This window comes from Molossus molossus, unplaced genomic scaffold, assembly GCF_014108415.1.
Source record: "Molossus molossus isolate mMolMol1 unplaced genomic scaffold, mMolMol1.p scaffold_m16_p_15, whole genome shotgun sequence".
In the NCBI taxonomy this organism is placed as follows: domain Eukaryota; kingdom Metazoa; phylum Chordata; class Mammalia; order Chiroptera; family Molossidae; genus Molossus; species Molossus molossus.
Window position 1 is genome coordinate 12,534,057 of NW_023425350.1, and position 72,089 is coordinate 12,606,145.

The window sequence follows — 72,089 nt, forward strand, 5'->3', positions numbered from 1 at the left end:
TACACATGTGTGCATCACGTGTTTCTTCTTAACCCCTGTTTTCTTTTCTTTTTTAAATTGAATTTATTAGGAATGCATTCATTCTCAAAACTATACAGGTTTCAACAAAACGTCACCTTGCAGCCCAAAACACCTCAGAAAAATGTAAAAGGAGTTTGCAGGCTTTGTTTTGCAATAAGTAGGGGACCTGGAAATGATCCTGTTTGTTCTTCTTTTTGAGAGGCAGAGAGCAGAAGGCAGCCGCCAAGTGTTGGAGTTCTTGGGGGCTGAGAGCAAGCAAGGAGAGGGGCTGAGCCACTGTCCACGCTTGTTCTGAAGAGCTCATTCCCTCAACAGCACCCAGCTGCCCCCCAGAACCGCTCCTGGCGACTCCTGGGAGACGCTCCTCAAACGTGGTAAACCCTGCTTTGGAGTTGACTGCGTACTTTCTATAGGTCAGTATTTCCGTGTTGTGTTGTTTTTTAATTTATTCCTAAGTATTTTATTGTTAAAAAATATTTTTTCTACTACAGTTTTAACCAAGATAGAGAAGAGAATCTATTTCTGAGTACAGAGTGTAGACAGACGGAGACTGTGTTGACTGTGTCAAGATTCCCTGTACGGACCCGTGAGTTCCTGTTTAGTAATTAAGACTGTGGTTTTCTGCTGATTTGCCACGTTGTACAGCAAGTGGATGTGAATCATCTGCCTCTGACGTTAACAAACATGGACAGGTGCTGGTGTTATAAGTCAAAAGTTAGATGTCGGGATTTTGCCCTCCTTTTTCTCCTTACTCTATGGCATGGATTCGGAAGGCAAAGGGGACCAGATTTAAACATTTCTTTGGTCTGGATATTCACCTGTTAGCACAGACCTCATTTAAAAAAAAAAGTATTTACACAGATTCTTTCTATTCTCCCTGTGCCTATTTTTTATGTAAATGACTTGGTAAAACTGAGCATCATTAACTCCAAAATATGCGATCCTCATCTTTTATTTTCTCTTTTTTCAATCTTCAAAAAAGTGTTTCCTACATTATGAAAAATGGTTTCGAGTAAGACTGAAGTCACAGCACACAGATAGTTTGGGGCACAGGCATACACATTCTATGGTTTCGTGAGCTGACAGTAAACATAAGGCAAATGTTATTGCACATTTCTGTATATATGAAGGAGGCATTTTTCTAGCCCAATGTTTACTATAATTATATCATTCAGGTATTACTTTCCCTTCCTTTTAAAGTTTTTCTAACTCTGCTTTTCTTAGACCACCTTATGAAACTTACAGGAGCATTTTTTTTTTTAATGATAGTCTCAGGTGGCATTATTTTTCTGTAGCATCGGGGGAAGATTATGCCAATGTAAGACTTCGGTTGGGGTGGTAGAAATGCAGAAAAATTGGGGGAGGCAGTAATTAAAGAATCTGGAAGATGCTAAGACAGCTCCAGTGTCCAAATCGGTCAACCCTTGGTCTTCTCTAATTTAGTCCCCATCCGCCCTGCCCTTACAACCTGATCCAGAAAACTTCCAAAAGTCCACCTCTGATGATGTAGCACTTTCTCTGAATCTTTAGGGACCAGCACTGGCTCCCTATTGTCTGCTCGTCGAGCCTGGATTCTTTGGGCTAATGTTCAATGCCCTTTATGACTCCCCCTCTTCTAACCTACATTATTGCCAATTACTCTTCATTATAAACCCTAACCAGTAGCTAACTGGATTTTGCACTGATTTTGACTGAGAGACAGTGCCCTACTTCAGGGTGCAGAAAGTCATGCACAGAGGACCAGCTCAGTAGGGGAGAAAGATGCCCAGGCACAGGTACTGAATGCATGGTGTGCACCTATGTATGTTTCCATGAGTTTCCCACCTTCTGCTGTCAATTGCTGAATGATTAATACAATTTACTGAGCACCTACAGTGTCTCAGACTCTCGGGTAAGGATTTGCTTATGCATTTGATACTCATAGTGAGTCAGTGAGACAAGGCAATAATTACTCTTATTTTACAGATGAGTACCAATGAGAATAAGTAGTTTCTTTAGGAAAAACAGCCAGTAAGACTTCACAGTGAGTGAACCAGGATTCAAACTTTGATTTGTTTGACTTTTTTGTCAAGGTAGGCTCCCTGGAGGAGGCAGTTTGAACTTCATTACATTTGATTATTAATAAATCAATCCATTTTTTTTAAAGAAATAAATAAAAATAAATGAAGATCAATCACTCAGACTTTTGAACAGTTGTTTTATTTGCTACTATGTCACCCTTGATGCTGACAGATTGCATGAAACTCAGTTAATTTTGATACGCCAGCAAAAATCCACCCCCCATTTCTCTTTCTTGTTAGGAGCACTGGTAAACTTTGTAAGGCAGACTATGCTGCTAATCACTTTTTCTCCAATGTCTAGCTTGGTACTTGACACATGGATGGTGATCAATCTCTCTTAAATGAGTAAATGAAAAGCAAGTCCTAGACTCAGGTTTGTACCAATGCTTATGAGGATTCAGGAGAACCGAACAAGCCAGCGTATCCAAGGACACCAAGCAAGTGATGACTCAAGCAAGATTTTGTGGATACTTATGTACGCGAACTAGACCCTGAGTGCTAAGTCTGTATTATGATAAATCTGGAGGAGTGGACGTTAGGTTTCTGTCTTCAGAAGCTCAAAATCTAATCTGGTTTCATCTCCCAATGCATTTCTTATGGGTTATACCAAGACACCAATGATGTAAATAAAACATTCAGATTTCTTGCAGAAATGTTACTCCACTATCCTTCATGCAGTAATGCAGCACTTTGTAACAAGCTTTATAATGAGGCTATGAATTAAAGTGATGCATGGCTTTTCTGAGATACAATATGCATCACAACAGCCTGTATTAACAATTTAAAACCATATAATGTGCTTTATAAGCTAATAAAGTAGCTGCCTCTAAATGATTTATCAAATATGAATAATGCATCCAGAAATAACTTACAGGAACAGGGCCAGCCTCCTGCTCTCCTTTGCTAGCTTTTCTCCACAGATGATGCCGAGGACACATGGGGGCTGAGTTACTGCATTTTAGCCATCAGTCTCCAGCTCTGCCAGGAAGCCTGCCCACGTTTTCCCCGGAGCCTCCTGGTCTACTGCAATTCCCAATGTTCCAGCCACCTGTCTGCCTCTTCCCACCTGTGCGTCTTTCTCTACACCTTTACCTGCCCCTCTAGGATTCTCTGATCTCGGGGTCCCCCTCATTCCCTCATCCTTCCTGCTTCATTCAAGAGAGGTGCTGGCTATCCTAGAAAGTGTTCTTATAGGAGCAATTATATATAGTAGATTAAGCAGTCAGTAGATTAAGGAGTCAGAAGGGAGAACTTCAAGGGCTCATAGCCCAGAAAGAAAATAGTTACACATGATTTCTAAGCTTCTAAGATATATTTGCATATGAGTTTTAACTGCCCCAACCCTTAAATTCTAACTCTATGTCATGCTCAGAACTTTGTGTTCTGAACACTACATTTGTGAACGTGAACAGTGATTATTGGAAGACTCAACGCATGGTGGGTCTCTTCCGGGCTTCTTTGGGGAAACTTGGCTTTGGGGAAATAAATATTCATGTGTACAAAACCAAAAGCACAGAGGAGACATGTTCAAGGGAACACTGTTTCTACCTAACGACGATAATGAGCCAGCTCGTAAGAAACCCCCAGACATCCAAAACAAACTCAATTTCACATAGTCGTGAGCACTTGCTAGAAGAAACAAGCTCATGACTGCAACACTCCTCAGCAGAGACCCACGAAGAGAAGACCAGGCCAGGTTATTTAAGACAAAGTCAACTTGCTACAAAGGTATGATGTGCATGTGGATCATGACTGGCTGGCAACATGGATTAAGATTCTGAAGAGCCCCAGCCCCAGCCGGAGCCTGCACCCACACAGAGCCCACTCCCGTACCCCATGGGCAACGTGCTGAGGCTGCATGCAGGACAGAACATCTCTGAGGGATTCCTTCCCACAGGGGCCCTGCAGCTGTCTTCTGAAAGCTGTAACATGGCAGTAAAAAGAAGAGAGATCTCTGGACGCGCAGAAAGGAGGGGCAGACGGAATAAGATAACAAAGAGAATTCCTCCATATGCCTGAAGCATGGAGCTAGTCCATAACGTAGAGAGAGGTCCCTCAGCATTCAGAGAGAGGGACGCTTGTCTATAAAGCGTAAAGGCAACTTTGGAATATCTCTGGTATTTCTATCCCAAGATTTTCTGAAGGAAACATCATGATACATCCCTCAAACATTTGAAATTAGTGGTTAACTAATCCAACCTACAGTGATGTCCAGATGCAGGTGATCAAAAAATTAAGCTCACTCAGACCTTCTTCCCCAATATGGCCTTAAGGGAAGAAGTGGTATGCTCTTTTTTGGAATTGACATCACTTATCTTATTTTCTATTCTTCTTTTACACCAAATGGCTGGCATTCAATGAAAAATGACAAGGCACATGATAGTGCAAGACAATGAACCTCACGTTAAGAGAGAAAACACTCAGGAGCTGGCCCCCACGGCATTGACGGGAACTTGTGTGCAACTGTGCAGGAGTGTGGACTTCTGGCCATGGGAGAGTGACTCGTCCGGCTACAGCTGCTGCCACATCCACTGTGAAACTGGATGACGCCAGGAGCTCGCTGGTCCTCCGGCACCAGAAGACAAATGGAACAGGAGTTTCAACACAAGAGAAGGGGACACTCGAGACTTGAGCTCTTCAATCACCTTCCTGGGAAAAAAGAAATGTCTTTATTTTAGCAAAAGTTGATGCCATCCTAGTAGATCCTTTTAAAAGTAAGGGTTGTCCGTTTGAAATTAAGAAGAACTAGAAATCTGAAGCTGCTGACTTGGGCTGAATGTGAGGAACGGAACACGAGGAGGAAGGGCCCGGGACCCACTATGCGGACGCCCTACGAGTCTGTGGTTGAGTCCGGCTGCGTGTCCAGGAAGACACCAACGAGACTTACTGGAGAACAGCTGCTTTGGGGCCGGGAGGAGAACAGCCACTGGAGGTTGGGTACGACTGCTGCAAGAGCAATGCTGAGGAATGAGGGAATAATCTCTGCGCCAGACCAGTGACGCCTCGTTCATCATTTTCTACCAGCCCTAGCAGCCAGGCAAAATCACAGAGTAAGAAGATACATCTCAGACTTAGGCCTACCCTCTTCCCACCTTAAAGAAGATATCAACCGCACCTTAATAAGACCCTCAGGGGAAGCAGCATTTGAAGGATGTGTCTTAGCAGGTAAGAGGTCGTGGGAGGAGCGGTGAGCACCTCACAGATCTGCAGCAACGCATCAGAAACAAGCCGGACATCTAAGGCCATCAGCGTTCCATGGCGTTGCCTGCTGACACGAGAACACACACTCCCAAGTCATGTTTCTATCCCCCAACGTGAAAGAATCCAAAGAGGGAATTAAGAATTAAATTCCATTTACAATAGCATCCAAAAGGGTAGTATTCATAGTAACAAATATAATCAAAGGTGGTCAAAGACTGGCATGCTGAGCATGATAAAACATTTCAGAAATTAACGATGACCAAAAAACAAAACAAAACAAAACAAAAACACTGAAAAACATCCCTTGTTCATGAACTAGAAGACTTGATATTATTAAGATTTCAACACTATACAAGATGATGAATGGATTCAACGCAAATAATAATGGCCTGAAATATCACATTAGAACTGATTGACTTAGTAGACTTTTATAGAACTTTTCATCCAAACACTGGAAGAAACATATATTTTTTCAACTGCACATGGAACATTCTCCAGGCTAGATCACATGCTGGGCCACTAAACAAGCCTCAGTAAATTTAAGAAGACTGAAATCATATCAAGCGTTTTTTTCTGACCACAATGACACACAACTAGAAATTAACTACAGGAGGAAGACTGGAAGAGAAAGTATGCGGAGACTCAGCCACATGCTACTGAACAACCAATGGATCAAAGAGGAGGGAGCGAAACTCCTTAATGGGTTAGATATTTACTTTGGGGTGATGGAAATGTCAGGGAGCTAGATAAAAGCCGAGATTGAACAACATCTTGAATTACTAAATGCCTCTGAATAATTTTGATACTTTACATGAAATTAATAAATTTCTGCAAAACCAAGTGATACAAGTAGAGATCAAAAACCTGAAAGACCTTAGAGTTACCAAAGTAATTAAATCATACTGAGAGGAATTCTGATACAGAAATCTCCAGGCCTGGATGGCTTCACCCTGGATTTTATTAAATATTCTAGGAAGAATAACCCCGTTCCAAATGATTACCTGGGGTCATACAGTAGTAGCGGTACGTGGATCGAACATTCACCAAGGCCTCCTGCACTGCCCTCAGAAGACACGTAGAAGCTCAAACACTGGCCTCACGTCCTGCACCTTACAAACAGAGAATCCGAGAACTGACCTCCGTCTGAACCCAGAGTTTCTGTCTTTGACCATTGCTCTGGTCTGCCTCTGCTACATGTCGTTCCTAACACTGGAAGCATAGGTTTGAAATACAAACAAACAAACAAAGAAACAAAATGGACAAAAACGAATCACTAAGCTAAAATACCGGAAATTCCTCTGAAGAATCATTCCAACTAATCAAAATGAGAGAAATGCAAATTCATCAGCAAGAGATACCAGGCACTTTCCTAAGATCAGCAGCCATTGGAAAGTTGTATAATGCCAGGCATGAGTGACGAGGTGGCCAGACCAGGACTACGGCGCGCTGATCATGTCAGTGTCTTTAGTCACGTTGGAAATGCTCGGAAGGACCTTCGTGTCATTAAGTAAGCATTATGGTTAATCACGTCCATTCCTGAGCACACATCTCAGAGAAGTCTTATATGGGGATCTGTACAAAGCAACTGAGTGCAGTTGGAGTGTGTGTGTGTGTACATATGTGACTGTAAGCAAACATATGAGAAATACACAGGAGAATGGATAAGTAACGTATTATGGGAGTAATGCACTAGATGTAATAGGCTGCACTAGAAATAGATTAAAATTATACTTCAAAAAGTAAAGTAAGAAATAAAATGAGAGTAAAATACAATGACACATATGCAATTTAAAGCTATACATGCCAAACAACACTGTCCAGTATGTGTATTTACGGACATACACACTTCAGAGTGAAGCTCTGTGCATCGTAGGAGGAATACAAACAGAGATCGGGACCAGAAAGAAATTTAAAAAAAATAACAGGTAGGGCCTCTCTTTAATCAGTAGCAATACTGCTAGGTAACGAAGCCCCGATGAACTGAATTTCAGCTCCTGAGATTCCAAAATAAAATCGCTTTGAGGTTTAAGAGAAATAATTGATCTCACTCCAGCAAGCAATTTTTGGATTCCATTCTGTATCAATACATGCAGCACTGCTCTAGGTAATAAAACACATACCTCAAAACAGTGAGTTTCAAAGTGTGTGCGCGTGTGTGTGCTACAGTTCCGCATTTCCATTTCCAGAAGCTATCCTAGGAGGCAAAGTGCAGGGGGATCTGGGAAGCTCTGCTGCCTCACTGGAACTGCAGTCCCACCCACTCCCTGTGGCCCAGATCATCAAGGTGCCCAGATCTCTGCAGAGACCAACACTGGTTTAGATGGCACTTGGCTGAGTACATCCAAGGCTGTTCTACACGAACACCTACATGCAGAAGACGTGATATGTGGGTCATACTCTCTTCCTTACTTAAAATGTATAGGCACGAAGCTCAGTCTCTATAAGAGACCCTACTGTCACTGGCCTGGGACAGACAATGCTAGAAGAAGAAGCTATTTCTGCCCTCTGACCCTTTTCCCTGGGTGGCTCCCCAGGTGGATGGATTACTTGCAAACAGCATTGCCTCAGCTTTCTCCAACAAAATAAGCAAAATCATCCTATGCTTGGGACCAGCACGCCCTCATTCAGTTTAGACACTGAACTTCTGCCTGAGCATTGATTGGCCTCCAGGTTGGTTTTATTTCAGATTTTTATTGTGATTTGTACCTTCTCATGGATGGCAGTCTCGTGTAAGAGACTATTATCGATTTAAGGACAAATGATAGTCTATGAAATGAATGAATGAATGAACAAATGAACGAACACAATATTTTATACCCAATTTGATGATGCACATGACACATGGAGGTCCTTTCTACTTACAGGGCACTCCCAACACAGTAGAAACCAGGAAGCAAAGAAAAAAAGCAGCATCAGCAGGGGTGAGCTGTCTAGAAAGCTGGGTGGATGAGAACACAGTCCCTCAGTTAAATTTTGAAAGAGGGAAGTGCTAAGCCACTGCCAAAAACTCCAACTGGAGCGATGCTAGGTTCTCATCAAGGGGAGCGTTAACTGCTTTGAAGTGGCATTAGAGAGATTGTCTCTCATATGTTATTACTGTAGTTCATATTGATTCATTCTCTGTAGCTGAATTATCTTTAAAAAATTTATGGTGCATTTTTATGGCAACAGCCAATCATGCATATCATTAGTGTGCATCGCAAGGAGTTGAAGACAAGAGGAGACGGATGGCTTTTCAATTATTGATGTAAATGAATTGCCAAGTGTAGCTAGCTTAAGAAATGCAATAAAGAGCAAAAGTCCAATTTCTGGCTCTGTGCGCGCACACACACACACACACACACAACCTCACTAAACAAATTCATATTTCATCTCAGCAGTAAGTGAAGAAGGCAATTAAGTGACTTAAAACTTCAGACACTGCTGGAATTTTACATCATGAAATAAAATTTAAAAAAAAATTTCCCCATTGGTGTGTCAAAGAAGAATAGTCAGAACTTCAGATTTAGCAGGTGCTTCATAAGTTGCCACCTGCAGCCCTGCCCTGGGCAAGAATCCCTGCCACACCTCTAGGTGGGTGTCTCGGGTCCCCGATCAGATATCAGCTGTCACTGGAGATTGGTGGCCAGTGCTGTTGAAAGAGTCGAAGTCACTTTATGAGAAAAGCAAGCTGACCAAATTCATAAATGGACTATCTGTCCACATATAATGTGGTTTCACCATGGACTTTGAGGTTTCTCTGAGCAAATTACTTATTCTCTCTAAAGAGTTATTTTTTTTTTTTAATCTCTACAGTGGAAATCACCGTAGTATTACTCTATGAAGTGATTTAGGGATTAAATGATAGCACACACTTCAAAGTTATCGGCAAACGGTTTGGGTTCATGTTCTAATTATGCTTGGAACTGGTAATGCGCATCCGTCTTTAGGGCCATGGCCGCAAAGGGGGGCACATCGCTGTCGCCCAAAGCACCACAACAAATGGCTACTCTGCATACTCGTGACAGCCCTCTGCACCACTTAGCAATTATTTCACTGCCTTGACCAACTCCATTTTCTTTGACTTCAATATTATTTCAAAATGTAACACTGTCCTGAAGATGCCATCCGGTCTCATTCTTTCGCATCTAGTAGATACTGTTCATTCCCGTATCATGAAGAGTCTTGCATCAGACACGACCTATGCCAACTGCTCATGTGCCCACTAATGACAAATATGTTTCATCCTTGCCCTTTTCCTTTCATTCCCAGAGGAGAGCTATTCAGGTTCAACCAATGGTCTTACATAGGTTCTTTTTTAAACATTTAAAAAAAAATTATAGCTTACCTTCAACATTACTTTGTATTGGTTTCAGGTGTACAGCCTAGTCGTTAGACAGTCATAGTCTTTACAAAGTGTTCCCGCCGATATGTGCTTGATACCTTCCCCACATCCAAAACCACATCTTGACTCTGTATATTCGTTCTGAGCCCTCAACCCAAATGGCTAACTACTATTGGGAAAATCTATCTGGATGTTGCATACGAAACCCATGTCAAGCATATTTCAAATGGAGCCCTAAATTCCATTTGCAACCCAGACTTCTATGTTCATATAGTGAATCTCTCTAGCTACTCAAGACACGTGCCTTTTGTCATCCTTGACGTAGTTTTCATATGCCTGCTACCCAGCTGCAAAGGTGTGTCCGTTTTCCCTTTGAGACTATTTCCTGCGTCCATTTACTTATCTCCAAACGAACAAATAACTATTCTAATTCAATCTAACCCTGTCACGAGAACTACTGCAATAATGTATGGCTGGTCTTCTTGACTCCTGGCTTGCTACTTTAAAATCTAATCTCCACGTCACACTGAGTTATATTTCTAAAGCACGTACCCAACAGCATTCCAGGGGGAAGCCTTGGCTGGCCTGGCCCCGCCGCCCTCATGGCCCCGCCGCCCTCATGGCCCCGCTCTGCTGCCCCCTCACGCCTGGTGCTTCGGCCAGACTAAGCGGTCGGCAGTTCCACTCGGTCACCTCCAGCGATTTTTCACCCTTTGTCTTCCCATCTCTTTGGCCAGTTCCTATTACTCATCGTCAGTATATCAGCTTTCTGGAACCTTCCTGACACTCTAGACTGCCTTGTTTGCCCTTGTTCTGTGCTTTTATATTACTCTGAAATGTAGTCTTTCTTTCTCTTTCCCAACGAGGTGTGTGCTTTCTCAGTGTTGGAGTATCCAATAGGTAATTGGCGATGAAGCCACGGAGTTGTTATTACAAAGGGTAGACCTGACCATCTCAGTTATAAATACAGGTGTACTCGTGTGCTGGACCATGGGTCGGGATACGATCACCCAGTGCAGCACAGAATGGAAAGAGGGCTCTGGACAGGGCCCTGGGGATCACCACCAAGATCCTTCTGGACGTAATCAAGGCCATGGACAAACGGGAAGAATCATTTGCAGGGGTATGTGAGATGTCAGGGAAAAAAAGGGGGCCACAGAGGGAAAAGGAGAGGGGGTGCAAAGCCACGAGACCTTAATGCATTGACGTGAGGTCACATTTGTAGAATGACAGCTAGTCCACACAAGAATGATCTGCTGCATGAAAGATGACACAGTAAAGGAGCAGAATCAACGATGCTGCAGTTTAGTGTGGCATTTAGACTAGACAAATACTGACGCATCTTAGGATGACTTTATCTGGGGAGGAAGTCAATGTAAGAAACAAAACAAAACAAAATTGCCTATCAAGACATAGGAAGTAATGTATAATTAATGAGTTTCCAAAAACACACAAAGGATGAATATGGATGGCCCTTTTACAAATCCTTTACATCAGATAAAACGGGGCTAAAAAAAACACAGTGTATAAAGCCTGCTGGCTGAAGGACTTTGTGTTCCGAGCTCCACCTCACACCAGAGCCTTGAGATCCCATGAATCATTAGTGCCACTGGGTTTATTTTTATACAGGTTAAATCACCTGTTGTGAGAATGTGATTCTGGGTCATTACACAGTGAATTTTAATAAATTAAACCTGCTGTCCTTTTCAAAAACAACACGGGTCAACGACTGTGATTAAGTTGTCTATATTAATAAGTGGTTATCTCTAGGATAATTATCATTTCCTCTAAGTGATTTGTATAAATGGAAAATGTCTTTAAATAGTTCTAAGCTATTTATATACTCACCTTTGATATGTCCTGTGTGATTAAATATCTATGTATGGATACCCAGGGTTCTAACTTCAATATTTAGCTCAATACCCCGAGTCACTTCTTTCCAATAAGGAAACAGTGTTGCCTGGTGGTTACAGACACAGCCAGTGGTGCAAACTGCCTGGGCTGGGTCCTCAGCTCTAACTAGACCCTTGATCTTGGGTATGTTGTTCATCTATCTGTGACTCAGTCATTTATTTGTAACCTGGAGATAATAGTACTTGACCACTAGAGTCATTCTAAATATTAAGGTAATGCAGTCATAATGTGTTATACAAGTAAATGTTGGTAAAGTTCTTAGACTAGAGTCTGGTACAAGACAGGCACTTAATGAGCAAACCGTTGTGATTTCCATCATTCTGGTTTTCTCTTTCACGCGGAGCAGCGCCTCTTGCTTGTTTTGTCATTGCTATTTTTGCAACAATAAAAAGGTAATCAGCAGTGAAGCGGAAGTTAAAACAGAAAATTCCAAAATAAAAGGAAAGAACAGAAACTGTAACATAATATATAATGTAATTTATATAATGCATCATAACATTATGGCACTGGTATTTTGTGTCATTTTCTTCAACCTCAGGTGAAACATAGCCTTGGAATGTAGATCTTTTCTATTTCAAATTCTGAATTTCTGTCGCTGACAAAGACAAATTATCCTTTCCAGAGGATGGCTTGGCAGGCATGGCAACATTTTTTGAGAAAAAAAAAAAAAAAATGGGAAAAGCCAATTTCCCAAGCTCTGAGGACAAGTGTCCAGTTGCAGTGTCATGGGGAGAGTTTACTGCCGCTGAGTCATCTCCCTTGGGCCTTTGTGAAATAGCATGTTTCTAAGAGTGTGTCCCTCTAGAAGCTACTAATAAGGCTGGCTGTGACATACCGTCTCCTCGGTGGTGTCCCTCCTGTGCTGCGTGTCTGCTTGTTTTCAGATGTACCGGAGTGCCTGGAAGTGACCAGGAAGCGGCTGAATTCTGGGAACACGAAGATGAACAACATGTAGGTGTGTTTGGCCACAGCTGTTTTTCTAGTTACTAGGTGACGGATCACCAGAGCCAGTAGAAAAGCTGGGATGCGTGAGTGTTTAATTCTAAACGCAGTCCCCGGGAAAGGATTGGTAGGCGGGAAAAGTTCTGTACAGAAGATTTTAAAGCCCATGAAGTAGATGATGAAATTCACGCAGAGGGTCGACAGCGTGGGCAGAAGAATGGATTAGTACGTGACTTCACCAGTTGGGTGTTTTAAATTGGTCTTTGAAATGAGAACAGGTTTTCCACACTGAGGAAAGAATATTCTAAAATGCATCGCTGAGCAGTATCAGAAACCAGAGGCCACATGAGGGGCATTCGGACAGTGGGGTCCGGAGGTCAGTGGAGACCTGGCTCAATCAGGTAGCTAGGGGCTGCTTAGGGCCTGTTGGGGCCCACGGGACTGAGTTCTGCTTTGTTCTATAATCACCGAGGACACAAATGCTATCAAGAATCAAAGTCCCATGACACATTTTCATTTTAGAAAAATGACAAAAGATGAAGCAAAGAGATCAAGCGGGACACGCTAGGAGAGATCGTAAACCCAAGAGGTGTCCGTGACGACGGCCAGAAGGGAAATTGACTGGAGACATCTGTCGGTGTTCACAACCAGGAGGACTCGGGGGCCAATCAGATGGAAACGTCATGAAAGGAGGTGGGGAGACCATGATTTCTGGTGGGATGACTGGGTTATGTCTTTAGAGATAAAAGCAGCAGGGCTTCGAGGAAGGTGGGGATTTGGTTTTGACGCAGCGCGTGGGAAAGGTCTGTGCAGCATCCGACAGCAGACGCGTATGGGTTCTGAAAACAAGATTCTGGGACACGGAGAATTCTGGGCTCAAGGCAGAGATTTAGAAAATAGGACTACAAGTGTTATAAAACAGATTACAAGAGAAAAATCAGGAGAGAGAAGGAAGGGCTATTAAACGTAAAATATAAGGTCTACATAGAGGATCAGAAGATTAAAACCGAGTGGCCTGAGAGAGGAGACTGGTACCCAGAGCGAAGAGAAGTATTTTAAGAGGGAGAGCACCTCATCCGGGTATCATAAGCTCTGGAGAGGCCAAAGAAGAAAGCTGGAAAAGAAGCCAATAGACATAGCATTTAAGGCACCAGTTTCACTGGATGAATGGGTGGTGGAGTTGAGGTACAAACTGGAGGTTGTGAAGGGTTTAAATTCAAGGTTTGGATAATGCAAGGACAAAAGATGAATGTTTTGCTTAGAATAAAGACAACAGCATATAGATGAAGGTACACAGTAAACTATAAGCACACTGCATACCTAGAATGGACATTGACACTAAACACAGAATTCAGGTGACCTTACTTCACCCCAGTCACCCTCTGCTGACAGTAACTGGCAGAAGACGCCACAAATACATCTTCTACTTCATTCCTGTCTTTTAGGGCATGAAACAGGTGTCGCAAAATGAAGGGTTCCTAACTTTCCAGATGTACCTGCGTTCCTCACAGCTGGATAGTGCCAGACCACGTAGGTCTGTGGTCAGTAACCCGGCCTTAGCCCACTGGTTAAACAACCTACGGGAGTGTCCCGCTTCCTTTGCTTCCCACACTGGTAGTCAATGAGGACTCTGTTTCTCGTTTCAGTTCTGAAGTTTAATCTCATTGAAACAAAGGGAACAGGAACAAGCAAAACTAAGTGCTGGCAGGTCCCCAAAGGCAGGGAGGTCGCTCGTTTTTTAAAAGCTCTCAGGAACCTTGGTGGAATTGCCAGGGTTTGCTCCAGAGACAAATACAAAACACAGTCCGTAGTGACAAGTCCATTCACCTTTAAAGGAAAAAAGTCGAGAAAACAAGACTCACTTAAAAGTCTAAATGTTTGGTTTCAGGTTATGTTTTGCTTTTCATTCCCCTCCCATCAATCTTGAAAACCTATTTTATCTTTTAAAACAGGAGTATAAGACACGAAAGGATGAAACCCTCGCTGAAACAAGAGTGGAACCGTTGAAAGCAGGCCGTCGGATGATGGAATTGGCTGTGATTTATACTAAGGAAAAATCAGTCCCGTTGAAACTATTTGTTTATATTTTTGTCTAACCAGGTTTGGATCCCGTACAAACTGATTCTTTATAAAATGACCTCCTTTTCATATTAATAAGAAATGGGAACTGATTTCAGCCATTTTAAATATTTTTCTTTTCTTTATTGATTATAGAGAGAGAGGAAGGGAGAGGTAGAGAGAGACATAGAAACATGGATGAGAGAGAACATCAATTGGCCGCCTCCTGCATGCCCCCCACTGGGGATCGGGCCCACAACCTGGGCATGTGCCCTGACTGGGAATCGAACTGGTGACCTCTTGGTGCATGGGTTGACGCTAACTACTGAGCCACACTGGCCAGGCCTTTTTTTTTTTTTTTTAATACTTTTTTTCTTTTAATACTTTTTTTTCTTTATTGATTTTAGAGAGAGAGGAAGGGAGAGGGAGAGAGAGATTGAGAAAGAACATCAGTTGGGATTTTAGCAGTTTTATACAAATTCCTAACTGAAGCTTATGTTGACATCCTGTCTCCAAGGGGAACAGTGCACCACCGATGCTTCCTGAGGCTCCCGGAGATATTTCCACCCCTCACCCCCGTCCTCTCAGACACCAAGCACAGGTGTCGGGGAGAAAGGCGGACGCTGTCCTCAGCATTCAGTACGTGGCTTCAGAATGTTGTTAACATCTCGTTACCCTGTTCCTTCCACTCGACTCTCTTTAGTCCGTGCGACTGACACACCGAAAACGTGTGTAAATCATCCCAGGGTGAGCCAGACTCCCTGCAGAGGAATGCTTATTCTCCAGAAGAACTTCAGAATTCAACATTCAAGCAATCACAACAACAAAACCAGGAAAAAAAAAAAAAAAGCCATGTGTACAATGTTAATAATTCTTGTTCAAAAATTAGGAGCTACTGATCTATTTGTTCACCACACCCTTTTCTGTTTTGTCACAGTGATTCCGTTGTAATGCGCGAGTGATTAATGACAGGGGAGGAACAAAGGGGAGGCCAGACATTATGGGCATGATCCCTGCAAACTCTTTGGGGAAGGGGACTAGAAAAAGGGAAGATAGACACATGCCCAGTAACGTTGGGTGACAGGGGAGGTGTTGCCTGCCAGTCACACCTGGGAACAGAGGTCATTGGCTCAAATGGGCAGGGTCACAGCAAGCACCTGGAAATGTGGGGATATAAAGTCCCCCAGACAAAGGAGCTCAAGCTCTTGGTGCCTCTTGGCGCACTGCCGGACTCCTGACTCCAGGGCTCTTCCGCTCTGCTTCCTTGCAGTAGCACACATGGCCCATGGCCACGCGGACCCAGCACAGTGGGCTAACGGATGACAGCTAGCCGGCAGCGGTCCTGGACCTGTCCCCAACACGGAAGGGAGACTCTGGACACGGCTTTGCTGCTAGCTTTCCTGAAACCCCAGCTGTACTTCTCCTGTGACTGGACTGAGGGAAGGGGACTTAGGAATCCCAGGTTGTAATTCCACAGAAATAAGCTTTCTACCATATCACATCTTCCCGTACAAGTCTCAGAAAATCCCTTCTCTTGGGGTATCGCAAGGGCTCCCCTGCCAGCAACAACCAGGAAAGACAAGGCACGGCTTTCTCTGATAACAAGGGTTTTCTTCACGTGGGACCCACTTTTTCAAGGTATTTTTTATTCAAATTGTTGTATCGTTTTGTCCAAGCTTGAGAAATGACATTTCATCTTCTAACTGACTAGTGGAGTTACACAGAAAGCTGATGTTCTTGTTTGTTGGTTGACTGGTCGGTTTGTTTGTTTCTGATGTTTTAGAGAGAAAGGAAGGGAGAGGGAGAGATATATATCGATGTGAGAGAGAAACATGGATCGTCTCTCTCCTGCATTACAATACTCGGTACGCTCATCTTGAGCTATTTTGAATAATATGTGATATCTCGTTAGATGATAGATGAAGCCTGAGATAATAACTGCTTAATAACTTTGTAACTTTATTTTCTGAGAAGTTCTATGTCCATGTTCAGTGAGTAGAACGATAGAGTCAGTGCTAAATTGTCCAGACCAGTGGTATATAGACACAAGTCATCAATATTTTGGATCAGAGCATTTAAGTTTGGTATAAGGTTTGGCGGAAATAGAATAGAACATGATAAATTCTTGCAGCATAACTTTCCAGGCAAAATGTCAACTTTTTTCCAAGTGAAAATAAGTAAATATTGAGTATGCTTATTAATGGAGATCTTAAAATGCTAAGGATAAATCTATTACAGTAAAGAATATGGCTACAAATGTATCTAACATGTTATGTTTAGGCTAGTCATTATAAGGAAGCAAGGTAGAATTACTTAATTGTTCTGCTTACATATGACAAAACTATATCCTCAAACATTACGTTATTTTTTTTATTAGGTTAGCGTATTACAAGGACTAATAACAAAAGGTACATAAATATTTTTTCTAGTACTTATCTCCATTTTTCTCTGGTTTATATTGGTTGAAGACTTTCCTTGGCTTTGGATTTTAAGAAGATATTTGGAAAGTTTAGCTAACAATTTATAACTATTAAATTGGCTGCTATGGGCACTGGTCCAATTATTCTGCATAAGTGTTGAAATTTTTTGCTTATAGGGATTCTGAGACCATTGCTAATTCTTTGGTTATTTCTTGAATTATACATAGTGTAAGTCTACTGACTTCCAGATCAGATATAGTTTGATTGCATGCTGTAGAATTTTCTGGGACTTCTAAAAATAGTTCTGCAGTACATTTTATCTGGCAGTTCCATTTGCAAATAGTTCTCTACCTATTAAATTTGCAGGGTTATTTTATTTTTTATTTTTTTGAATCAAAAAGAAGAACCGTTCCCTTATAATTATTCTAAAGTAAGAGTTTCAGGTTGAGACTTGGAAAAGTGCTTAGGATAGTTAAAATTCTCCCTATTTGAGTGGATTTAGTAATCAAAGGGAAAAAATGTTCTATGTTCGTGGGATTAATGGTAGATGCAGTGACATTCATGTGAAATAAGAAACCTACATGTATATAGCTGGAACCTCGTCCTAGCCATGCATCTATATGTTATTTTGGAGCATTTTCTTATAATGTTGCAAAGATCCAAGAAGGAAAGACATTCAGGAACAAAACAAGTTACATAAAGGAAGTCGAATACACATATTAACCCTCGTGATGCACCTGTAAGTCCATGAGTCTAATTGCACTCCCTGAAGAACTATGTGCAGATAGGTCTTGGAATAGTTTTAAAAATTCATAAAATAAAATAATTATATAGTAATCTTTGTTTAAATTGTAATACGTTTGTTGTTCTAGAAAACTGACAGTTTCACGTGTTTCAAAATAAGTTATATACTAGCTACAAAAGATCTGGAAATGAAACTAAGAACAAAATTCTGTTAACAATGTCATAAAAATAAAATATTTAGGAGTAAATTTCTTAAACGATGTATGAGATTTTTATACTTACATTTATACAACCTTGCTGAGAGAAACAATCACAGATCAAAATAAATGCAAAGACTTCCCACAGTCATAAATTGTAGGACTTAGTATCGTTAAAATAGCAATTCTTTTCAAATTGATGAATAGATTTTATGAAATCCCTATATAAATCTTAGCAGGATTTTGTGCAGCAATTGACAGACTGATTTGAAACTTGATATAGAAAGGCAAAGGATCAAGAGTAGCCAAAAAAATCTTGAAAGAGAAGAAAAACATGGAAGCTTTAGCTGCCCGATGACAAAGTGTGCTGCAAAGCCACAGTAATTTAGACAGTGTGGTATTGGGACAAGAATGGGCACATCAATGAGTGCAGCTGAATCGATAGTCTACAGATATTCTCTTAAATTTAGGGCTAATCAATTTCTAACAATTGATTAGACAATAAATTAACAATTCCAAGACAATAAATTAGGAAAGAATACTATGTTCAACAAATAGTGCTGGAACAATTAGAGACATATATGTAAAAGCAGACATACAAACATACACACACAAACCCTTAAGCCTCTTCCCTCACACCCTACCACCATACACAAATACTAACATCATCTATATGTAAGAATTAATCTATAACATTTTAACAAAAATATAGAGGAAAATCTTCTTGACCTTGAATTAAGCAAAGAGTTTTCATATACAACACAAAAATCATAAGCCATACAATACAATGATAAATCAGACTTCATTAAAATATAAATCAAATTGTGCTTAATATTTTGGCATTTAAAAACTAACATAAAAAAATTAAATTAAAATAAAAATTTAGCCCGACTGGTGTGGCTCAGTGGTTGGGCATCATCCCATGCACCAAGGGGTCCCCAGTTTGATTCCCAGTCAGGGCACATGCCCAGGTTGTGGGCAAAATCCCCAGTGTGGGGCATGCAGGAGGTGGTGAGTCGATGTTCTCTCCCATCGATGTTTCCATCTCTTTCTCCCTCTCCCTTCCTCTCTCTCTCAAATCGATAAAGAAAAAAAAATTTAAATTTAATTGGCTGGAAGAAAATATTTACAAGTCATATGTCTGATAAAATACTGGTATCCAGAATGCATAAAGGATCATCACAACTCCATAATAAAAAAACAAATTACTCAATTAAAATTTGAATAGATATTTCACAAAATAAGACATATAAATGGAAAATAAACACTTGAAAATGTATTTACAATCATCAGTCATTTGAGACACGTAATTTTAAACTACAATGAGATACACCTACTGGCTATAATAAAAAGATATATAATATCAAGAGTTTGTAAGGGTGTGAATAAATTACAAGTATCGTGATTTTGAACAGTTGTTCAGTTTCTTACAAAGTTACATGTAAGTACTCATAAAAACCAGCACTAGCACTTCCAACAATTTAAAAAGAGAAGTGTTACCTCAAAACATTAAAAATTGAACTTCCATTTGACCCAGTGATCCTACTTCTAAGAATACATACCAAGAAGCCTGAAACACCAATCAGAAAGAATATATGTACCCCCATGTTCATAGCAGCACTATTTACAATAGCTAAAATCTGCCCTGGCCAGTTTGGCTCAGTGGTTAGAGAGTCGACCTGTGGTTCAGGGAGACCCGAGTTCGGTTCACGCTAAGGGCATGTACCTAGGTTGCAGTTTGTCCCCAGTCTTGGTTGGTCGTGCGGGTGGCAGCCACTCGATGTGTTCCTTTCACGTCGATGTTTCTCTCTCTCTCTCTCTGTTCCTTTCTCTCCCTCCCACTCTACCTGAACAAAAAATGGAAAAATGTCCTCGGGTAAGGATAAAAAAAAAAGCTAAGATCTGGAAATAGCCCAAGTGTCCATCAGTAGACGAATGAATAAAAAAGCTGTGGTACATATACACTATGGAGTGCTACGCAGCTGTAAGAAAGAAAGATCTCTTATCCTTTGAGACGACATGAAGGGACCTGGAAAGTGTCATCCTAAGCAAAACAAGCAAAACAGAGAAAGACAAGTATCATATAATCTCACTTATTTGTGGAATATAATGAACATAACAGTCTGAGGAATGGGGTAGTCCCAGAGACGTGGAAGTGCAGTACAGACTGACAATCCCCAGAAGGGGGGGTGGTGGGGGAGAGATAAACCACAGAACTTATATGCATGTATGCATGAACAATGGACATGGACAACAAAGCTGGGGACGGGGCGAGGAGTGGGGAGGGGGGATCAGTGGCGGAAAAAGGAGAAACATCTGTAACAAAAATAAATTAATTAAATAAGAAAGAAAGAAAGAAAGAAAGAAAGAAAGAAAGAAAGAAAGAAAGAAAGAAAGAAAGAAAGAAGAAAGAAAGAAAGAAAAAGAAAATATATATCCACACAAAGATTGAAAATAAACCAAATATCCATCAGTCTATCAACCAGTGCTTGGAAAGGAAAATGCGGCACATGCACAATGTGGAATAGTATTCATCAATAAAAAGGAATGAACTACTGATACAAGCTACAGTATGGACAAACCTCAGAAACATTATGCTAAATAATATAGATTTCTTCTCTTCTCTCTCTCTCTCTCTCACTCTCTCTCACACACACACACACACACACACACTACATAATGGATAATACAATTTCTATGAAATATCCAGGAAAAGCAAATTTACACATGTAGAGAGAAGATTGAGGGTAGGAGAGTATATTTTGAATAAAAATGACTCATAGATTTTGAAGAGTGATGAAAATGTTTTAAAACTGCATTGTGTTGATGTGTCAAAAGTATAAAGTTACTAAAAATAATTGAAAAATAATTGAATTACATTCTTAAAGTGGGTGGCTTAATTTTATGTTATATAAGTTATGCTTTGCTATAGCTTTCAAAGAACATTATGGATATATACTCTCTTTTTAATAGACATTATTTGTTGATAACTTACTTTTATGATCCCTAAGAAAGAGAATTTTATCATCTCTTCTATATTCTAGATCAATCTTGACAGAAATTCACTGTTTTATCAGTATTTTCAAATAATGAATTTGGTTTTCTATAACTCTATTGTGTTTGCTTGTATTTTTATTAACTTACAAATACCTTTACTAAGATATTCATGTACAAATCAACCATTTGTAGTTTACAATTCAATGGTTTTCAGTATAAATGATGTTGCAACCAACACCATTATCTAAATTTAGAAATTTCAACATCCCCCTCAAACCATACCCATTATTAGTCATTGCCCATCCTTTTCCTGTTCCTCCCAGGCCTAAACAACCACTGATCTACTTTAGGTCTTTGTAGATTTGCCTGTTTTTGACCTTCATATAAACAGAATCATATAATTTAAGGTCTTTTGTGACTGGCTTCTTTCATTTCGCATGTTTTCAAAGTTCATTCCAGCTGGGGCGCGTATCAGCGCTTCTTCCTTTTGGGGGATGGTAATGCTCCATTGTATGATATACCACATATTTTCTATCACCCACGGATACACAGTTGGGTTGTTTCCACTCTTTGGCTATTATGAATAATGCTGGTATGGACATTTATGTATACGTTGTTGTGTAAACTTACGTTTTCAGTTCTCTAGGTTATATATCTAACAGTGAAATTGCTGGGTCGTGTGGCAATTCTATGGTTAGCGTTTTAAGAAACTGGTTCCCAACATGAATGTACCATTTTACATTCCCATTAGCAATGTCTGAGGATTTTAATTTTTCAGAATATTGGTCAACACTTGTTATTGGTCTGTCTCTGATTTTAGTCGTCCTTGTTAATGTGAGATGTTATCTTATCGTGGTTTTGATTGCATTTTTCTATTGCCTAAAGGTGTTGTCTTTTCATGTGTTTATCAACCATTTGTATATATTCTTTGGATAAATTTCTGTTCAAAACCTTTGTCTACTTTTTTAATTGAGTCATTTTTAAATTAAATTTTAACAATTTTTTGCATACTCTAGATACAAGCCTCTTAACAGATACATGGCTTAAAAATAATTTTCACTTTCTTGACTGCATCTATGGAAGCACCAACTTTTCTCATTTTGATGAAATTTGATTTATCTATTTTTTATTAAAATACTGCTTGTAGTACCATATCTAAAAATAACTTTGTCTAATCCAAGGTCATTAAGACTACACTAGTTTCCTTCTATGTGTTTTATTGTTTCACATATACATTTAGGTCCTTTATGATTTTTTAAGTTGATCTTTGTATATGGTATAACATAAGGGTCCAAACTCTATTTATAGCATGTGGATATATAGTTGTCTCAGAAGCATTTAATTACCTTGTTACCCTTGTTGAAAATCAATTTACCACATATATAAGGGTTAATGTTTATAGTAAAAGAAAGGAAAAAAATAACACAATCGCTTAGAATATCTATCATGTTATATCTGACAATTTGGAAACAAAGTTGGAGGAGAAAATGCTAGCTTAAGTCTTCAACATTTATAACAGTCTAGGAGTAGGAAACATTTATAGTAAGGGCAATCAATTTCTTAATAATTCAACAAACCCACAGGATGAACACTGGCAAACCTTTCACCCTTTCCTTAAAATGTAAAGAAAAGTGCATTTTAAACAACAACCCAGAAACCAAGCCTAGATAACATGTGTGTCTGCAGATTTCAGAGACTGAAAATGTATGAACAATTAGAAAGGCAATAACTACTACTTTAATAAGTAAGAATATTCGCAGAGAAAGTAAATAATATTTCCACCTGTTGGCAAAACTTTCTCCTGGAAAAGTTAGAAAAATGTCATTGCATAAAATAGTGGCTTGACAAATACATTAGAATATGGGTCAGGCTGATAAATTATATTGGAAATGCTATAACTATAAAATGTTATGTGTCATCTAGCTTCATCAAATAGCTATTTGTAGAAAATTAAGCCCCATGCACTTAAAACTGGATTTGTTTCCTTACAATTTTATTGAAGGGTTTACCATTAGAGTGGACATTAAAAGACCTTGCTTTTTTTTTTTCCATATCCTGCCACAATTTTCTTTGACACCTTGGAAAGTAATTTAAACTCAATAAAATGAAGATAATTGCTCTTACCTCACAGAGATGTAGAGAGCATTAATGAGATCATGTCTACAAAGTGATTCAAAGTCTTTAGTTGGTAATATAAATAGCAAGTCTAACTATATTTTTCCAGATGTCTAATAATGATCACTATAAATATGATGAACTGAAAAGTTAAAAGGCTGCCAGTAAAAGTAAAATGTTTTCATTTTAATTGCGAGGCATTTAAATGTCCCCTCTTGCATGTTTGGATTATAGGAAATGCACAAGAAATTTTAATTATGAGTTCCATTTTAATACGAGCATGTCCCCCAAGTTTAGACTCAAGAGTACATAACTTAGAGTCAAATTGGGAGAAACTCAGCTGCCTCCTTCTTTGCAATTATGTCTAATACATCACTGTAGAAGTTTAATAAAATAACTCCCAGCATAAATTTTAATGAAACCTATACATTACTTCTTCAAAATGTTTCTTAATGTGAAGTAGAAGATCATGACTTCAGTTCCAAATCCCATTACTCAGTTGTCATACCTTCAGTGTGTCTTGATCCCTGAGCTGATAAAGCCAAATACTCATATCCTCTGTTCGGCTCCTATCCTGTTAAATATTTCTCAGTGCAAAAATACTCATAACCAGACCCAAACTATTTTTAAGTTCAGAGCCCGCACTATAATCCTACTGCTGTCAACCGTTTGTGAATTAAAGCACTTATCTTTGAAACTGAATTGCATTTTACATTTAATGAGCCAGAAAAAGCAATGTTGATTCTAACGGGAACAGGCATGATAATCTCCTGGCAGAGACGCTTTTCAAAGTACTAATTCTTGGCAACTATGGTGGTTCACTGTCTACTGTACTTGGCCTTGGGGTAGGCACTGCAGACAGGGACTTTGAAATGAGAGCAGACATTAGGTCTGGATTCAATAAATGCCAGAGTAAAGGAGGTCACTCTTTACAGCAACCAGCAGGGTAATTGCATCCTGAAGGACAGCAGCATCTCTTGTCGGGTCCCATGTGGGCAGTCTGGGTTGCACTGATCTGACTGGTTATTGTTGGATCTCACCCAACAGGTTGTCAGGATTCAGTAGTTCCTCGCACTCCATACACACAAATAAGAGAAGCAAGCTGAGGGAATAAAAATTCCAGTAGCTTCTTGGAACAGAAAAACAAGTTTCTTTTTTTTTTTTTAACACCTGCTTCTGTAATCCATCAAAATTAATGAGTTTATTGTTGTAGATTGGAGTTAAAACAAATGCATTCTTCATTTATCCAGCTTGACACTGCCTCAATAAACTTTCTTTCTCAACACAATTGATATAGGAACTGTCTCTTTTCTCAAAACCATATTCCCAATGGTTAGTTACTGGGGGAAAAACAAAACATTGTTAGGATTTTAAATTTGCAATTGCTAATAATATTCAAGTGTAAGATCATCAAAGGCTTGCCTATACATGCACACACATACACATATGTATACACATACACACATATACACACATGCATGAACACACATACACACTTCCATACACACACATATATATATACAATACATACATACACACACGTACACATATGTACACACATGCACACACCTCACTCCAGACCATCACTGTTTTACATCTTCATCAATATTACCAACAGCTAAAGGAATTAGGGCTTGGATCTGCCTCAGATGAGAGACAAGCTGGCCAGAAGAAGACAGGACATTCATATTTGAAGTGGAAATGTTCTCCCATAACACAGAGTTAACCTCTCTGCCATAATTCAGGGGGCAGTGGTAAAAACACATGTTTCTAGTGAGGAAATAAACCAAATATTTTATAATTTTAGGTATAAAAAGCTCCTTCATATTAGAAAGAAATCAAATAAAAAAATATGTATTGTTAATTAAATGCAACTTTTATTTAAAAATTGATGGGGAAGAGGAACTTTCTGCTTAGTTTCTTGTAATTAACCATTGATGTAAAAGCAACTTTAGTAAAATTAAAAGGAAATTAATAAAGCAAGTTCATTTACAATAGCATTAAAACCCTTGCACACCTAGAAATAAATGTAGAAGAATAAATAACATGCACTGGAAACTACAGAACACGTGAAAAGAAATCAAAGATCTAAATGAATGGGAAAACATCTTGTGTTGATGGGTTAGAAGGCAAGTTTGTTAAAATGGCAATATTCCTCATATTGATTCAGTTCAATTCTTTATAATCCTAGCTGGATTTTTTTCCAGAAATTTCACAGACTCATCCTAAAATTTATATTGAAATTTAAGGACCCTGAATAGTTTTAAAAAATCTTGAAAATTACAGAGTTGGAAGACTCGCACTTCCTGACTTAAAAACTTACTGCAAAGATACAGGAATCAAGAAAGTGTGCTACTGGCTTAAGGGTAGACATATAGATTAAGTCACTAGAGTGGAGATAGTAGATATGAACCCATACATTTTTGTTGTGCTCAGTTGACTTTGACAGGAATGCCAAGACAATGTAATGAGGAAAAAAATAGTCTTTTTAATAGTTGGTACTGGAATAACAGGATATTCACATGTAGAAGGGTAAAGTTGTAATCTTATGTCCCACAATAGACAAAAATTAACTAGAAATAATTTGAGGAAAAAAATTTAAAGGTTAAAACTATAAAATTTTAGAAAAACAAAAACAGGTGAACTTTTTGTAGCCTTCAATTTGGCTATGGTTTCTTAGTTATATAGCTAGCACTTAGACTAAAAGCAACCAATAAAAATAGATAAATTAGACTTTTTAAAATTAAAATATTTATGTACTATTGAACTCTATCAAAAAAATAGAGGGTTAGCTCGGTCAGTGTGGCTCAGTGGTTGAGCGTCGAACCATGCACCAAGAGGTCGCCGGTTCAATTCCTGGTCAGGGCACATGCCCAGGTTGTGGGCCCGATCCCCGAGGGGGTGGGGCATGCAGGAGGTGTACAGTCTATGTTTTCTCTCATTGATGTTTCTTTCTCCCTCCTTCCCCCCTCCTCTCTTTCTAAAATCAATTAAAAAAATTTTAATGCAAGCTAATAGAGGGTCAACCCAGAGAATGAGAGTATTCACAAGTAATATATCTGATAAAGTGAGTATAACAGTACATATAATTCATGTTATATATTAATAGTATTATATCTTATTATTCAACCATAAAAAGACAAATAACTCAATTTTGAAAATGGACAAATAATTTGAAATAACATTTTTCCAAAGAAGGTATAGAAGGGGCCAATGGCATGAGAAAAGCCACTCAACAGCATTGATTATTAAGAGAATGCACATCAAAATCAGTTCACACTTCCAGGGTGACCAAAACAGAAACAGACAGTATCAAGGTTGCGGGGTACAGGGAAATCCGAATCTTCATGCAAAACTGGTTAAGATATAGAATGATGTAGCTGCGTTAGAAACCAATTCGACAGCTCCTCTAGAAGTTAAACGTAAAGTTGCAACAGGACCCAGCCTTACCAGTCTGAATTGTACACCTAAGATGAATAAAAACATATGCCCACACAAAGAATTTACACACATATTCATTACAACCATGTCTATAATAGCAAAAAAATGTGGAAACCACTCAGAAGTCCATCAACTGATGAATGGATATACAAAATAAAATACTGTTCAGCCATTTAAGAGGACTGGAAGATTAAACATGCCAGAATATGGATGAACCTCAAAGATATTATGCTATGCCAACAGAGCCAGACAAAAAAGACCACAGGTTGTGTAATTCTATTTATATGAAATGTTTAGAATCGGCAAATCTACAGAGGTGGAAAGGGAATTCACAGTTACCAGGGGCTGTTTGGGTGGAGAAAGATCACAGGGTTAATAAGGATAGAGCATGGCTGTTCGTGGGTACAATCCTTCCTCACAGGATGATAGAAATATTCTGGAATTAGCTGTGGTAATCTCCCAAACATGTGAACACACTAAACATCTCTAAGGTGTGCTTTTGAAAGAGCGGATTTTATGGTATATGAATCATAGTTCAATTTACAAAAATCACTGAAGAATTCTATCAAATTTCATGGCAATGAAGAAATGTTATATAAGGGCGTGTATGAATCATACCATTCAAATAGAAATGCAAATGATGTTCAATTTTGTCTTTTTTTCTCCCTGTACACCAATCAAACACCCCGTGAAATAAATGTTTTGGGAATTATAATATAAAACGTAGACACAAGCCATATTTTATGATATTAGAAACATATAATTTCTTTGTATGATGGTGATTATGACATTTTATCATAGGTCTGTGACCTTTTCTCCTACACGTATCGGGAGATTTTGTTGTGATTTGTGCTCACAATAAACACCAGTTCTTCTAGTTACAAAATCAGCAATGTCATCAGCTGACTTGATCTGTCACCAGCATTTACAGTATCCTTTCGTATTCTTGATCCACTTTCTTCAGTTGGCTTTGAGGAATCATATTCTCCTCCTCCATCACTGGCCACTCCTTCTCATTATCTTATGTCATCTCCGACTCTGCCCTGACTTTCTTATATTTGAGTATTTCAGGCCCAGTCCTTTGTCCACTCAGTGATCACATACATTCCTATGATTTTAAATATAATCTAAGTTCCAATGCCCTGAAAATGTATACCCTCAGCCTAGGTATCTCTCCTAAACTCCAAGCTTACACAGGTAACTATATGCTCAACTTTACCTCTGAACATGTAATAGAAAACTCAGGCTTTGCATGTTCAAAACCAAACTCCTAATTCTCCTGCCTTCCCACTACTCCCGCCATGCTCCAAACAAAACAAAACGAAGAGCACAGCCCTTCTGTGTCAACTAGTTTTTGTTTTTGCTTTTCCAAGCCAGTTTACGGCTACCTCATCTCTCTGGTTGCTCAGGACAAAATGTTTAGAACCATATTTGATGCTTTCGTTTCTCTCATACCCCATATTCAACCTGCTAGGAAATGATGCTGGTTCTAACTATACACAAACATTTCCAAGTTCTCACCACAGCAAACGCTTCCTCTCTGGTCCAAGCCACTGCTAACTCACTTGTGGCTTAACCGTAGTAACTTTCTAAAATGTCAGCTTCTATTCGCTTCCTGTTCAATGTCTTTTTTAACCCTAGAAGCCAAGGTGACCCTTTAATAATACAAATTAGTTTATAGCACTTCTGGGCTCATAACCTTTCAATGACTGCTTATTTTATTCAAGAAGCTAAAGTTGGTATAAAGCCTATTCTCTTTTTCTTTCTGCTTGAATTGTGTCTGAGAATAAATGGGCTCTATCTCTCTGGTAACGTTTAAGAGTATTTTCTTTAGCATTGGTTTTCAACAAATTGGTTGATTTGGGTATGTCTCATAATTTTCCTCCCGTATATCCTTCTTGGGGCTCTTTGAGCTTCCTATATCTCTGTATTTGTGTCTCATCAAGCTTGAAAAATGTCCCATCATTATTTTATCAACGTTTTTATGTCCAAAACATTTTCTTTTATTGTTTCCTCTTTGGCCTATATGTTTGATCTCTTTGTATTGTCCCACAGGCCACTGAGGCACAATTCATTATATTTTTCTGAACAAGACAGTTTTATTTATTTTTCTTACACATTTTAATGAGCTTTTTCTCTGTGTTTTAGTGTTGATAGTTTTCATTGCTCTTTCTTCAAATGAACCGATTATTTTTCTAGTGTCCAATATGCTGTTAAGCCTAATTAATATTATTTTCCCTTAAGGATTTTCTCTTTTCTTGTTATATCATTTTCATTTGGTTCTATTGTATAGTTTCCATTTTTTAATTGAGATTGCATATTTGTTGCCTTATTATGTCAAATAATATTGCAAAAATGTTCAGTAATAAACAATAAGTAGAAAATACAATGGAAACTATGTTGAATTCATGCTGGTAAACATTAAACAGAAACATAAGATTGTTATTATGAAGAGATATTTTTATTTTATCTTCTCCATTAAAAGGATAATTTATTGATTCAAACATGATTGTGTGGCTCACTTCATGTTTAGTCAATTATTACTAGCTGGTTTGGTGGAGAAATGACCACCAGGAAATGACTCCTGGGGGGACTCTGTAGACTGTGACACAAATCCACAGTCAGAGGCTGTAGAGATCGCGTGCTGTGCTTCCTGAAGCCACGGATATTGGAGTCATGAAGGAAAGATAATATTGGAATCGTACAGTGCCAACAACTACTCTGTGCAAATTCTTCAAATCATCAGGCATGTAAACTTGTAAGTTTTCAGGAATACCTGGTCAAACATGATTTTCTATGTTAAAGAATACTTATATATGGGTTTTGTAGAGAAAGCATGGGGAAAAATGAAAATCTCTGTGTTTTTATCAATTGCTTTGGGTCTTCAAAAGCTTTCCATGAAAAAAAAAAACAAAAAACACTGAGAAAGACAACAGTTATAAATATGGAATATTTTCAAGGCATAGATTGACAGAAAGTAAACATCTTCAGTTAAGAGGGGAAACTTTCACCAAGTTAAGCAAATGAAATAGACATGTTCTTCTTCATGATTCCAGAGAACATCTTGTGAAAGGGGCAGAGAGAAACCTAAGCCCCCCAGGGTCCCAGCAGTCACATGGCTGAGTCTCCCTTGGGCCGGCGTTAGGACTTCAGCCTGGGGTAGATAAATAAACACGAGGTCATGGGGATCATGAAATTTAATAACGAGGGTAAGAATTTGATGTCAGTTTTGGCATCCATTTCCCAGCCACTCGACGCTGTTCCCCAAAGACGTCGGCGGAGCATCTGCTGTGCTGACAACAGGAGTGACATTTCTCCCCATGGTTAGGGTGTTTGGAAGGCACCGCAGAGCCAGCAGGACGTCCCGCTGCTCGGAGCCACCTCCTGAAATTGCCTCCCAAACATCATAGACATTTGTATGTTTCTCTTCATAACTAACTGAAGGACAAAACCACAGTGAGTTTTTGATACCAAATCTGCTCTAGGCACAGTGCCCTGGTTTCCACATTGATGGTGAACAAAGACGAATAACAAGTTTTCTGTACAAAGTGTGAACATCTAATGCGGGCCTTAGGGTGGACATGGTCCAGACAGCTGATGATTAGTTTTCATCACATTTTCCCATTACAAAAACAGCTTTTGGATTACTATACTGCTTTTTTTTTTTTTTCCTAGAAAAAAAAATTATATATACAATTGCAACAAATGCTTATGGTAAAATTTTTAAAGTCATACAAGAATGTAGAAGAATAAAAAATAAATTTGACTGCAGATTTCCAGAATATACCACAAAGATATCCAGTGTTACCTGGTTGTATACATCTCTTACTCATCAGTTTTAGAGATTTAGAGCATGTTTTTCTTAATGACTGCTTTGTATTCCATTTCATGATGAAACGTTAAAAAGTCTATATTTTGTGGTGCTGATGCTACATCTAATACTGTGTTAATAAAACCACGAACATCCTGACACATTCATGGAGAGGCAAAGGAATTTGGTTAAAATCTTGAAGTCTGGAGTAGGACTATCTAGAATCAAATTTGAACTCTGTTAGAAAAAAATTAGCTTTAAACTTAGGCAAGTTACTTTATCTCCAATTTGTTTTAGTTTCCTTATTTAAAGAATAAGATAATAATTGTACTGGCTTCAAAGAGTTTTGTGAGACTTCAATGAGTTGATGAATACATGCACAAACAATACCTAGGTCAATGAAGATGTATTAAAAGGATATCACATGTTTTTGTTTCACTGATAGACTATAAAACAACCAGTTCTCTTTCATCCTCACTAACGGCATTTGCTATTCTGATAAGATGAAAATTGTATTTTATTATTACTTTCAATTTTATTTTAAATATGTTTTTATTATTTTAGAGAGAGAAAGAGGTAGAGAGAGATAGAAACATTGATGTGAGAAACATCAACTGGCTGCCTCCTGCACCCACCCTACTGGGGATTGAGCCTGAACTCAGGCATCTGCCCTGACTGGGCATCGAACAGGGGCCTCTCAGTCCATAGGACTATGCTCAATCCACTGAGCCACACTGGCCCAGCTCAATTTTATTTTTAAATAATGAAATGAGCAAATATATTTATATGTTCATGAACCATTTTCATTGATATTCTGGGGACCTCTCTGTATCTATTTCTTCTCCCTATTTTACCATTGTATCACTCATCATCCTTATACTGATTCACAGAAGCGTTTATGTCTTATATATGACAAGCATATTTTCCTCAGTTTCTTATTGGTTGACTTTTATTTTGAACTTATATCAGGTCAAAACTTGAAAAATATTTATTTTAATAATATTAAGTCAAATTTATCAATTTGTTTTATGACTTCTGTGTTTTTTATTTGACTTAGGACACCTTTCATCAGAATTTAGTAGAATCAACAGAGAGCCCAAGGGGAAAATCACCCTACCCGAAACTTACATGTTTTAGAGGTGGTCCTGTAGATCAGTAGGAAAAGAACAATTTTCCCAAGAGGAGATTGGATATCCACACACACACACACACACACACACACACAAAGTTGTTTTACTCTTTGTCACAGTATACACATTTGAAATTGTTGGGGATTCTATATCTATATGTGGAAGTCAAACTTCTCAGAATATCATTTAGAATAATGTTTTTATGACCTAGAAATAGAACAAAATGCAAAGAAATTGGGAACCACTAACCATAAAGGAAAGAATAATAAATTTGACTACCAAAAGTAATAATTTATTTTAATTGAAAGCTACAAATTAAAGTACCAAACATCAAGTCAATGAATAGGAGATGATATTTAGAACAAATATAATGAAAAGCTTTATATCCAGAATATGTAAAAATTGTCTTCAAATCAACAAGTAAAAAATACACTATTGAAATGTAGATCAGAAGTTTAAATAGGAACTCCACAAAAGAAGATATCCAAATGGCTATTATGAAAATGTGTGAAGATTCATTAGTAACTAGAGAAATGCAAATTAAATAAAAATAAAATATCACTGCATATCCACTACAAGACTGACAATACCAAATGTGGTGAGAATGTAGAACACACAGTTAGTGGAAATGCACTACATTGGCAAATAGTTGGCACTATCGAGTGAAAGATGATGGTAACTTGGATGGTGTGGGTAGTCAGGGTTTTACAAGGTAGTTAAATTCTGGATATACTTTGAGAGGAGAGATAATAGATTTGTTGTTGGAATGTATGTGGTGGAGAAAAGAAAGGGTGGGTTGAAGAATAATTCCAAGGTTTAGTCTGAATAAATGGATAGACAAGGTTGTCCTCAATTACGGTGAAAAGACTGCAGAAGAACCTTGATTCTTCATGGAGAAGAGGGTGGTTTGCCACTCAGCTTCTAGCCATATAAATTGAAATGCCAGTTATGAATCCATGTGGCCATGCCAAGTAGGCAGTAGCATATACTAGCCTGGAGTTCAGGGACAAGGTCAAGACTGGGCATGTACACTTGGGAGTCATCAGTGAAGAGAAGGCATTCAAAATGATATAACTGGAAATGATTATGAAGACAGTGAACAGAGAGAATAAAGTGAATCAGTAAAAGACTGACCATTGAAGTTTATGTGGTTGTAGAGGTGAGGAAGGACCAGCCAAGGAAATGGCAGATTGGTAGTGAGATAGGAGGGGAATAGGGAATTGTGCTGATCTGGAAATCATTCAGAGAAAAAAAATGTTTCTAGGAGAAGAGCGTAATCAACTGTTAAATGCTATTGACAGACCAGGTAAGATAAGGCTCAAGATCTGACTACTGATTTAGCAATGTGAGGCCAGCCCAACCAGTGTGGCTCAGTGGTTGAGAGTCTACCCATGCACCAAGAGGTCACCAGTTTGATTCCTGGTCAGGGCACGTGCCCAGGTTGTGGGCCAAATCCCCAGTGGGGGCATGCAGGAGGCGGCCAATTGATGATCTCTCTCATTGATGTTTCTATGTCTCTCTCTCCCTCTCCCTTCCTCTCTCTAAAAATCAATAACAAAAAAAAGTTAGAAATGTGAAGGCCATTAGTGACCTTGAGAAGAAAATTTTCAGAAGACTGGTGGAAGCCAAATCCTGAATGAAGTGGGTTCAACATTGAGATGGGAAAGTCGGTCGTAGTGAATATAGTCAACTCTTTTGAAGAGTGTTTCTCCAAAGGGAAGGAAAGGAAAGTGCAACATCCAAGGAGGAAAGCAGGGTGAGAGAGCTGGACATGTGCATGCTGATGGGGAAGATAGAGTAGAGAGATAAACTGTAATGGTGCACACGGGAGCAGAGATTGCAGCAATATCCTAGACCAGGCAAAAGTCATGGAATCTCCTGTGGAAACAGATGGGCTTCCGTTAGGAGCATATGCCACTCATTTATGATAAGATCAGAGAGGAAATCCCATGGGAGCATGGCTGTGGGTAGGTGATCAGATGTAATAATAGAAGCACATGAAATGTCTTTTCTAGTCACTTTATGTGCTCGGTAAACCAGGAAAGAAAGACCTCAGCTGTGCAAGGAGAATGGAGAAGGTTCATGAGGTTTTAGAAGAGAGGGGATGATAAATCATCTTCCAAAAAAGCAGGACCTGAATGGTTAAGAGATTTCTAATAAGAATTCCAGGAAGCATTAAAATACGAAATTGTATAGATTTTTATGTAAAAATGCAACAATGTAACTTTTAAGTTATAAAATAGCAAATACTAAAACCATTTATTGTGTTCTGAGAATATTTGATGAACCAGATAAATGTGGCCACCGTCTTCAAGGAGTTTACAAAACTCCTCCTCCTCTGAGGTAGTCTTCTTGGGAAGCTAAATAATTAATTTTCTTACTTTACTATTGAGAAAACCAGATTTTGATTCATCTTTTAGTTATGTATTTAGAATATACAAATACAAAAACTTTACAAAGAAATTTAGTGTCAGATATATTTCATTTTAAAGAACATAATTCTCATATCATTGCAAACTAAACTATTGATCTATTATTTATTTCCTATCTGTCTTCTGGATTTTAAGAGCAAAAACATTTCAACGTCATTCAATCCTCAGGCCCTGGAATGGTGCTGGCACTTGGTAGGAGCTCAGTAACTGTTTGCTAAACACATTAAGGAATGGCAGTACCATGGTAAATCAGGATCTACTACCTGAAGAAACAGCTGAGGAGAAAAAAGAATCCAACATATTTCCCATTTTATAACCCACACTGTTTTGTCAAAGTAGAGACTTAATAAAAGTTGGATAAATTTGATTAACCTATCCAAAATATTTTGATTATAAGACATATGTAGCCCGAGAATATCAGAGGAGTACAATATAATGAAACTTTTACAGAGTTTTGCTAGATATTGTTTAAAAAGATTAAGAATAGTTCTCAGTTCACTGAATTTCAGTCTTCAGCAAATAAGGAAAATGTCATTAATTATTAATGGAAGCCTTTTCACTTATTAATCTGTGAATTATATGTATAGAGATGAATTGATTGTTAATAACAAAAATGAGATATGAAAGACAGCACACCCAACCATCAAGTTTGCTGAACAAAGCAAAGTTCTTACCTCCCCCTGGGAATAAACTTCTTTAGGAAAAATGAATTAAATTTTGTTAAGAATGGAGAATAATCGGACATGGATGAGGAAGTTTTGACATTGACACATATTCCTCTATAAATACTGAGATTTATTCTGCGTATTATTCAATACATATTTGTTAAAAATGGAGTGAAATGATCTTATATCAGCGAGCTAGGGAGCATAATGTGGCAAAGGTGATAAATTGAATGATTGATTGTTCTTATTTTAATGTCTCACACATTTACTGATACCGAAAAAAATGGTTTATTTCTTTAGGCTCATTAATTATAAACTTAGGAGTCATTTAGGGATTTAAAAAAAGAAAAACAACTTGCAAGTTAATCTTGTCAGTTTTTGAATAAGTTACTAAAAAAGCTAGAGAACGAGTGAGTTATGGAATCAAATATTTTGTTTCTCATGTAGACTTCAAAATGAAAGTGTACTCATTTATCTATTCAATACAAGCTGATGTACTAATTTTAAATTATAAAAACATGGAAAACATGCATAACTTATATTGAATTAAACAATAAAAGTAGATATAGTTTGTACTATCAAAAGTCAAACTTTTAAATAACCGTGCTGGGTGGTTTAACGGCTTTTTAAAATTTGTAAACACGATGAATTCTATTGCATTGATTGCTTAGTAAAAAATCATGCAAATATAATTTAGTTTGTCTTGGTGCTAATTCATATAATAACTTGGATTAATCATACAATTCTCTGTAGATGGTACCTCTCCTTGAAATGGTAAAAAGACAACTGGTAAGTTTATTAAAATTATTTCCCTCTTTCTAGTGGTAGTCTCAATAAGTTATTGCTATTCATTGAGTATAAATAGAGTTTCATATGTTTCAAGAATGAGTTCTGGTGGTGGCTCACATCGTCCAGCTCCCATAACTGTGCTAGTTAGGGTACTCTGGTCTTCCTTAGTCTATTTCTAGAAGTGTGATTCCTCAAGGATGGGTTATGTTTCTAAGATGTGTTTCTAACATGAAGTATGTTTCTAAGAAATCACCATCCTTCTCCCACATGAGCAGAGACACTCTTCAAGGAGAATGTGACCTTTGTATAACTTCTTGCTATTGAAGTTTCCTATTCAACTTATTCCCAAGAGCTGCGTCAGCTCTCCCACCCTCTTTAAAAAGAAGCTTTGTGCTCTATGCATAAACATAAGCAATAAAATGCAGGTGTCTTCCCTGGTCAGCATGCACCTCAGTAAGAGGATAAAGGAAGCTGGTTACCTGAATCCATTTCCTCTCTCAAAATCACCCATAAGATGACTAACTCCATCTTTCTATAGGAATAGGAACGGGAAGGGGCAACAATTGCTACAATAATGGGGCTTTGATGTCCATGTAAGAAACCATCAGCCTGGACCTTAGCCAGTGTGGCTCAGTTGGTTGAGAGTCTTCTGGGTCCCATTCCCAGTCAGGACACCTGCCCAGGTTGGGGGGTCAATCCCCAGTAGGGGGCATGCAGGAGGCCACTTCCCCAATAATGACAACAACTCTCCTTTATTATTTTCTAGGAAATACTACTAGATAACACAGATTTTGTCAGCCCAATATTTAAAATAGATTGCAACAGTGCAATGGCCATATCTATTCTACATTCACGCTGTATTTGAGGCTAGAATTTTCTGTTTTTCCATCCCAAATTATTCCAAGTCCTTTGTTCAAAATTACCTATTAGAGAATCTGATGGGATCAAATGACAATATCAAGATTGACTGACATCCATCTTCCAATAAAGATATGACCTAACTTGAACACAAATCGCTTCCTACTATCAGTTATCTCAAAATGAAATTATGTACAGAGCCAAAAATAAATAAATATGTGCAATTTTCTGGTCAATCTAAAAAAGAAACTCTTAAAATGAATTAAAATCCCCTCTCACTATATCTTGTATTATTATTTTTTCCCCCTGGAAACAGGTTACACATTTCTATGTTCCTTCAAAAAAAGACAAAACAAAGTAGGGAGAAAGAATGAGTAGAGGAGGAAGAGATGAAAATGTAAGAGAAAAGGAAGAAAAGCATGTTCAGAGTTCTCATTCTGCAGAAAGGTAAATGTAGTCACACCAGTCGAGGACACAGCATCAAGAGTAAATTTCTAAGAGTTATTTTGAACGTCAATACTCCGGCCCCAGCAAATGTCGGAATAGGGAGTAATGATCCCCCTCTCATTGCTCCTACTATTCTTCAGCAGATCTAAAGGTCTGCTTTTTCTATTATCAAGTTTTCTTTCTACACCCTGAGTCTAAAACATTTCCACAAATGCTGCTTTCTCCTGACAGCAGGGTGTTTGTATTGATGACAGGCAATCCTACTGGCAAAATACTTTGATTTATAATTTGGACAACTCCAGTTATTTGCTCTCCAAATAAATGCTTGACCTCATTCAGTCATATTTGGGGGTCTTCAATATCTGGATATCCCTAAACATCTATCAACCTAATTCTGTCTGTTCTTTCAACTTGGGTCTTGCTCTCACAACATTTGTTGGGACACCCTCTTGATGTATAAATGTGCTCATTGTTTAGATTATTGCAAAAACCGCTTGTTTAATTTCCCTGTTGAATGGTCCTATACCTTTTTCTTTAAATATATGTCTCCGGCCCTACTGGGGTATTCTAAAGTAAGAAATGTGTTGCCTTTTATTTCTGGTCCTGTCAAAACTTTTCTGCTTTTGTTCTCCCGAGTGCGGTGATCTTATCTAAGAGATATTCTTCTCTAAACCCCAAATCTAGCCCAAGTCTGGATTCACCTATTACTATCTGCCTGTCTTCCCCTCATTCATATCATCAACCTTTTATCTTGCCTTAGATTTTTTATTTAATGAGATTTCCAGGCTCTTTTTCTTGAGAAAATGGTTAATACCTGTATCTCTCCCTATAATAATGAATTTATCATGAAACTCATTTGACAATAATTCGAGCATTTTACAATGGTACCCCTAGTCTTTCCCTATTACATTCATGCAAATAGTATACAAGCTGTTATTGTAATTATAACAATCTTCAAGGAGGCAGTTTCCTGTTAGCTCTCAGTATGTACTCTACCTGTAACTTTGAGATGGCATTTCTGAACAGTTTTCTGAGTCTTAGCTCTGCCCAAGAGAATTATTTCAGTCTGATTTCTGTGATCTTCACTATAGTCTTTCATTAGATTTTTCAAGTCCTAATCAGTTTTTCTAAACTGTTCATCAATAAAAAACATCCCCTCCTTGCCCAGCCAAAACCTTAAAAGTAGTTAAATCTTGGTATAATGGGTCCTAAGTACATTTCTTATATCCCTTTTGTTTGAATTATGGCTTCTAAAACCTTGGATTTCTTTGAAGTACATACCTTTTCTCTTTTAGCTTGGTTCTCTGAGAACTGTTTCTGCCATTTTCTAAGATAGACTTTTCTTAAAATACCATCTTACATTCATCTAAAACATTCTTCAATTTATCTCCCAGTTCCTATGCCCCAACACTGTTTTCACACCAGACTGATAATCAAGAATTACTGCAGGTATACTTTAAGAAAAATAAATAAAATCATAATAATGATGATAATAATAATGACAATAGAAGAGGTTGTACAAGCATTTCTGATGAGCTCCCCTTTAACTCTACACATGTCAAGACTATATATTCAAACCCATTAGGGGCATTCGTTTCCATTTGTCTGTTCATTCATAAAATCTATCATATTTTTGTAGAAAAGGCTGTTCATTTAAATTTTCAATATTCATTAGCATAATCATCAACCAATAAGGAGTATAATGTTAAGAGTATGTTAATACAAAAAACAAACAGTTTTCTGATTGGTCTTGCCTTAGCCCTAGTAAAAGATAGTAATTAAAATATCAAAGGTTCATAAAATATATCTGAGTGACTTACAGACCTGGCTGAGAAACAAAACACAGGTTACTCAGTGAAGAGAAGTTTAAGTATTAACAAGGATTCAGGAAAACCATTAAGATAAGCTACCGTGTGCCCTGGCTTCTTCAAGTTTTTTTCCACATGTAGCTTTAGACTTCACCATTCTTCTTAAGACTCACTTCTTAGTATATCAGATGTGGGGTATGAGGACATAGTTCTAAAAACAAAGGCCTCATCACTGAAGGGAGCAGCATCCATGACTATAAACCTTATAATATAGAGAAATTGCCAACGTCCAACAGAGGGGAGAGAGAAAGCTGGTGGACCACACTTGCTCCATCTCCTCTCCCTGAACTCACTGCAAAGGTAAGCTCCCCCTATGCCTCATAGAGAAGGAGTTATGGAGGGACCAGAGAATGGCCCAGAGTATTATGCTAGTGGGGTTTTCTGCTATATAAATGGAAATATCATGGTGGGAGTGGGGTGGAGGAAATAGCTCTCCTAAAATGTACTAGCACACTTAGACACTCTTCAAGGAAAGGCTTTTGACCAATAAAAAGCATTTTCACATTAAACTCCAGGTGGCTGAAATCATACATCCCTTGGTCAGAAATGTTAGCAGTGCTGAACAGAAAGTAAGTCTGAATCATGGCACCTAAGAGAATCTCACCTGCGCCTGCCCGGTGATACCAAGAGAGTTCCAACGCACTGGAAGCCTCAACACGCAGGGGCCTCAAGACTACCTGTCTCCTGTCTCCGTACACCTGTAGCTATATCCTGGTCGATCCCAAAGCCCTGATGAATCAGTATAGTCCTGGAAGTGAAGGGAAAATACAATCTTGCAAGCTATTGGAGAACTAATGAACATTCACCAAAGATCTGCAGAAAAATGCAAAACCTGAGTAAGGGTTGGAGGAAAGTAGTGAGGAGGAGTCACAACCATGTAAACACTCCTACAAATGTAGTAGCATTTCATCGAGGAGCTTTATCCTGAGGGAATCCCATCATGATCTTGGAAGCAACTGTGGACTCTCAGACAGTTGCCATTCACTTTGTATTATTTCTTATCACAGAATTACAATGCTTGAGGTAAACAGAGAGAAGGGGTAACTACCCAGGTGAGCTGCTTCTTTGGACAGAAGTAGAGTCTTTGGCTGAGAATAATTTTACAACAATGCAGTTTCTGCATGGGACTGACATCTAGTCACTTATAGAAAAAAATCTTTGAAATTGTATTTTTTGGAAACAGACTTTATACAAAACAACACATAATAAGATGATAGTGTACTTTTTTCTTTTTTCTTTTTTTTTTGATCCAGTCAAATACTTGGCATTAAGCAGTGTGGGGAAAGTAGAAAAAAAAGAAAAAAGAAAAAATCCTACCCTAAGCTTTTTTTGTAATTATCTAAAATTATCTAGATTAAGCTTGAATATATCTACTGTACCTCATTAAGCACACTGTTCCACTGCCTGCCCTTTCTGTCTGAAAATGTTCTCTCATTTTCAAATTGAATTTCTCCCCCATTAACTTACTGCTTAGGTATATTTTAATGGCTTTCCTTTCAACGTAAGCCCACTTGTTTTGGCTGTGAAATTATCTCATTTCATTGTATAAAGCCCAACTTCATTTCTAATTTTCAGTAATTGTGTCCATTTCTAGGTGAAAAATGTAAGCCTAAACAAAGAGCCTCTTAAAACTGGCCTGTCATTTTCAATTCTTTCTCATCCAGACACTGGTTGTTAATTTACCCTACATAATGTGTGTTCTCTGTCTGCAATGCACTGTTATAACGACTACAGTGAAGCATGTGTTCTTTGCTGTGTGATAGGGAGCCGACAGCCTCACACAGCTCAAGGCAGTGCAGGTGGGGAGTCTTCAGGTAACTCATCACCTTGCCTTCTGAGTAAAAGTCTAAGGACAGCCGCAATCCTATCTTTATTTTTCTGTTAACTAGAAATTCACTGATTGGAAGCTTTGGCATATAGAAACTCAGAAGAAAAAATACATTGAATTTCAATCCTCAATATATATCCTTTTACACATTCATACACATGTTAAAACACACAGACGCACATTTGCATGCTTGCTTACTCATCTACACACATGAGGAACAATCACATATATTACAATACTATGTAAAACACCCCATATAAAAACACATACACATACACACAGTGTCTTTTACAATTTATTTGGGAAATAATAGGAGATTCCAAAATGGCAGCAGAGTGAATAGAAGCTACACAGACCATTTCCCAGGACCAAACTGGAATTGCAACTAAAATAAAGACAAATAATCCTTGGGGAAAAAGCAACAGAAAAGCAGCTGGAGAGGACCCATATAAGCAGGGACAGGAAAATAGGACACTGAATCGAGCATGGTAGGACCTGCAGAGGTGAAAGAGGGCAGGCTGGGAGCCCACAGACAGAAGCTGTTTTAGCTGTTAGCAGCTCCCTTGGGGTTAGGATCCCAAGCCAGCTCCACAGCACAGAGGACAAGGACAGAGCACTAAATTACCCACAGCTACTCACCTTGGGCTTCGGCAGAGGGAGGGCAGACTAGACTGGAACTGTGTGGAGACTTGGGAGCTTGGAGAGCTGGAAGGGCATTGGGAATTTGGTGCTGAATAATTCCCTCATAGGACAGTAGCCATCTTACTCAAAGAGCCTCTTCCCAGAGCTCCAGGGAGAAGCAATAGCCTCTCCCTCAGAAATTTAACACCACCCAGCTGGGACAGTGAAATGCAAATTGAGGCTCAATAACAGCCAGCATCTGCCCCACCCTCTGGAAATCCTCTTACCCTGAACACCTGAGGGAATTTTTCATTCAGTTGAGGGCTACAACTCAAAGATTATCAAGTAACTGAGACTAATAGCCTCCAGGCAAAAAGCTGGAGGATAACTGAATCTTTCCTAGGCTTGCAAATCTACACAGAGAAATAAGACTTGACAGTAATGTTTAATGTGGGTCCTCCCACACTCATCCAAACCCAGTAGAGGAAGCCACAAACAGCAGAACACCAATACCCAAAGGGAAAATTTGGCAGGCTCCAAAACCCCCTGAGATAGCCAAAATGGTGAAACAAAGAAACACATTCCAAATGAAAGAACAAGAGAACTCTACTGAAGATGAGATAAATGAAATGCAGTTAAGCAAGTTATCAGAGGTAGAGTTCAGAGCTATGATAATAAGGAAGTTCAAAAGTATGAGTAAAGAGCTCAGCACCATGAGTAAAGATATAGAAATACTGAAAACCAACCAATTGGAAATGAAGAATGACATAGCAGAAATAAAGAACACATTGGAAGGAATAACCAGCAGAGTAGAAGAAGCTGAGGACCTGATCAGTGAATTAGAAAACAGGGTAGAAAAAGAATCACCCAAAAAGAAAAAAAAAGAAAAAAGAAAAAACAGGAAGACAGCTTAAAAGAACTGTGGGACAACTGGGAACATAATGACATTTGCATCATAGGAGTTCCATAAAAAGAAAAAAATGAGCAAGGGTTAAAGAATATATTTGAAGAAATAGTGATAGAAAACTTTACTAACTTGGTGAAGAAAAAAGGCATTCAAGTTCAAGAAGCACAGAGAGCCCCAAGTAAGAAGAACCCAAGTAAGCCCACACCTAGACACATACTAATTAAAATGCCAAAAATAAAAGACAAAGAGAGAATCCTAAAAGCAGCAAGAGATAAGCAACAGGTTACCTACAAAGAAAACCCCACAAGGCTCTCAGCTGACTTCTCAACAGAAACACTACAGGCCAGAAGCGAATGGCATGAGGTAATCAAAGTCATGAAAAACAAGGATCTGAATCCAAGACTACTCTACCCAGCAAGGCTATCATTCAAAATAGGTCAAATAAAGAGCTTCCCAGACAAAAAAAGGCTAAGGGAATACATTAGCATCAAACCAGCAAAGCAAGAAATGTTAAAAGGACTGCTATAATTAGTAGAAGAAATAGAAAGAAAAATATAACCAAACTAAACAAAAATGGCAATAAATAAGTACATATCAATATTCACCTTAAATGTGAATAGATTGATTGCTCCCATAAAAGACACAAAGTAGCTGATTGGATAAGAAAGCATGACTCATCTAAATGTTGTTTACAAGAGACCCACCTTACAACAAACGACTCACATAGGTTGAAAGTGGAGGGATGGAAAAATATCTTCCAAGCCAACAGAAAGGGAAAAAATAGCTGGGGTAGCAATACTCATATTTGATAAAATAGATTTCAAAATGAAGGCCATAACTAGAGACAAAGAAGGCCACTACATAATATTGAAAGGATCTATCCAACAGGAAGATATAGCCTTGGTAAACATATATGCACCCAATATAGGAGCACCAAAAATTATAAAAAATCTTCTGGAGGATTTCAAAGAAGAAATCGACAGCAATACAACATAGCAGGGGACTTCAACACCCCACTGACATCACTGAATAGATTCTCTAGACAAAAAGTTAACAAGGAAATAGAGACTCCAAATGATGCACTAGATCAAATGGATTTAATAGATATCTATGGAACTACAGCCCCAAACTACAATATCCACATTCTTCTCAAGTGCACATGGGACACTCTCAAAGATAGACTACATGTTAGGACACAAACTAAGTCTCTACAAGTTCAAGAAGATTGAAATCATATCAAGCATCTTCTCAGATCACAATAACATAAAATTAGAAATCAATTACAACAAAAACACACAAAGACATATGAACACATGGAGGCTAAATACCATGTTATTAAAAAACAAATGGATTATCAAAGAGATCAAGGAGGAAATTTTAAAATTCCTGAAAACCAATGAAAATGAACACACAACAACACAAAATGTATGAGACGCAGTGAAAACCATCTTGAGCAGGAAGTTCGTAGCACTACCTCAAGGAACAAGAAAAATTTCTAATTGACTATCTAATCTCAGAACTTAAAGAACTAGAAAGCAAACAAAAAGAAAACTCCAGAGCAAGTAGAAGGAAAGAAATAGTAAAGATCAGAGCAGAAATAAACAACATAGAGACAAAAAAAAAAAAAAATGAAACAAAGAGATAAACAAGATTTTCAAAAAGATAAACAAGGTTTATGGACCCTTAGCTAGACTCACCAAGAAACAAAGAGAGAGGACCCAAATAAACAAAATCAGAAATGAAAGAGGAGAAGTCACAACTGACACCAAGAAATATAACAGATCATTAACAAATACTGTGAACAATTATATGGCAACAAATTGGACAATCTAAACAAAATGGACAAATTTCTAGAAGCACATAGTCTCTCTTGCACTGGTTCATTAGTTAGAGTGTCAGCCTGTGGACCAGAGAGTTCTGGGTTCGGTTCCCGCTAAGGGCATGTACGTCAGTTGCAGTTTGTTCCCGGCCCTGGTTGGGGTCATGTGGGTGGCAGCTGGTTGATTTATCTCTCACATCGATGTTTCTCTCTCTCTCTCTTTTCCCCTCTCTCTCTCCCACTCTATCTGAAGATAAATGCAAAGGTGCCCTTGAGTGAGGATAAAAAAAAAAGAAAGAAAAGAAAGAAACACATAGTCACCCAAAACTGAACCTGGAAGAGACAGAAAATTTAACAGACAAATAACAACTTAAAAAATTGAAGATGTAATCAAGACTCTCCCAGCAAACAAAAACCCAGGCCCAGAAACAACCATCAAAATGGAAAGGGAACCCACTATTTGGAAGAGCATAATTGCCAATGATACATCAGATAAAAATATAGAGAGTGCTCATACAACTCAACAAAAGGAAGACAAAGAACCCAATTAAAAAATGGGCAGAGGACCTAAATAGACACCTCCCCAAACAGGACATACAAATGATCAAGAGATACATGAAGAAACGCTCAACATCACTATTTATCAGAGAGATGCAAATTAAAACAACAATGAGATATCACCTCATACCTGTCAGAATGGCTGCCATCAACAAATCATCAAGTGCTGGTGAGGGTGTGGAGAAAAGGGGACTCTAGTACACTGCTGGTGGGAATGCAGACTGGTACAGCCACTAGGGAAAACAATGTGGTGTTTCCTCAAAAAATTAAAAATTGATCTGCCATTTGACCCAGTAATCCCACTTCTAGGAATATATCCTAAGAAGCCTGAAACACCAATCAGAAAAAGTATATATACCCCTATGTTCACAGCAGCACTCTTTATGATAGTTAAGATCTGGAAACAGCCCAAGTGTCCATCAGTAGACGAATGGATAAAAAGCTGTGGTAAATATACACAATGGAATACTATGCAGCTGTAAGAAAGAGAGATCTCTTATCTTTTGAGACAACATAGAGGAACTTGGAGAGTATTATGCTAAGTGAAATAAGCCAATCAGAGAAAGACAAATACCACATGATCTCACTTATTTGTGGGATATAATGAACAAAATAAGCTGATAAACAAAATAGACCCAGAGACATAGAAAGGAGTACGGTTCAGACTGATAGACCTCAGAGGAGGGGGTCGGGGGGATAGATGATATAAACCGAAGAACTTATATGCATGTATGCATAAAAAATGGACATAAACAACAATGCTGGGGGCCTGGGGGGAAGGATGGGAAGGAAGGAATCTGGGGGGGGGGGAGAGAAACATCTGTAACAAAATAAATTAATAAAAATTAAAAAAATAATAATAAATAAAAGTAAAATGTTAGAGACAAAAATAAATAAATAAAACTTATTTGGAAATGACTTGCCAATACTTGTCAATATGTGATTTGTGTGAATTAGTCAATGGGAGTGAGAGGGTGAGTGGTCCTCAGGGTATTTCCACCATCTCTGCTTGAAAGTGACACATTTTATTACCCAGCACCCTCCACGTAGCCTCAGATCACTGAAGAGAGGTTGGGAATACAGTTCCTCTAAGTCAGGGCAGGAAAGGCGAATTAGATACTGACTCTGCTACAGTTTGTTCTTCTAGTTCTGATATATTAAAGTTTAATCTCCCTGCAAAATTCATACCCCCTGGCCACGGAAGATTCCCCAGACAACAGATCTAAAGATTAGGAGTTGTGTCGTAATAGTCCCTCCATCAGACCTGGGAGCGCCTCGCCTTGGACTGGAAACCTATTGGCTGGGACGGACAGCTCTTCCCGTGCACACTTCGTGTAGCTGGTGGAAAAGAGCTGGAAGGAGCAACAAGCATCCTCGTTCTGGAAGGAGACAAATGAGACAGCGTAGCCGTTAACGGTCCTTAGCAATCCTGAAGTCCCACAGGGTACTCCTTGTGTGAGCCACCTGTCTCGAGGGTGGGGAATATTCCTCGATGCGGCCCTAACGCTGCGCTCCTGGGAGAGGGTCCCTTCATCGCGGTTTCTCAGCCCATCACCTGCAGTCGAGGCCTGGGAGCCCGAGGGGCATCTTGACACGACTGCTAGGATTTAGTGGACACTTTCCATGGGGTGGAAATGAGGCTACGCAACTGTGTACATTTAATCCTTGCAATGGCCTTTTGAAACGGCGTCATAATTACTTCTGTTTAAATTGCCTAGTGTTCCAGAGCTCGTCAGTAAGGGAACGTGCACTGAAAGTCTGCTCTGTGGCCCTGGCCAGTTAGCTCAGTGGTTAGAGCGTCGGCCCACGAACCGGAGAGTCCTGGGTTTGGTTCCCGTAAGGGCACGTACCTCGGCTGCAGTTTGTCCCCTTCCCTGGTTGGGATTGTGTGGGTGGCAGCCACTCGATGTGTCTCTCACATCGATGTTTCTCTCTCTCTCTTCCTCCCTCTCTCCCTCCCGCTCTACCTGAGGATAAATGCAAAAATATTCTCGGGTGAGGATATAAAAAAATTTTTTTAAAAAAGAAAGTCTTCTCTGTTACCAGCCTGTGATAATCCCTTTGCTTCCATGGTCTTTATGCTCCTCAGTTAAAGGACTGTTTCAGGAAGTTTGAGCGGTAATTCCTGGGTAGCTGAACATAATCACTATTTTTGACATATGCAAAGGTCATGTTTAAGTTTCAGAGGATCATAGGCTTTTTCAGTCTAGACCCCATCTTTCTTTAGCAACACAATACTCTATATGTATATAGTCATCCCTTGGTCTCTCCCAGGAACCTTCTCCCCTGCAGATACCAAATTCTCAGATGCTCACATCCATAATATAAAATAATGCAGTGTTCGCATCTAACATACCTTCCTCCTCCTATAAACTTTAAATCATCTTTACATCACTCATAATACCTAGCACAATGCAAATACTGTATAAACAGTCATTACACTGTATTGTTTAGGAAATAATGGCAAGAAAAAGAACAACTGTCCGTGTTCCGTACAGACAACGACCATAGGCTGAGTATATAGGACATGTCAGCAGCAATGTAAGGTCCCCCGCAAGTGTTTCACTCATACCTGGGCTATAAAACTGAAACTCATAGACACAGTATCAAACCTTTAAAAAAGTATATTGTACTTTCCTTTCAAGTAGAGAGGTACCATCTTGTAATAACAACAAGTACACATCTTAATTACCTAGAGCACCTCTGGAGAAATCTGGGACAGTTTTCCAAGAAGAAAAGAAATGTCCTTCTATTCTGATGGTGTAAGCGCTCCAGGGGGGTACGGATGGGCCCTCTACCTGTCTTGAACAAGTGGAGCTGTTAAATGCATTCTGTGGGCCTGAACTTTTGGTAAGAAATGTATATATATTTGATCAATTATTCCTTACAAGAATATTTTTAAATAGGCATTTTAATAACTCCACTTTAGAGACAAAGAGTGTAGGACTAGACAGCTGAATTGAGTAGGCACATGGGGTAGGTAACAGACAGAGGCAGAACGGGAACCCACGTCCGTGTCTCTGAGACACACGTGTGTGACTACTGGGCAGAGGGCTGCTTAGGGAAGAGAGTCTCGCGGCCTCAGACGACGCCGTGTCACGGCAGAGGAGGCCACCGAGGATGTCACTCACTCTAAGTAATCTGCTCTCACATACATTCCTTTAGCCATGAGGATAATAAAATACCTTTATGATAAAATATTATAAAAATGATGAACATGTCGGTTTATTTACTACACTTTTTCCTGTTTTTATGCTGACTTATTACTGAGTTTTCCCCGCTATGTACAGAATTGTGCTTCAAGTTAGAGCAGGGCCATGAGGATGCAGGAGGCATAGGAGGTCAGGGGGTGGGATATCAGGAGCTTGGGGGGCACCTGATAGGGATCGGGTAATGGAAGGGCAGGGGGTATCGGGGGCCACGGATGAAACATATAGGCAAAGAAGACTAGACAAGATCATTGCCCTCAGAGACCTTGCTGCTTGATCGGAGAAATAGAATGGATACGGAAACATGAGAGCCTGCACCTGAGTCCAGGTGTTTTCGCTAAAAGCCCAGCTGATGGTTAGAACAGGATGCTGCTCAAGAAAGAAGGTCATTGCTGTGCATAATGAGCTGATGAGGCAAGAGAGTGATCAGAGCAAACCAATGGACACAGGCATTAGGCTGGGGAGGCAGGAAGGGGTGAGGGCAGAGAGGACGGGGTTAATGGGGGGAGGGGGGCATCTGTAGTACTTTCAACAATAAAAAAAAGTGTCATGTCAGTATGGTGAAGCGGGTAGAACATGGAATTCATCATCAGATGTGAACCAATTCCTTCCTGTTGGTATTCACATGACTTTGGCTAAGTCATTTCATTGTTTTTAGGCTTAATTGTTACCTGAAAAGTGGGGATACTTATAACTATGTCTGAAACTTGGTGGACTATTTGATGACATAATGTATACAACACCTTGGAACCTTTCTTGGAACGATGTAGGCATCACTGCATAGTCTTCCTCATCCTTGTCTCATGGCTGGGATAATCACTTTCTTTCTGCCGATCAATTTCTTCGTTCGAGAAACATTTATCGAATTCTTATTACATAGTCACTCTTCCGGTTGCTGAGGGTTGATTGAGTGGTGAACAGACTGCTCTCTGCTTTCTTGGATGTGATATGCTTGTGGGAGTTCATAAAACATGTAAACAAGTAACTAAATAATTATGCATGTTTATTTCAAATGTTGATGCATTTGACGAGGTAATTAAAAGTGTGATGTCCAACTGCTATGCTGTGCACCTGAAACGGATACAAAATAATATTGATTGGAAACTGTGATTTACAAAATTAAAATGTAAGAAGAACAAACAAGTAGAATGATGTGAACAGGGTCCAGCGGGTGGGGTGGGGGTATAGTCAGGGGGAGCTGACGACAGTGTGACGGAGTGAAACTGGACATTTTTTCCAGTGGGGAGAACATGTGTAAAGACAAACATGTGATGGCTGAGACGCAACTTGTGGTGGAACTATGGAGTGGCCAGAGCTCAGTGAGCACCAGCGAGAATGGCAGAGAAGCTGGCAAGACGGCACGGAATGGGCCCCATAGGTCCTCCTAAAACTAGTAAAGAGTCTGGGTTTATTCTCAGGTGCGGCTCTGACTATGACCCTGGGCCATGCACAGAACACTTCAAACACTAACTCCAGCTCTCCCCAAGCAGCCCTGGACCCTTTTCCTGCTTGACCAAATATGATCATGAGCTGATTCACATTTTTCTCATTTCTTCCAGGCCATTGATCCACGTGGCCTGGTCCAACCGTGCTGAATTTTCAGCCCGCTGAACAAACCCCTTTATAGCCTCTCTGTCCTTTGGGTGATTTCCCAGGCGTTTTTCCATTTGGTTCCTAGTCCTGCCTTTGTTACTGTGTCATCATTTTAAAAACGGAGAGGATATGTTTCCGCCGAAGTGGCCCGATCTCGTTTGCACTCGACTGGACCCCAAAGCGTACTGTCTGGGTGCTGGCCGAGGAATGGGGCAGAGAAGCCAAGGAATCCATCTCCCTTTCAATGTTCAGATCTTTTGCCGCTTGCCTGGTTTTGTTTTCTCTTCTGACAGTGCATCTGACTATGAATCTCCCTTCTTTCTCTGGAGGCAACCCCTTTCTGCTTTTACCGCTCACATTTGCCTTTGATGGTCTCTGGGCATGTGTGTAAGGTCGAAGCTGCTCTGTTCTGTGCTCAGTGATCATGCCTGTATTTTAACTTCGTTATTTCATTTTGTCCTGTGTGTGTGTGTGTGTGTGTGTTTTTTTTCTTTTTTTTCCGGCTGATTGTTCAGCTCTCTTTTCTTAGAGATTCTTTGAGTTAGAGCCTCACAATAGTATTTTTTAAATAAACGGTTTGGCCTCCACAACATTTAGTGTGTCAGAGGGCATCTTATTGCTGGTGTTCTGAACAATAAATACTACCCCACAGAAGCTCGATACTTCTTCGCAGGTTTTGTAGTTTTATTCGTGGTTGGTATAAGCTCCTGAAACCAGGTTCTGTGCTCAGGCCCCCAAACAGCTGCTCATCTGTCTCTGTTGACGTGCAGGAATCTAAGAAGCTTGCTCGGACACGTTTCTTCAGGACATTGAAGAGCATTTCCTAACTGTTACTGCTCCTTTACTTCCCAGACACCGCTGCATGCTGATGGTGGGGACAGGATGGCCACAGGTGGCATGCTGATGGGAGACAGCTTTCTAGGTCAGCATCGGGAATGTCTACACATTGTATGGCATCCTTTGTTATTTCCTCGTTTTGTTTTGAATTGTTTTAGGACGCCTCCCTTTCCTTATTGGCTGAGTGAGTATATCTTCAGTTTTTTATACTGAGTTTTGCAACAATTTTTATATATCCGTTTTGCCTAAATTGTTTGCAGTTTTCAGTCTTTAATACACTTCTCGGTGACATAAAGTTTACTTCTTTAGACAAACACCCACCGTGGCTTTGGATGTGTTTCCTTCAAAGCTGACTCTAAGCTGGCTGATGTTGTTCAGTGGTTGAGCATCATCCCAGGCACCAAGAGGTCGCTGGTTCGATTCCCAGTCAGGGTACATGCCCAGGCTGTGGGTCTGATCCCCAGTGGGGGGCATGCAGGAGGCAGCCAATCGATGTCCTCTCTCATAGAGATTTCTCTCTCTCTAAAATCAATAAAGGTAAAAAAAAAAACAAGTTGACTCCAGATTTCAAATAAATGTTTAAAGTTTGTCATAAAATATATCATAATTATTTCTCCAGGTATTTCTAAAATTTGCTGATTGAAGAATGGTATTGATACAAGTATAGATAGACAATATATTTAAATGCATGTATTTTGATCATTGTAAAAACAATGTCACCATATAAACTCATTAGAAATTAAACAAAGGGAACCATTCTACTTTAATGTAAGCACATTATTGTAATGAAAGCGCTGCTTGCATTTCAGATTATATAGGTTCTGTTTTTGAGGAGCTTATGTGGCTCCCGCACTCCCAGAACTCGCTAGATGCTGGGACTACGACGAGGAAATGGAACAGTCTCTGAGGTCACAACAGGTCCCAGTGGAGAAGGCAGTGTCCTACAAGCCTCCAAAGAGAGCATTTCAGAATAAAATGTCAGGCTCCAGGACAGAACGATTAAGTGTTCTTGGAAAGGGACAGAGAAAAAATCTCAGGAAAAGTATTCCTGGCTTTTATATTAAAGGATAAGTCGGGCTAACTCAATACAGGAAGGATAGGAAGGTCATTCTAGGCAAAAGAAACGCATCCATCTAGACACATGCCACAGCTTTGTCTGGGGTGCCGTGAGTGACGGACTCCTGTAGTAATATAACCTGAGTGACGCTAGGTATAGAAATAAAAATTCTGGTCAATTTCAAATTTATTTGTGCATCATGTTTTGTATATGCACTTAATCAAGGAATATGCACATATAGAACTGCATTAATTTTATACACATGTGTGTATACATATGTGTAGTGTACTGCATTTAATATAGTCATATGACTACACATGTGTATATATATACGTATGTGTATATGTATGTATGTATATCATATTGCATATGACATAAACTATATGGCTACAGGCATGTATATATACATATGCCTGTATGTATATATAGTGTATTGCATATAATATAAAGTCATATGGCCACGCTTTATTTTATTTAACAATAATTGTTAAATAGTACATATTATTAATGTAACTTGTTAAGTATTATTCAATATTAAATGATTAACTATTATAAAATAAAAATAAAATAATATGTCCACTGCTCAAATTAATATAATTAATCCTAGTTTTTGCTTTAGTTTTGTTTTGTTTTTGTCCTGTACCCTGGGTTATTCCCTTAGACTATGCTCCTAAGCTTGGATATACTCTGACACAATATGAAACACTTTATGACTCTTAATATATATTGGAAATCACTTAATAAATGAGCTTTGCCCAGTGTAACCTGCCACGTATGGTGCAAGTTTGGATGTAAACATTTTCCACCGCCCACTGTTCACACTGGGATTTCCCTCCCCTTAAGTTTTACTAATTTATTTGGCAGAACATTCCTAAGTCTTTAGCATCATCAGATCCTTGTGGTTCAATAAGAATTATTCTCATGCCTTAATGATGTTATGAGGATTAATTTAAGTAATGAATGAAAATTGCTTAGCATACTGGCACATAGAAGTGTACGATAAATTAGAGCTATCATATTATTATTATCCCCAACTAATAAAGACGATCTTGTTCTATTTTTCCTCTTTCTGGATCTACTGGAGAATTAATAACTTAATGAATACTTAATTCTCGTGTTAGAAAGCATTTTTACTTTGTACTGATGACTGACTACCCGCTCACAAAGCCCATAACTATGACAAGGTGCAACAAGTGATATCATCATTTCACATCTCCCCAAAATATCAGTGCACGTGGACTCTTTAGGTTTAATGCAAGTTAGTCAAATTCCTAAGGTTCAAGTTAAGAAAAATAAATAAATCAGGGAGTCCAACGGACTCACCATATTTTAGCCAGGAAAAATGACTCTCACCGCTATTTCTTATATCCAGAGCTTCTCTTGTATGGAAAGGATCCAAAAGTGCAAGTGAAATGTCCTGAATATAAGTTTTGTTGAAAAAAAAGAATAATGGGAGTGTGTGTGGGAATAAATATGTAGTTCCCAGATATTAAGAAATAAAACTCCAAGTACCACTGTATAATCTTCATGCTGCCACAAAACAAAACAATGAAATTAAAAAATAATTCAAAATGTATGTGGTGTCAGTTATGGCTCGTTCTGTTTCCTTTCCTGAGTAGATAAATCTCTCTTTTTTTAAAGTCATGTTTATTGAAATATATTTTAAATATAGTAAAGTGCACCCTTTTTAGCCATTTCTCTCAAAGCATTTGTTTATTTAACTTATCAAATTTATAGCCATAATGTTGTTCATAATGTTCCTTTATACTTTTAATGCCTGTAGGTTCTGAGGTGAGGTTCCCTGTTCTATTCTTGATATTGATAATTTGTGTCTTCTCTATTTTTAATCAGGCTGGCCAGGGTTCGATCAATTTTATTATTGATCTCTAAAAAAAAAAGCTTTGGTTTTATTAATTGTTTCTATTTCTTTTATGTTTTCAGTTCACTGATTTTTTGCTCATTTCCTATTTTTTAATTTAATTTAATTCTATTTTATTGCTTTGAATATAATTTGCTCTTCTTTTCCTAGTCTCCAGCTTGCGTTGAATCTCCAAAGACTGTTTGAGGCATTTCTTTTTATTCCCCCCTAATGCTACATAAATATATTTTGGTACTACATAAGCTGTGTCACCTAGATGTTGGCTTGAGTTTTCACTGTCATTTAATTAAAAATCTTTCTTCAATTTTCCTTTTGTTGTATTCTTTCACACAGGGTTTATTCAGAAGTGTGTTTTGAAATTTCCAAATATTTGAGAATATGCCAATTATTTGCTATTGATTTCTCATTTCACTCATCGTTGTCTGAGAACATATGTTGTGCAATTTTATTCAAATGGTCTATATTGGTGAATAGTATGTACACTTGGAAAAAAAAAAGTGTTTTCTGTTGTTAGGTTTCTACCTTCTGTCCTAAAAATGTCATTAGATACATTTGTTGATAAAGTTGCTCAGGCCTTATATTTGCTTCCTGACTTTCACTTAGTTTATTCTATGAGTTACTGAGACATATCCAACTAAAATTGTGAATTTTACAACAGTCACTTTTAATATGCCATGTGTAGTGGTACTGATTCTTAATATCTAATAAAGTTGAGAATTTTTAAAAATTTATTTAAAGCCACACCATTAGCCAAAATGTGTCTGCTGATGCTTGAATTCAAAGTAATTTAGGCTTTAGTCAAAATAAAAGGCACCAGACACTTTTCACTGAGCAGCACATAATAGCAACTACGAATGTGTTCATGCATAATTTAGCCATAGACATATTTTGGTATTTGGGGAACTATCACTATGTAAGAAACTTTCTAAATATCACTAACCAAATGGCAAGACATAATTCTTCTGACATTAAGATCTTGGGTGATGATTTTTAGAAAATTTTTATTTAATGGCTCAATTGCATCAGCTGTAAATGGGAGAAGATTAGCCTAAATGAGATTTTAAGAATCTGTCTTTTCTGTGACATTAATCTCATCATCAAATCAGCATATTTATTTTATTTACAGTTTGTTTAATTAAATATGCGTTTTGAGAATCTATCACATTTTTTTTCTATAAGGTAACTTACTAAATTGAGTCTTCCTTTGTCAATTGTAAAATAAGACAGTAACCATAATCCTACCTGTATATTTGGAAGTTATAATAAATTAGATGAATAGAATATTCATTGTGAGCACTTTTAACCACTTGCTAGAATTGTAGCTAATTATTATCAGTCAAGAATTGTACACAGCCAAGTTCATATTATAATGATTATTATCAAGAAAAAACACCAGCATGCTAGTCAAAGGTGTTACTTTCTTCTAAACCACAAAATAAATGAATAAATAAATAAATAGCAATTTGCCCCTCAAACTTAATTGTACCTGACTATCACTTTGTATAAGTTTTGAATAATCTTACATTGTTTCTAACTCAACATTTCATAATCTTTCCTTCCCTAGGCAGCTAATTATATCAGTGACTGAACTCTTTAATTCCTACTGAGGCAATCAGGAATTTCTATTTCTTCTCAACGAGTTTCCTCACATGGTTGCACAGTTCCTTTTCCTCGAATCTTGAAGAAACAAGATAGGATGAATGTAACGGGTTACTTTTAGAGCCACCAATGAGACTGATTTCCCGAGACTTTGGCCAACTGGTATCCCTCGAATTGAAGTTGGTTTGATTGCTCAAAAATGAGCTAGTCAATGTCCTAATGTGGTTTTTGATTAATCCACTTCAATGATTCCGAATTTATGCCATCTACTTTAAAAAGAAATTTAACTTGTGAAGCATGAATTCTTATTTTTCATCCAGAGAGGATTAGTGGAGAGAAAATTAAGTTCCCTCATCTAAGTAAGTACCTCAGGGAACTATTCACCTATCAATGTATGGGAGAGTTTCAGCCTGTAACTTACCCAATTCCATTAGCATTAATGGGAGTTTTGTGTGAAATCCTGTGTGAATCATTGCTGTAGGAGGTCTGTAAGAGTTTGTTGATTACTTTTATTTTGTAATGGCTCTATTCTCCATTTTCAATTTTTAAATCATTAGGCTTGTAATAGATGCTACATTCTGGAAAGAATCAAACTTGGACTTTTGAAGGTAATTAAATCAAGGTAGCATCACACAGAATCATTCACCTTTTCGAAGGCTGGATGTTTGCTGCGTGTTAGGTCTCCAGACTGTTTGCTGGCTTCCTGGCTATAGCGTGTGGACTCAAAGTTGAATATTTAGCTTTCACCTCATTATGTTATGTTTCATTGGTGTGGACTCATTTATGAACATTCTGACGGCGGGCAGCTGTGCTCCCTGATGGTTGGGCCATACACTCTGCACCCACGCGGATGATCCTTGGAGCAGCCTGCCCGCCCCTTTCCTTGGCTTCATAACTCCCAGCGACTACTACATAGTGTAAGAAGAGAATTCGTTTCTAAGCCTGGACAATTTTGAAAACAAAGAGCGGTTGGTGATGGATGTGGAGGCTGATGCACATGTACCAATACCAATTAAGGGGTGCTGGGGGCCTCAGTGACCTGGGCTCCTCTTGGGGCGTGGGTAGCCTGTGTGGCTGGACAGAAGGTGGACAGAGAAGCCCAGCCCAATACTCATCATGATCCCCTCTGCCTCAGGTCCTGGGGTTTTCACCTGCAGGAGCCTTGTTTTCAGGATCCAGGGCAACTGAGAACCCCCGAGACCAGGCCTATGAGCGCACTTGGGGAATTCAGAGGAAGAGGGGCTTCCGACTACAAGACAATTCAGAGAAGTACCTGAGGCGTGACAAAGAAACCACCAGACATCTGATAGTAGTTCTTTTTCCTTGATAAAAATCCAGGCTCGGGGTGCAGTAAGAGAAATGTGTTGTGGACGAAGCAGTAGCGTGATCCACAAGGACACCGTCGCACACGGGTGTCCGTGGCGGTGGGCAGGAGCGCGCTGGCCGGAGCTGGACTCGGTCTCTGGTGAGCTCACCCGCCGTCTGACGCTGTGTCTCAGTTCATAAGATCACCGCCTTAGCGCAGAAGGACTGCCCCAGGAAAGGAGGGAGTGTGCTGGTTACTGTACACCAAGCAGAGCAGCGTGCCAACGGATCATCTGAAGAAGATCCTGAAATTGTCTTAGCTGACTCTGGGTAGTTTATGAAATGAAATGATTCCTCCCCTCCCAGCGAATTGCAATCAGTGTTGGCCCCCTCTGAGAATTGGTTTCCTGGAGATAACGAGTATGATAAAGGGGAAAAGTCTCTCTAATAAAGCAACACTAGAAAACTCAACAGAACTATCTGAGGACTTGGATGTTCCCGATTGTTACCAAAAAAAAAAAAAAAAAACAATTACAATGAATGCTTCCCTAAAACCCTATGTTGAGGAAAATAAAAATCACACAAGCATCCCAGTCCCAAGAAAGTGACCATTAATCTCAGCCACCAAATTCTACTAGCCTTTGTATAGCAGCCAAGAAGATGTCCACAAGTTTGAGTGGGAAGAAACACAAGTCCAAGGAGAAATATGGAATCCAGTTTGCCCATTCATGTCATTGATCCTTCTGTGATTGGCCAAGGTTGACTTTAAAATAGCTCTAGCATAGATGGCAACATAGGACAGGTTGTGGCAAGTTTTAAATGTGCCAAGAAGCCTTTAAAAAGGTATGCAAGATGAGTAAGTTCTAGAGATCTGGTGTACAACATAGTACACCTCATTAAAAATACACTACTGTACACCTAACAGTATGTTGAGGAGAGATCTCATGTTAAGTGTTCTTAACACACACACACACACACTCACACACACACACACACACACGAATGCAAGAAAATTTTTGGAGGTAATAGATATGTTTAATACCTTGATCGTGGTGATGATAACATGAATGTATGTTTATGTCCAAACAAATGTTTACATTAAATATGCAACTTTTTATATACCAAGTATACCTCAATAAAGCTTTTAAAAAGGCAGAAGTAAGCCTTACCCATTGGGAAAATCACCAATAAATGATCGTGCTAACGTTTCCTCTAGTGGACCTGCTCATAAACATAAAGTTATATATTTCTAACAAGATACCCCTAAAATTTTAGACAAGCAGAAAATATATTTTAATGTTTTACACATATCAAAACAAGAAAGTATCTCAGGCCATGTACATTTTTTTCTCTTTAGTCTAATTTACCTACTTTGGAGAGGAGGACTAAATATTTGCTTCTTAGAAAATGTAACTGTTGTTTATATTTTATATTCAGGTTTTAATATGACTTGAACTGGATATACTTGTCCTCCCTTACTCCTATCCCTCAGATTTTAAATCTTTTCCACGTGCTCTTAAATGAGAAGTATCTGATTTTTATTTAATATAAGTAGGGCATTTAAATGTAACTTATTTAATACTTTTCATGTAAGAAGAAAAAGTTTGTGTGAAAGACTTAATATTAAAATTTTAGATACTCTTTAATCTTCTGATTCTTACTTTCTCTGCTCTTTCACAGATGCTTAAAATACTCTTTCCAGATATAAAAATAAACTGGTAATCATTTTAGTGCTATGTAAGTAAAAATGCAATTTTTATAACCCAGCCACCATGGTAAGAGAAGTCTTTGAGAATAGCCATCATTTATCCACGAGACAAAACTCTTGATGGCTCTATAATAAAATATAAAGTTGTCTTTGTGGGTCCAACTTGTATGCCAGGCCCTTTTCAACCCTTGATTTCAAAAGGTCATGGTATCTATTGTTTTTCTAAATTTGAAACACAATTATAAGAGATTTTCAAATGCCTTTTTGAGGTGGGTTCCATGGTTGCTGGAAGATTTCAGACATTTGCTTAAGGCTAGTTCTAGAAACCAGTGAACTCAGAAAGATGAATTCAAAAATTTGATAATGTAAAATGTTCATTTTAAAACAAGTCAGAAAGGCCGTAACTTCTTTCTAAATTATCCAGAAATTATGCATCAATTTTCTTCAAGAAAGACGAGTCAGAACATAGGATTCTAAAATATCTTTCAAACTGTAACTTGTTTTTTTATATTTAAATGTGAATCTTATTTGAAACAAAATAGTGTAAATAACCACTTTGATTTAGGGTCCTGGTGATTTTCTCCTGTATGGGACAGTTGTACATACACAGCTGAGGACAATGACCGCAATGGAACTGTAGCTTTAGAGTAGAACTGAGGAGTCATTCTGCACTAGCGATATGTGGTTGTGACAAACTTCAAAAGCAAAACCACACATGAATGACTGACCCAAGTATGCATCTATAAGTAGGGAACACATAGCTGAAGGGGTCAGGACTTCAACTAAAAAATGATCCTTAAATACAGCATAGCTGTATACTCTGAAATTTAGAACACATCAGCTAGACTAAGGAGAATTCATCCTTTCTAGGGAGAGTTGGTGGCATAATGAGATTACACACAATGTATACCCAGGTATATGTATGTAGTGGTTGTTATTTATAAACATTCAAATCCAGGTGCAAATGGAGCCTCCGTCTACGTATCTATGGAGTACTAATGCAGTCTTTACGTTTTGCATTTTTAGGCTTAGTGTACATATATTTATCAACAAATAAATAAATTATTAAATGTTTGACTAAGAACAAAATGAAAGAGGAACTGATAATAATTATGTAAGGATAACAAGAATATAAAATGAATCATGTTACCTTTAACTCCAACCTTCTGTATACTCATCCATACTGGTACATCCCTGGTCCTTAACATCTAGAAAAGCTCCACTTATAAAACATAAACATCGTGTGTGTGTGTGTGTGTGTGTGTGTGTGTGTGTGTGTCTTAACTACAACTGTCTACCTTTCTAGCTCTTCAATTAGTTTTATCCCAACTTGTTCTTCATCTGACCACGATCACCATTCTCCTATTATTTCTGCATTTTCATACATATCTATAGCGTATTCCACCACACTCACTATATTCTCAGTTTTGAATAGACTGCAAATCAGCCCCTCTCTAATGTCCTTTCACTGGGTCCGCATTCTCTCCCATCCACCTCATGGAATGGTACTCCTGGACCTCACCCATGGCCCCCCTTCCCTGGTCAAGTGTCAGGCTGGGGATAGTAGTCAATGAAAAAAAAAAAATGGAGCTTCAAAGAACACTATTCCTTTACATATATTTTCTCTGGCATCAGATGGGCACTCAAGACTGTCTGACAACCCTGCTTTCGCAGTAAACTTTTGCCATTGTCAGCTATTCTAAATCTTGGCCAACTCCCTCAAGCCTGCTGCTCACCAACTCTGTAACCTATTTGGAGCTGGCATTTCACCTCTTATTTCAGAGAAAAGAAATGTCATTGAAATGGGAACCTTTCTATGCCAAACCAATAAAGGTAAAGATTCTTGTCTTTTATACTCAGCACACTGTAAGAGAGACCTTCCTCCTTTGAAAGATGAATTCATTCTCCTGAGTTCTGGACTCTGTAGCTTTGTACTTCCCAAGAGACATCACTACATTGATTTTTGGCTTTTTTCCTGCAATGTCTTCAAAGAAAATAATTGGGTAACTCTGGCTGGGAGACCCCAGACACACATTTACAGGTGAGAAGACAGAGCCGGAGAAATGCCGGAGTCGTGCCGCTGTGAACTTGGAAGCTCCGGGGAAGTAAGACAGAAATGCGTGACGTCATAGGGAAAGGAATTATTTGCTGCTGCCTAATGATTACATCCCCAAATGACTTCCACAGCCTCAGGTCTCTTTCACCCTTAATCAAATGCATGATGTAACCCTGGAATACTGCCTCCCCTTACTGTCTCTAGATTTCACATCTCTTGTTCACTCATCAACTCACTACCACATGGTTTGACCCTCGTCCATTCTCAGGACAACTCACTTTTGTTGTTCTGCTCATCTGTGAGATCCTTGTTGTCAAGACCACCTCTCTTCTGAGGCTTACTTGCTATTTGATATTTTTAATCACTCAAGGCTTTGAAAACAATATTCTTTCCCTGAGTTCCGTGACACCACTCACGTTGGTGTTCCGAGTCTCTCTCGGTTTCCTCCAAGTGCTCCTATTTCCCTCAATGGTTCTCTCTGTTGATCATGTGTAGGGTTTGGTCCTAGGCCTTCTCATCTATGAGGATGAGTTGGATGGGGACCTTTTGCTGATGCTTCCCAGAAGTACAAGGAAGGTCTGTTTCAACTTTTATTCCCAACTGTCTCTACGCTAAATCACCTACAGCCCTAGAGTTGCCTCTCAATAACTCATATGTACAGTGCTCACCTTTGAACTAGTAAGTTGCACTGTAGACGAGAACAAGCATTTGGGTGGAACAGCCATAAATGGAAAGATCATCAGGCCTTTGGTTCTTCATACCCTCTTGTGATGCAGCCTGAGAGACACTTTTTCATTCGCATTTATTTTACCTCCTCATCAGCTCCCTCACTGTTCCCGGAGCCAAGGTTGAAACTCTTGTATTCTGCAGCATTTTTCTGCCTTGAGTCATTATAGATGTGCACATAACATCTTGAGTTCTTGAAAACCTCTGCCAATGTGTTGCTTGCAAGGAGAGAATAATAGTTCCCAGTTTTACAGAAACTAAAAAGCAGGACCTGTAAAAGGCAGTCTTAGGAGTTTTCTGAGCGAGAACTGAGCTCTACGGGTCCTCTTGTAGAACTGGACGCTGACCTCTCTTCCGTGTCCCTGGCTTTCCACAGCTTAGATCTGCAACATGCACTCGCAAGGGGAAGCCAGCTACGGGCGGTGTCAGCACAGAGATGCATCGGTTTACTCGGGCGCAGACCCCACTTCATACCCAGCGCGTCTCTCCTCTTCGCCTTTCGCGGCCAGAGGAGAGGAACGTGCTGCCGTGAGCAGGTGCCAGGATATTCCACCAGCAAAACGAGCTGCCAAGTTCGTAAATTGGTCTTGCCTAAAAGTAATTTAGTTTTCCTTGAAGACGAAGTCTAGGTTAGAGTATGCTTCTGTTTAATTAGATTTCTTTGTCCATGGTATGCCCACCCTCTGTCCTTTTATGCCCCATTGTATTATTTCACTCCTTAGAGAACAGAGCCAGGTGAGTAGGGGGGACAGGAAACGTTAAAGTGAAGAGGAAAGAATAGATTAAGGATAAAATGCATAGCGTGTGTGTTTCTATTACTGCAAACATCACTATTTACTTTGCATTCTTTCCTTTTCGAGAGGAAGATCTTGAGAAAAAAAGTGACTTTTTTTATTAGTCTAAATAAACTACAGTGCCTAACACTCTGCCTCGCCCAGAGCAGTCAACGGCTTATAGATTTCACTAAATAAACCTTTGCATGACCAAGAAAGTCTCAATGGTGTATTTATCTTCTCAGAATAATAACAACCACAGTTTGGACAATATCCCATTAAAAGTATAGTTTTATAGTTACCTCTGGATGAATTTCTCACATAAATTTTCTCCTGTAAGGGTAATATCCTACTAAACTTTTAGACTTTCATTGCTCCATTTGTTATAAAAATGTTTGTGAAACAAATAGGGAAGGTAAAATACAGGTCAGATGCACTGTCCTATCTTTGCATCCCACACACCCCGGTATACATTTCTGGACTGGTCTGATGCTACAATGTACCACCTACCTTTACATAATAAATCCAAGCCCAGAGTTAAGAGTCAGATATAGCATAGCTCATGAGAATACACACTAGAACCTTCCCAGATTCTCTCCTTTGTCCCACCCACTCAAGAAATGTGCATATCTACACACAAACATATATTATACATCTGAAAATGCAGCATAAGAAATTGTTATATATATCACTGTGATGATGATGCCTTAGGCATTTTAATATAGACTCCATTCTATTTTATCTAATATTTGTCTATTTTCTTCTATCTTGATCACCTTTTCTGTACTAAAAGATGTTTTATTTTTATGGTCATAAATATTAGGTGTTCGTTCAAGAAAAATGTTCTAATAGTTAAAATCAGAAACAACTAATAGAATGGGATCTAATAGGGTTAAATGTAATTGTCTATGTGTAGATATAAATGAAAAGACAAAAAATTAATAAATATTCACGATCTGCTTGAGTTGAGATCAGTTTTAGGCAAACATTTGCAATTTCTCCTGACAGACAAAATGCAGTCTGCAAATTACTGTAATATTTCCATGAGGAAAATCGAAAGTGGAAACTCCTCAAATCATTGACCTGGTCCTGCTGTATTTGGAATATTGCGTTCAGTTCCAGGGACCGAGTTTCAAGAGAATCAATGACGTGTAATCCGCATGAGCAGCGTCATGGATGATTTCCATGCGGAACCATGAGCTCCTCCAGAACAGCAGGGCCATCTGCTTGGTTAACTGCAAAGGTACATTACTGAAGATTAGACCTGTAAAAAGATGGACCAGTGTTGCTGTGACATGATGATCCTGCTTTCACAAAGCTGATGGGAGTGTATCTGAGTGGCCCCCTTGACATGAAACCCAATTCATAAATAGAGCAGGTTCGCGCCATTCAACATTCCTGCAAAGCAGCTGAATCCCCAGATCTGGAAGGCAAGACAGTCTGGGTGTTTGCCAGATGAAGTCTTCCTTCATTATGAGGATTCCTTCCCCATTAATAAAACATGGGAAGCTATCAAAGAAAAGGGGAGGAGTACGAATCACAGAACAGAACTATTTTTGTAGTGGCGCGTGTTATAAGTATATGCAAGCAGATGTACATAGAAACAGTTTGCCAAATTATTTTACAATAGTATGATAAAATATTTGTCTCAATTAAAAAGCTTATGGCTATCAACCTCGGAAAATCCTGTTGGAATGTACGTGTTCAAACCTGTCTACAGAAACTACTTAATATGTCGATGATTGCTTATGAGTCTATTTAATGTCTGGCTTTGAATTGCTTTTTCTGTGATTCACAAAAAAAGTACAAGCACACCAGATGGCAATGCATAAGATGGGAATAATTTAATGCTTTTGCTTAGAAAAGTACTGTAACTTGGCTAGCTGTGAGAAGAAAAAAATTTTAGGATATCAACCTTCACATTTAGATGTATGTATATATGTGTGTGCATACATATACACATAGTATCATCTATAAAGACAATTTTCACATCTGTATCTTGTTTGGTTGCAGAGTGCATTCTTTTATATTCATCGACGCAACTTAATGGGCAAGTCCTTTGCAGTGAATATTCTTTGTGGTGTGTTTATTCCTCACAAAGTAAGGATGAGAACATGGGTCTGACAAATAGAATAACAAGTACCTGCGCTGAGACCCTTGATCAACAAATGCACTATGACTATCAACCAAAACCAAGAGAGTAAATGAAGGAGAACAAACATAGCCAATCCTTTGAATGGAAACAGTGTATGGACCGTACCCTTATGAAATAGATTCATTAATGAAGTGAAGCCTGTGATTACACAGCATGGATGTGCCAAGCAACTATAAATTCATGCAACAAATTATACAATTTTGTTTATTCATGTTCAGTAATAGGCTTAAGGTAATAGACACATTTTTAACATTTAAGTATAGTCGATATGTGTTTAATAAAAGAAATGAAAACGTATCTAAAACACTGGGCAAAAACAAGAGCCTTAATTGGTAATCTGTCATTTGCAATTTTCTGCTGCAGGTGTTAGCCAATTACAGTTACGGTAACATAACCATATATATTTAACTTTCAGCTAAAAGCAGGAAAGTTTCATCAAAACATCCTATACTTCCAATGCCCTGGCAAATACTATCTTCGAATTTCTCATTTTATAAAAATAAAAATAACATCAGAATGTTATTTTCACCTTGGCGCATCTCGCTCTGCATGTCATCTCTGCAAAATCACTGATCTCATCTAAAACTGTGAAAACTAAAGTTCGCTTCCTTGCATTTCACGTCAAGCACAGGAGCCCACCTCTCATTTCCTTCTCTGTCCCTTGCACACCTTGCTGCCAGCTGGGAGCATCTGCCATTCCCCACAATGCCAGATCGCTCCCGTCCCTCCGCATCGGTCTTCTATTCATATTAAACTGTTCACTTTAACTACTAAAAAGTCTTGAAGCCCTGCATGCTCTAGGTGAAACTCAAAGGCATCTGGGAAGCTAGTCTGCTCCTCTCTGACATGCCATAGAGCTGGGTCTCCTCTTACTGAACGCTTTGTACCTTCCTTTTGAGTCTACAACACATTGCTGACCAACCTTGGATTCTCAATCAACAAGGAGTATCGAAGAGAAACAAGGACATTTCTCAATATTTAAGTCAGGGTTGGGTCATGATCCAAAATAACGCGTGTTAATATTTTTGTTTGTTTGTTTTGATTTACCGAATTGATGGCTGTATAACAACTAGATACTCAATGGAGCTTAATCTATCAAGCGAACCCTCCCCCCAAAAAGGATGAGCATGACCCATACCCTTAAAAGTCTCAGAGGCCATGCCTCTGTTGAAAAATGCTGGGGATGGAATGAGAGTACAACCTGCAAGCTTAACTGCTCTTGCATTTCTAGGGCTGGAGTCACAACAGGAAGAGCAGGGATACTGATACCTAATTGGCATTTGAAGTCACCAACCTTTAAGCAATATATACATTCTATTTGCAGCTATAAAAGGACTTGTCTTCTGAGCCCAATTCATTTATTTGAAAGTCACAACCTCACTCTCCAACCTCTTCAGGTTTGGTAACGGCCTTCTCTGCAGTTGATTAGGCTCCATTTGTTTACATCCTATTAAGACGTGTTTCAGGCACCCATCTTTCAAGTTGTCAACAAAAAACATTGTTTTCGGTTTCTCAAAACATAATTAATCTGTAGACTTCGGTGCTAGGTTAGCTCCATCGATTTTTTTCCCTGCCCCCTCCCCACTTTGTCACTTGACAGCTTGAAACTAGGCCTGGAAAAGCACATTAGTATTCCTGCTGGGAATGTACCCAGCAAACACGGCTGTTTGTGTACTTCAATATACAACCGCTCCCTCCAATCAAGGCTTATTTTCAATATCATGGCCAACAAAAGTATTAAATGAGTTTTCTGTGACATGAGTGATAAGCTGTGGGATGTATTCCTTTAAAGGATTTTTTTTTTTTCTGTGATGCTGATGAAATGCAATAAAAAAATAGAAGCGAGAGTGTGCAGAGGTGTTAGAAATTCACAGTGCTACCTTGCCATTTGAACTCCCTCTCCTTGTTCCCTGACATGTTAAGTACCTTCATTATAATTTAGGTTGTAGCTGATTATAAGTTTAAAAGGTTACAGTTACATTTCAAAAGGAATTATTATTTTTTGTAAAAGTCAGTATTTCACATTGAAATTTAATGACTGCATCCTCAACCCAAGACTAGCATTTCACAGACTGATATCATTTGAGAGTTGATGCTGGTTTGGGCTTCATAGAATGAAAAACATCTGAAGTCTATTTTTTTCAGGCATTAGTATTGTTTCACTGTAACTTCCTTTGGATGGTTTTTCTTGTTCTTCCCCCTTAAAAATTCTTTCTACATTTTTATCTAAATTATTATTTCTCTAACTAGTTCCCTTCCCAGGGGTCAAACATTTAGCTGAACCTAATTATTTTTCTGACCATAAACTCACATGGTTTTCTCTACAAAATGGAAATCTGTATGGGAGAGAGAGAGGGAGGGAGAGAGAGAATGTCTTTCTGGGAAAGTAGAAGTAAAAGAGAAAAAAAATCACATTCCTAGTGTTCTTCATAATGCTGTAGCATCATGTTAATGACAGAGTCATTCAGTCAACACATTCTTCTTTCCACAACCTAATCTCCTTCATCTGAAAGAGAAATATAATTTTAGCCAACTCTCTGGGTCCAAGTCATTGATTTATGAATCCTAGTTGAAGGTCTTCATGAATTTTTTTCTGACCTCTATCTGTCATTTCCTTAGTCATATCTATTTTAGGAAATATAAAACAAATTGTCCTAATGGGGTACATTATCACCTTGATAGATCACACAGGAAGAATCCCTTCTCCTTCTTATCACACCCACACAGAAAATGAGCTTTGCACTGTCCTAAGCTGATTTTCTCTACATCCTTTATTATGTTATACTGATGATGATATACATTACTCAAATGCTGGTTCATTTTGAATATGCTCCCAAGAGATTGAAATAAGTCCCTTCAAGTCTTCTGTAGATAAGAAAAGACAACCAGAAACAATTGTTCCTGCATCTGAGAATTCCTGAGAAATTAATCAACTAAAGCTGCCTGTCCGATCATTATAGTGACTGCTAACTTTTTCTTTACTACGTACGAGTTTACATTCTATCAACACTATCAGTTACGTCTTTAATAGGCACCATACCTATTAAGGCTTCAGCCTCATGCAAAATAAGCCTACAAAATAAGTTATATCACTAACCACCAAGGAATTGCAAGTCAAAACTACAACGAGATGCCACCTCACACCCGTTAGGATGTCTGATATTTAAAAAACCCACAGAAAATGGCAGATTTGGTGAAGACGCGGAGAAATCAGAACCCTTGTGCACTGTGGATGGGATGCAGCTGCTGCAGCTGCTGTGGAAAACAGAATGGCCGTTCCTCAAAAAGTAAAGATATAATTTCCATGTGATTCCGTAATTCCATTTCTAGGTAAATACCCCAAAGAAGTGAAAGCAGGGTCTCAAAGAGAAATTTGCCCAGAGGTGTTCATAGCAGCACCATTCACAACAGCTAAAACACGAAGCAACCCAAATGTCTGTTGGCTGATGAATGAACCAAATATGTGAGATATGTGTAAATCTATACCTGTATCTCTGTCTATATTTAATATCTACACCTGTATCTGTACCTACATGCAAAGGAGTGTTATTTAGACTTGAAAAGGAAGGGAAGTCTGATTTTCATTGTATCACGCAATGTGAAATAAGCCAATCACACACACACACACACACACACACACACACACACACAATATAGTATGCTTCCACGTATATGAGGTATGTAAAGTAGTCAAAAATCATAAAGACAGAAAGGACAAAAAAAAAAGGAAACAGTAAACATGAAGAAGTACTCAATTTGCAAATAATCGGGACACCCAAGTAGAGACAGCAGTTTGCCATTTTACAGTGATCAGATTGACACATCATAATGGCGATAATAAGGAAGAGAAATGGCAGTAATCTGACAATCCCAGATGTTGGTGAGGGTGTGAAGACACAGAATCACGTATACGCAGGTATGAACTGACCCAGTTATGCTGACCCTTGAAACAAAGGCTTTGAACCGTATGCAGATTCACGTATACATGGATTTTTTTTTTTCATGAAATACTGTGAATGTATTTCCTCTCGTTTATGACTTTCTTGGTAACATTTTGTTTTCTTTAGCTTACTTTATTGTAAGAATACAACATATATGACATACAAAATACGTGTTACTCTGTGTTATCAGTAAGACTTCCAGTCAACAGTAGGTTATTAGTAGTTAAGTTCTTGGAAAGTCAAGAGTCATACATGGATTTTTGACTGAGCTGGGGGTCGGACTCCTAACCCTTGTGTTGTTTAGAGTCAACGGTATTTGGAAGGGCAGCACTGTGAAACCAAGTGAAAACAAAAACACTGAATTCCTCAAATCTAGTGCTTCATCCATTTGCAGATGAATATAATGAAAATAAATGTAGGTATTTGAAGCAGACAGCTCTTCAACAGAGTGCAGGGGCACATAACATATTAGACAGGCTCAAGGAGTCGGCCCGCACAGGCCTTTGAGCAGCAACCCCTCTCTCGGGCCACCTGGGATCTGCTCCTCCGTCCCTGTAAGGGCACTGGGGAGTCAGGATGGCATGTACCACGAGGAGCTGTTGACCAGAGCAAGAAGCTCTCAGTCCCCAGGACCACAACATGTCCCCTAGTTCAGAGGGAAAGGGTGTGCCCTGCACCTTGAATCCTGTCTGCTGCTGGGAAATTAATAAACCGAAGGCCTCTGTGATGGCTTGTCAGCAGAGCAGCCCAGCCTCACCGACCTTTCCCTCCAACCCCTGTGCACATCTGACGAGGAGATCGGAAGGAAATAGGTCACTGCAGACAGAGGAGAGCTGCTAGCTCTCCAGGTCTGGGAATACGCTCGGGCAAAGAGGCAAAGTTTGAGATAGAAGTTGAGCATGATTCTACTAAATGCAGCACATTAGCATTTCTTTCTTTTTTAATCCTCACCCGAGGACATTTTTGCATTTATCTTCAGATAGAGTGAGAGGGAGAGAGGGGGGAAGAGAGAGAGAGAAACATTGATGTGAGAGAGACACATCGACTGGTTGCCACCTACACAACGCCAGCCGGGGCAGGGACAAACTGCAACCGAGGTACGTGCCCTTAGGGGAAACCATACCTGGGACTCTCTGGTCTGTGGGCTGACGCTCTAACCACTGAGCAAACCGGCCAGGGCTAACACATCAGCATTTCACTTCTAAGACCAGGACCTACAACACTGCTTATCCACAGGGGGATCTTGGGGTTTGCGATGGCTGACTCCTTGTTGCCAGGTATTTATTGCAGGATGGTAAGCATCCCTGGCCCCCTGTGCAGCGTCCTACAGACATCGGGGCAGTTCACATACAGACACATTTCTGAACACACCCAGCACAGTCCACCAACGACATTAATCCATTTCCTTGAGCTATTTCAACATATTTGCATACAGATATTCTCAGTGTCAATACCAGTGAGAGATTTAAGAGGCTAAGGGACCATCAAGGGTGGAATGAAATGGAGACAGCTGTATAACTTGCAGCAATTAAAATGAATGGATATTTACATGTTATCAATAAGAACAATTCACAAACATATCATGTTTTGGGGGCGGGAATCAAGTTGTACAAGGGCTGCAGTTACTGATTCCAACACTTGCCAGTACTACAGATATAGCTGCAGGATCCCTTGACAAAACTAGCCTCTCAAGCTGGTACGAGCCCCGTCTTCTGGGAATAGAAAGGTCTCCTACTATTTTGTTTGTTAATTGTTTTGCATGTCTGCTAACATCAAAGTATTACAGTTTATTAAGTAGTATAGGCCTTAATGACATCAGTACATGTGAAATATGCCGATATTTATACAGGGGACAGGTAATTTGAAGGGACAGGTAATTTGAGGCGACAGGTGACAAGCCCAGGGGCAATGCCTGCTTCTGGGCCTGTGGTAACCTCCAGAAGCTTCAGGGATCAATACTGAGAGTAACATTAACCCTTTTGATGCACAGCCTTTGGGAAGATCTGTATTGACAGGAATAAACAATACTCACATTGGGCTCACAGTTCCTTCTGCTGAATCTGACTTTTCCTTAAAGGAGCTTTATTTTGGAGGTTACTGTTACTGATACAACCAAATAAAATAAAATAATGAAATCAAGTCTTATCTCTAGAAGAGGTAGCCTATAAGGAAGGGCAAACACCATGTTAAACTCTTTTTTTTTATTATTATTATTATTTTTTTTTCAACGGTTCCTGAAAGCTAAGCAGAGCACTTGGTACACCCAAACATTTATTGACTCAATGCGTCTGTTTCCATGGTCTTGGGTCCTGTGCTGACGGCCATTCAAATTCCTAGACCTCAGCCAACCTCTTCATTATGAGACAATGAAAGAGGAGAGAGGGACAAGCTTTTTAGCACAATCACACAGGAAGAGTTTGTCACGGAGAAGATATCCCGGGCCCGCTGGTGAGCAAGCACGAATCACCAGGTGATCCTCAAATGCAGGGAATTCTCCCCCAAACCCTGAAAACAGCTCCAGTCTTAGCAGTCACTGCAAACCCAATCAGTTTGTCGGGGAGAAGCCATAAAGTAAGTTTCTATCTGCCCTGTGTGTTTCAAAAGCTTTGTTACAAATTCCGTCAGGCCTGTGTCAGAACAATAACAGCAATTTTAAAGGGGAGAAAGAGGAGGTGGGGGGGGGAACGGGGAGGTGGAGAAGAAGAGGGGAGGGGGGAGAGGAGGAGGGGAGTGAGCCGCAGAGCCAGCACCCCCTTACTACTCCACAAGGAACTCAGAAAACCCCATGTGTATGCAATCCTTTTTTTTTAATTGAAACATTTTATATTATTATAATAATATTTTTAATTGACTCTTTAGAGAGAACAGGAGAGAGAGAAACAACGATGTGAGAAAGAAACATTAATCAGGGCTGCCTCCTGCATGCCCCCGACTGAGGATCAAGCCTGCAACCTGGGCATGTGCCCCGAGCAGAAATCAAACCGGGACCTCTCGATGCATAGATCGACGCTCCATCCACTGAGCCACACCGGCTGGGCTGTTATTTTATTTTCTAATTACAGTTGACATTCAGTATTGTTTATATTAGTTTCAGTTGTCCAATACAGTGGTTGCACAATCATACAATTTGCAAGGTGAGTTAATGTCATTTTTGCCCTTTGAGCCAAGGACTAGGTCCTGGAAACCTCCTTCCTCGAGGGACACGCGTCGTCTTCCCTTCTTGCAAGGAGTCGTGAGTGCCCTCCCCTCCGCAGGGTGTTCGGAAGGGGTTGTTTCTCTGATCTTCTCCGAGCCTAGAGCAGGGAAGAGATGGAGGTGACTGCGTGCAAATGTTGGAACGGAGATGCAGTATCGCTTCCTTCCCTGCTTGATCCCGTCTTTCTCCTGAAGTTCTATTTTAGTGCTTCTTGCTCAGGAATCAAATGTTTTCTGCTTCGGAGTCACATCACGCCCCTGCTGGAAGCGCTGCTTAGATTTTCTCTCTGGGGCAGAGTCTGTGTGAAGACCACTGGCATGAAGGTCCTCTGCATTTGCTCCTGCCCACGCCTGGGCGGCTGCGCCGGGCCGCCCGTTCTGAATTCCAGCCGCTGAGTGTTAGAAGGTCGGCCACGGAGACGAGACGGTCAAGGTCTGGCCGCTGTAAGCTTCGGAGTCACAGGGCTGCGCACCCCCCTTTCGTTTGGGAGGCAGGAACCCGGGCTTTAGTAACGTTTTACAGGAAGAACTCAGGACAGCCTGGTCCTCTAAGTCTTCGAATTTATTCCTTCAGCAGACTCACATCATACACCCCGCCACAAAGATCACTGTTGCTGGGCACTGCCCAAAGGCCGGGGCGGTCTCCTTACATTTACAAGGGGCCCACACAGACTCACCCCCTGCCGGACTGAAAGGCACAGACAGGCCTGGGACCCAGGTCAACGTCATTGTTCCAAAGAGGCAGGCCACAAACACGGCCAACACCAGTGGGAACTGGGTTTGGATATGCTAAAACATGTATTCTAAAATCCAACGTGTAGAAACTCAAATAACAAGATACTTCTTGAAGACTTATTTTATCCTTTTTTTATCCTCACCCAAGGACATTTTTTTTATTTTTTGTTCAGGTAGAGTGGCAGGGGGAGAGAGGAAGAGAGAGAGAGAGAGAGAAACATCCACGTGAAAGGGACACATCGAGTGGCTGCCTCCCAACCAGGGCCAAGGACAAACTGCAACCAAGGTATGTGTCCTTAGCAGGAACCGAACCTGGGTCTCTCTGGTCCGCAGGCCGAGGCTCTAACCGCTGAGCCAAACCGGCCAGGGCTGAAGTCTTATTAAACGGGAAAGGAGGGAGACAGCCCAGCCTGCCAAAGGAGCTGTGGAACAGCATGGAGTGGAAACGCACAGATGGACACGGGCTTAGTGGCCTGTCCCTGCAGGAAACTCAGGAGCTCTTAAAGACGTGTCTTCTGAAAACCAAAGACAACGATTTATCCTAATGGCGTAGCATTTGGTGTCCTGGATGCATTAGCAGAATTCAAAGCTTTCCTGAGGGCCGGATCTTTAAAAATCGTGGTAGACTAACTGGTCTCTTGCTTCATTCATTCATTTACTTAACTAAACCGATTTGCTAGCCAGGCTCTCAGCATCCAAGTAACAACAATTTAGGGTGGTGGAGCCTCCCAGCCCATGTGTCAATGGAAGGATTTGGGAGATGCATGGCAAGATTTTTGGACAAACTCAAAAACACAACCTGAAAGAATGTTCTATTTTACTGAAAGAAAATTTGGATATTCTCTTTTAGTAAAAGTTACAAGCTATACACGAGTATAGCTTGTAGAAATACGAGTTTGATCATTTTAAGCCATATTCATAGATTTTTGAGATGCCAATACTTTAAAACGAATCTAGGATCATTAACATCTGTTGATAAATTCTATGACAATAAAGGAAAACCAAACAGGTTTTTAAATGATTGGATGAAAATGAGATCCTACCCTCAGTGGGCGGAGCCCTGACATACAGCACAGTAATAGGTATTGAAACACATGGGGACTGAAGAGAAACATTTGGAAACATTGTTTTTTATTAGTAAAATCAAAGGGATG

At 39.2% G+C, this 72,089-nt stretch overlaps 1 pseudogene; it reads left to right on the forward strand.

The window, feature by feature from the left end:
- Positions 1 to 4,900: 4,900 nt before the first annotated feature.
- On the forward strand, positions 4,901 to 56,409 carry LOC118631115 (annotated as a pseudogene).
- The last annotated feature ends 15,680 nt before the right edge of the window (positions 56,410 to 72,089 follow it).